The sequence below is a fragment of the Cupressus sempervirens genome, chromosome 1, assembly GCF_028749045.1.
Source record: "Cupressus sempervirens isolate cs-2001-9-10 chromosome 1, ASM2874904v1, whole genome shotgun sequence".
Taxonomy (NCBI): Eukaryota; Viridiplantae; Streptophyta; class Pinopsida; order Cupressales; family Cupressaceae; genus Cupressus; species Cupressus sempervirens.
Window position 1 is genome coordinate 27771788 of NC_143118.1, and position 65048 is coordinate 27836835.

A 65048-nucleotide genomic window follows, 5' to 3' on the forward strand; every position below is an offset into this window, starting at 1 on the left:
TTAAGTGTTAATTACCACCACCCCCCCTCTAACTTTACTTCCCTATTGTATTTCCAACATGAGGATCCCATAATAAAGGAGAGAATGCAACATAAAGGTCAAGATAAATAAAAACCTAATTAGAAATTTTGAGTTTAAGAATCAAGTAGAGAAATGCATAAAGTGATAGCAATATCTTGTAGATTGATGTAGTACCAAGAAGGAGAAATCCCCAATGGAGATGTCCAACCTTAGAGCTAGAGACAACACAACGAAAACCAATAAAACGTGATACCAAAAAAAAATGAAGCCAACTAAATTGATTTTCTTATTGACATAGAACCAATAATTTACATCCAATTGACCTACAGATATGGAGTCTTACATTCAAGGCATATTGGCCTGATTATTTACAAAATCATATGCTAGCCCTTGATCTATCCTCACTCTTCCTCTAATATACTAAACAAGAACAACTAACCTACTTATATACAAGATCACCAACCACAATTCATCTTATCTAATAACAAATCTCAAAAGAAAATGAAAATGTATTACAGCCAAATAGGTCAAAACCCAAATCATAAGAACACCCCCAAATAAATAGATCATGACATGCGAACACACAAAGAGGTTAGCTATGATCATATGAACATAGAATAATGTGTTAATTATCATCCCATATTTTGAAACTCCATTGCAAGAAAAATCATATCAACCTAGTCATTAGAACAAGAAAGAAAATATAGGATGAGAACTATCCTAATATCTTCTCTAAGAAGGAATGGAACATGATACGAAGATAGAAAAAGGTTCTCCAAAATGTCTGAAATACACCATAAAAATTGCATAAACACAAAAAACTACCCAACTAAGACAAAATATAGACACACTTAAAGGAAAATAGTCTTGGGTGATACAAGATTACCAAGAACCCAAGATGTTCATGTACTAGACACCCAAGATTAGTTAAGAAAATGAGACTCGTTTTAATGATGAAAAATATATTCACATCAAATATTTAGGAATCATTTTGACCTTCTATTTCCAAAATTTCATGGTCGATAATATCAATCTACACATGACAACTCTCCTCCTTCTCCAATCTAATTTGTACAACCTCTTCACTTCAACAAACCAAATAAAAAATTCATTGATGAGACCAAACTAGTGAGCAACACAATCAAGCACCAGGTGTGTAGTTTGTATCCAAAATCCTCTTGATATCTACATTCATTTTTCATCATCCATGTCAAACATATGACCACTCTCTATCATCGGTCCATTAGAAAAATGAACTCATCAGATTCTCCAAATTCATCTATGATCCTTCATCTACATTAATGCAACCATTTCCATCATCTATTTTTGCCTCTTCTATTGTAACAACATCTTATTTCCATCAAACTTCAACAATTTCATTGGTTTAGATTCATCCATCATATCCTTCTTCAATTGTACTCCCTTAGTCACACTCTCAACCATCTCCTACAAATCAATTACGCAGTCTAATCTTTCAAGGTATAAGTCTTCAAATTTTCCTTCATCTTTATTCTTAGTATGTCCATCCTTAAGCACAAAAATCATTTCCTACCAAATAAATGTTTCTCATCTTTCCATACCTACATTGCAACACATTTAACAATAATATCCTCCACAAAGTCAAATTTATTAGTACTAACATATATCAAGAAACTTATGGATACTCTTTTACATCCACTAGGTGATCTCTGCAATAAATTATTACTCAGCCAAAACAACACAATTTGCAACCTACACCAGTAATAGGATCATCATATATAGAAATCTTATCCACAAAAACCTCATACTAATCAACAATTTCATTACTATTCATATCCTCCTACTTACCAACAATAATAATGTCATTAGCTACATTACACATGTTGTCAACCCCAATAGTAGTAAACCCTTCAAAAACCCCAACTAGGTTATCATATTCAACCAAAGGAGATTCAATCCCAATGTCAACAAGGTCAACCTCCTCCACATCAATATTATTATTATCATCCTTAACAATAAGACAATATTTAAGTAACTCATTAGATCTAATCAATTGATCATGATAGTTAGCCACATCCACATCTACCATAACCTCTAAAACTTCTAAGATCAAAGTATCCAACTACTTTTTTACCTCAAATAGCATTACCGCATCCTCAACACTAACCTCATCATGCATATTAGTCCTTTGAATCATCCTCTAATAGTCCAAATAAGCTTCTACTTGATCATTAAATGCCAACTTGATATTTACAACCTTATTTGATTCATCATTTTTCAATTATTTTTAGTAAATATACTTCAAACAACTTCATCTCTTCAACATGCATACCTCCCAATGCATATCAATTATGAATTCATTCATTATTGTTCTTAACCATCTAACATTCATTCTTCTCTTTGGTGACCTCTCCCAATCCATAGTGCAATTGCCTCAGCTCAATGATCTAACTATAGTATCTCACTTGCCTCTCCTTCGGTGATCTATTGAACATGCCTTCATATTTCCTCCATTCATCAAATTATTCACCCATGGGATGCTTAATCAACTCACATCAAGGTTCACAACCTCCAAAAAAATTCCTCTCGACCCATCCTTGCATAGATATTTTGTAATTGTAGGTCATATATGCATTCTTCCATTCCACAACAAGTAGCTCAATATTTCACAATGTCAACAACAATAATATAACATCTTATGAATAAAAAATCACACCTAATAAGCTCATATTTTTTAGCAATTATTATGTGGTTCCATTGTACAATTCATTTGCAATTGCGAGCCATATCCACGCTTTGTTATCTCATGACAACTAGTAGGTCTAGGGCTTTGCAAGGTTAGGAACTATAATTAGTTAGCACAATTAATATAACTAGATATCATCATCTCTCACATTTAACAAGAATTAATGAATCGCTTCCTAAGTACCTTGCACAAGTTATTTGATGATGTAGGTTAAATCCTCAATTTCACCACCTCACAAACATCAAATTTGTAAATTTGCAAGCTTACAAAAAAATTCCTATAATCATAAGAATGAATCATTTCTCTCATATGAAATGATGCAGTGCCAAGGAGGAGAAATCCACAAAGAATATGTCCAGCCTTGTAACTACAGACAACATAGCAGAAATCAACAATAACTGATAGAATACAATAGATTGATCCAACTAATTCAATATTAATGATACATTGCCAAGAAGTGGAAATCCTAAAATGATATGTCCAACCTTGAATTTAAATATAACATAGCATAAATCAACAATAATTTACACCAAATAACTAATAGAGCCATCTAAATTGAAATTCTCATCGACATAGAACCAATAATTTACATCCAATTAGCTTACAAATATGCACTCTTTCATTTCAAGAACACAAGATTGAATTTTTACAAATTTAATTACTAGCCCTCAATCTATCCTCCCTCTTCCTCTATGATACTAAATAATAAAAACTACTCTATTTATACAAGATCGCTAGACACGTGTTGGATTATTCGATCACAAATGTCAAAGAGAAGGGAAATGTATTACAACCAAATAGGTCAGGACCAAAATCATGACAACACCCTCAAATAGATAGATCATGATGTGCAAAAACACACAAGGAGGTTGGCTACAATCACAAGAACATAGAGACTATCTAAGGAACACACATAGAGGTTGGCCAGGAAAGAGAAAGCGCCAAAAGAAATGTCCAATATTACAGCTAGAGATTGTAAGAATCTACCTCAAGCTTTGATACAATGTAATGATTAGAAGCTCAATTGATATCAAAAGAGAGATAGGAAAAATAATATGATCAATTGATTAAGCCAATAATAATTAATAGGATAATTCTCAATAGCCTATTGATTTACAATTTACATGTGTCTCAATATATAGGAAATGCATTATATCTAGGAGTGATGCAAGCGCTAATATATCAACTAGACAATGTGCTATTACTTTTCCACTAAAGATGGATCACATCCATCACACAATAAATTATGTGCAAAATTTGCAACAATTAGAGGATGATAATTTGATAAAAATACAAAGGTGGATCTTACAAACAAATAGATGTCAGATAACAACTAAGTGAAAGTGGATTTCTCTTACACCATGTTTAACATAAAGTGTCAAGCCCTGTGTGTCTTAATGACAACTAATATGAAAATGCATTATTCAAAGTAAACTAAAATAAAGTGCAATAATTAATATTTAATTACCCCAACATCCATGCTTAAGTGCAACTTAGGAGAATGCACTTAAGCTCACAAGGCTTATTGATAATGCATGATGGGCCTCGGCTACTAGGTCATGTTAGGTACCCATGTAGAATATGAAAAAATAATGCAATCTCTCATAAAGCATAGAAAGAGGGTAAACCTAATGGGAAAACCCCTCTCCAAAAAATAGAGATAAAAAAACAAATAAAGTTGTATGGATGGATGGAGTAATCAAGACCCCTCTGTTATGACATACATCATGCATACACAATAAATAATCCCCATAGGAAGGAAATAAAGGTATGGTATCCCTCCATAATGAATAATCTCCTTCAAGGATAGTTAGTGCTTGAAGATAAAAGATAATCCACTACATATAGCTAAAATTTATCCCCTTAGTAAGAAGATAAACCAAGTATAAATGTGAGAATGATTCCCAATGTGGAGAGGAATAAGGAAGAGGAACTCAAATGAAATATGATGCCTTCTAAGTCTTCTAATATTTTTTCATGTCCTTGGTGATGAATATGTCACTAAACAATCAATTTCAACCCCAATAGAATGATGATTTGTGGTGATTGATTGGGAAAGTACTATCCACTACAAAGGGAAAGTATGTTGCTGCTACAGAGGCAATCAAGGAGATGATATGGTTGTTAGATAAATGAGAGGGGGGGTAAATTAGTTATAACCAGTTATCTTGTAGGCCTTAAAACACTTTTCCCAAACTTAAACACTTTAAATTTTCAGATCACTAGCTCAGTAACCATATCTAACGTTCAACTTAATCATCCAAATAGATTTTAACTTCTTCTACTGAGTATCAAAGTAAACTTTTATTTTATAACGAGTTGCATCGATAGATAGTAAACATGGAATAAACATGCAACACAATAAGCATCAACACAATTTTGACGCAAGTATTTAACGTCAAAACCCTATTAAGGAAAAAAAACACCTAGGAGCAACAACCCAAAAATTTCACTATTTTGAAGTGAGCTCTATTAGGAGGAAACCTTGTTAAAGGTTACATACACATTGTTAATGTGACCTTGTGAGGTTATTTTCACCAAATATCATCTAGACCTTATCACTCCTTAAAATATTAAACAGAATGTCACCATACAATGGATTTACAAATAAGATTGTTAGGTCCACTTGATCAAGATATTTTCTACTACAATGGTTAAAGAGTAACAATGAAATAATCTATTAGGTTTTAGCACTACCTTGCTTGTTTAGATCTTTGTGTCACTCAATATTGTTCCTATTTCTTCCTTCTAATCCCTTTTGGTTGATCCATTCACTCACACATTAACATAGCACTTTACTTGCTTGATCTTCACAACACAATTATGCTCAATTGTCCTTTTGTCTATCACTTCCTTCTTCAACTTGATCAGTAAAAATGAACGTTGAGTTTATCCCTTAAATAGAAAACAAAATCACTCCTCTAGAATCTTCCATGTTTTCTAGTTAATCACAATCATGATATCTTCATCAAGATTAGATACATTGAATCTAAAAAATGGGTAAATACACTTCCATCTTGAACTTTGTGCTCCAATTCTAATTGTTAAATCTCCTTTATCAGATCTTCTTTGAATTTTTCCATTCATTGATCTCATAACTAACTTCATCCTTATCTTTGGAACTTCTTGAATTATCTTTATTTTCATCAAATGTTGGCCTCAAATTAATTTTTTCCTAAATTGTTTCTTCCTTTCAATGTTTGGTTAACATTACATCTTACTCAGTCAATAGTAGACTCAGTTAACACTATAACTGCTCAGTTAACACTACACATCCTTCACTTCTTCATTAGGTGCTTAGTGATAATTGGAGTAGCTTGGTTAATATTGTGGCTATTCATTCAGCAACCAAACTATCTTTCTTATTCATGATCTCAATACTTAATGAGATCATGTAAAAAAATCAAGCCAACATTATATGGTCAGAGTCTAACTCATTCAAGTTCCAATTAAATACAATACACTTATCAACACTTACATTATCACTATATTTTCTTCAAACCCTCTTCATCAATCAAATGATATAGCGCTCTACTAAATTAGCATAATGTCTAACCAATTAAGGGTTGACATCAACGACAACATAACAAATCATATGAATCTTTCACATACATTGACAACATTATCAGTTGGGGCTAACAATCTCCCCCTTTGGCATTGATAGCAACACATAAGAAATTATTGTATTACATAAAATTATATAATGAAACAATAGACCATCACATACCAACACATCTCCAGCTCTCTAACTTTATTCAGGTTCTCTATTCAGTATCAAATTCTTCTACTCAATCTGCAACATCATATGCCCCCCCTTAGGATATACTTCTTTGTTCATAAACATCTTCACATTATTGATCTCCCCCTCTGAGTTTACTTCATGTAGAATCATTTCCTTTTGACTCATATGCATACATCTACTCCTTGATCTTCTCCTTCTTATGGTTCTCTCCCATACAGTGTATCACTTACCCTTTGACACAAATTCCAAAGGTATAAGCTTCAATTACAAACTTATAAAACCTTGTAGTTGTATTGTGTACCTTTCATGTATTGATTACATTTTCTTCATTACAATTTTTTTCACAACTTCAGGAAATAGTCCCTAAGGAGTGAACTCTTGCATCAACTCCATGAAGATATTTTGATCATCCATGAATTGATTCAACATGCATCATTTCTCAGTGAATCTTGGCTAGGGGAGGACCCCTAACATACCTCTCATATACTCAAAAGAATCTTTAGGCAATGGCTTTGTGAATATATCCATAGTTTTCTCCTTTGACTTCACATACTCCAATTTACTTGTTTCTCTTGAACTTGTTGCCTCAAGTAGTGATACTTGATAAATGTGTTTTTGGGCTTTGTATGAATCACGGGATTCTTTGATGTGTTAATATCACTTGTGTTGTCACAATAGATAGTAATAGGTTTAGTGACTTCCTCTTGCATACCTTCCAATAGTTGCTTAGTCCAAACAATATTTTAACAATTAATAGCAACAACAACATACTCAACTTCAGTAGTAGACAGTGATATACAAATTTGTTTCTTTCTCAACCATGTAATCAACCTGCCCAATGAGCATTGTATAAACTCTTAGCTAAAAATCATCCTCTTTCTTGTATCATAGTCCATAGTCTTATATATGTTCATTTCAAATATCTAAATATCCTCTTAACTATAGTAATGTGTTCTTCCTTAAAATTAGATGAGAATCTTGAACCTATACCAACTACATGTGCAATATTAGGTTTATTGTGTACTATGTATTGAAAGTTTTCAATCATTGATATGTATTGTCTTATTCACTTCAACAGTGTTTTCTTTCTTAGATAATTTGCATCCAATGACCATAGGGGTGCCAACTGGCCTTGACTCAATGTTGGAAGTATAAACTAGAAACCAAGATACTGAGAGGGGGGTGGGGGGTGTGAATCAAGATATGTAATATTTTTAACTTTTTCACAATACTAATGCATTCACCACATTTTCATCTCATATCCGATTGTTTATGCATGCATAACTTATAAAATCAAACTATAATAACATATAGATATAATCTATCAATCACATGCATGAAAAGTAATCTCATGACACAAAGATTTTGGTTACCTAGAAACACTTCATGGTGAAGGTAGAACTAGGGTGGAGATGACAAACTACAACATCTGGGGTCAAATTGCAACGGCAATGTAATTTTTGGTTATTTTCATGTTCTTTTGCAATTATCCCCGACATCATCGCAATACTGACATTTGTGTCATAATTGTGATGCCCTCATGAGCATAAAACAAAAAATGAAACATGACAATCATTTTCCAAATGTTTTGATTTTGGAGAGTTGTGTGTGAAAGAGGTGGAGAGTTGTGAATGTTGTCATAGCCCTTGTGATTAGTATGCATTTGGTTGTTGTGCCCTCGTGATCTTTGCATTTCATTGTCATGCCCTTTCTCTACAATTTCATTGTTGTGTCATGCTCTTGCTCTGCGATTTCATTGGCGTGTTGTAACCTTGCTCTGTGATTTCATTTCCATGTTGTGCCCTTGTGATCTACATGCCCTTGCTTTGTGATTTTCTTCAAGGGCAAGAAGAGGTGCGTATGTAAATATTTTTTCTTTTTCCTTGTACACATGTATGTCTTTATATTTCCTTCTAAACACTTATCTCTTTATATATCTAGAGAGATCTTTTTCAAGGTGCCTATTATATATATGATCTAGCTACATACGTATTCCAGAATCCAAATAATAAAACAATAAAACTCACTAAACCTATGCTAAGTGACTTACCTTAAGATCCTGCACAAAAATAATGCAAAACATGAAAAATGGTCCAAGTTTGCAAGAAATTTTACAAAAACATATCATAGTAGATATTTTTAGAAAGAAACAAGCCATAACTAGTTAACTAGGTCTAGTTGTTGATTAGCTGGGTTGATATATACGTATATTTAACTGGGTTATGGATTATGTAAGGGAATGAGCCTCGTAATTATACATATGTTCTTGGTGCATTTCATTCTTGTGATATATCTATGTATTTCATTATCATTCCCTTGCTTTGTGATTCTGCTCTATGATTTGGTTGTCATGCCCTTGTGATCTTTGTGTTTCATTGTCATGCCCTTTCTCTATGATTTTGGTTTTGTTCCCTTGCTCTACGATTTTGTTGCCATGTCATGCCCTTGCTCTATGATTTCATTGTCATTTTTTGCCCTTGCTCTATGATTTTGTTGTCATGCCCTAGCTCTCTGATTTTCTTCAAGGGTGTGTAAATGTTGGTTTCTTTTTCATCTAAATAGGTATCTCTTTATATCTCCTTTTGAACATGTATATTTAGAGATCCAGCTACATACATATTCCAAAATCTAAATAATAAAATAAAACTCACTCAACCCGTGCTAAGTGACTTACCTCAAGATCCTCCACAAAAATAATATAGACCAGGAAAAATGGGTAGAGTTCGCAAGAAAGTTTACAAAAACATATTACAGCAGATAATTTTAGAAAGAAACTAGTAATAACTAGTTAAATGGATCTAGTTGTTGATTAGATAGGTTGATTACAAATTCATGTAGAACTATCGTCAAATTAGGTATAATAAAATGAGAAATTAGTTGTTCCCGACTAGCAGGATCAAATACAGTTTTCCAAGGTGATAAAATTGCATATGCAAGGAATTGAAGAATAACTTCAGTGAAGAGTTGAGAGTAAAGAGTTGAAGAAGCAAGTTCTTCTATGTAAATGATATAATCATGAGGCTCATTACCTTGTATAAGCCTTTGCCACAATGACATTACCTCTAAACCATGCAAAGGATGTTGAAGTCCTTCCCAACCTTGAAACACTCTTATAAGCATTTGATACTTGGGATCATCACAGGGAGATTGTGCCAATACTTAAAACACTCTTACAAACATTTGATATTTGGACTGTAATTCTCAAAGACACTTGCAAGTGATTCCAATGTCATAGTACCTACTACAACACTTTCTTGGATTCTATCCAGTGGCTCCCATAATATCCTCTATGTTGTCTAGTTGTTGTTTCTATCGTGCAGTCTCTTTCTAAAGTCGCTCCTTCTCCTTCTCTAAGGCTGCTCCTTCTCCTTCGCTCTCATGCCTTAAATTTTGATTATCAAACTTCTGAATATCTTCCTCTACCTTATCTAAAATCAACTTCACAACATGTTGTAACTTTGGCATAGGTGTTTGATCATCAATAGCATTCATTTCAACATTCACATTTTCAAGATTGGTCAAAACCATCACTTGTAGACCTCTCATGTCAAGCACTTTTTGTATTTTTCAAGAACCATGTTCTTTCTTTTGAGCTAATACTTCTTCAAATGAATTTTCTCGTAAAACATTAATTTTTTTAAACAAATGTAAACTCTTAGAAAGCACATTGTTGTCTTCATGTATGTATGTATGTATGTATGTATGTAGAGAGATCTTGTGGATTGTGGATTATGGATTATAAACAAAAAAGAAAAGAAAACACAACATTAATCATTCCCAATTTGTTTTGATTGATTGTGGAGAGTTGTACACAAAAGAGGCTGGAAAGCTCTGAACGAGGGTGTAGAGCTTTGAACGTTGGTGGAGATCAATGGAGATCTAGGATTTTTTTTTCATTCCTTTGTGATCTCTGTGCCCTTGCTCTACGATTTTCTTCAAGGGGAGAAGAGGCACCTATGTAAATATTCTTTTGTTTTCCTTCTAAACATGTATCTCTTGTTCATATATAATAGCTTTGGTCAAATTCAAGGATAATTGATTATGATGTTTGTATGCATATGTGCATGAATGTAAGTAAATTATTTCACTTTGTGAACTACTTTACATGCATGCATAGTACTTGTGCAAGATTAAATTAATCATTCATGTCTTGAATTCACACAAGAAATTTATCCTTGCATTCAATCAAATTTATTCATACCAAAATAAGTATGCAAAAATATGTACTTCCAAATTATATTATATCTTGGTGATTGAGTAAAGATCTTGTGCATAATATCATCCAAGTAATCATCAGATGCATTCACATTAAGTAATAATAGGATCAAGTAGATGATCCATTTATGTTACTTCATACTTGTTTTATTAAACATTTTATTTAACATAATCAGTAATACTAGAATTATACAACTACAACTAGTACTCTTGTTTATTTTATTTAATATTATACATTTAAGACTATTATTTTTCTTAAAATTAGACTATATATTTGTTATCACTAATATACAAATATAGATCTCTAGTAGTTATCTTTTTAAATTTCAAGATTTTCATATTTAACATGAAGAGATTCCACTACTTGACAATGGAATAGCCACAATGCAGAGCAACATAGCTCATGGCTTTTTCCACCAGATTATTTTATTTTATTTTATTTTTTGTCCTTCAAAAATATTATAGGTGAATGTTCTTCTAATTTTCCATATATTTAATAATTTTTCGCTCGTCGTTTGATGTAATTTTATATTATAAGATAAAGACATATATCATAAGGATGAACATGCCAATTTTGATCATCTCCCTTTCAAAGTTGATTCCCTTATCAAATTAATGAAACTACTTGCAACTGACACCCTAATTTTTTGCAACTTGCTCAATGAGCCATTCACACAAACGAATCATCCTATATCCATAAACAACATCTAATCTTTTGTAAGTCTCTCTCCTTTAAAGACCCAATACATGGAGCCATTAACATCATGAGTAGACTCACTCTCCTCAGATGAAATCAATTGAAACTATTCATACCAAACTAAGTATGCAAAAATCTGTACTTGTTGATTATATTATCTCTTGGTGATTGAGTAAAGATCAAATCTAGTTTTCCAAGGTGATAAAATTGTATATGCAGATGTATGTATTATGTGTGTATGTATGTATGTATGTATGTATGTATGAATCTTTGCATCTCATTGTCATGCCCTTGTGATCTTTGTATATGTATGTTTGTATGTATAAGTATATATGTGTATATATACATACATAGACACACACATATGTGTGTGTGTCTATGTATATATACACATACATATACATAAAGAGAAGCTTCTCTAATCACCTATTGGGGGAAATATAAATAGATGCATGTTTAGAAGGAAAAGAAAAGAACATTTACTTAGATACCTCTTCTCCCCTTGAAGAAAATCGTAGAGAAAGCACTACTAAATTTGGGCCTAAACACCAAAAATTACACTGCCATCGCAAATTGTTGTTGTAATTTGACCCCAAATGTTTTAGTGTTGTAAAGGGCACAGAGATCATAAGGGCACGATATGGCAATGAAATCACAAAGCAGGGGCATGAGAATCACAAGGGCAAGACAATGAAATCCTAGATCTCCATTGATCTCCACCAAGGGCACACCAATGAAATGTAGAGATCATAAGGGCATGGCAACGAAATGCAATGATCACAAGGGCACGACAATGAAATATCCACCAATGTTCAGAGCTCTCCACCCTCTTTCGCACGTAGCTCTCCACAATCAAAACAAATGGGGAATTATTTATGTCGTTTTTTCTTTTTCTTTTCTTTTATATCTAAAATCAACTTCACATTGTGTTGTAACTATGCCATACATGTTTGATCCTCAATAGCTTTTATTTTAGCATTTTGCATTCAGGTTTTCAAGTTTCCTCTTCATTATATAGTCCTTTCCGACCTAAAAAACACTTTATTACTTTATTAAAATCAGGACTTGAACAAAGCCCATATTCCAAAATCCAAATAATAAAACAATAAAACTCACTCAACCTGTGCTAACTGACTTAGCTCAAGATCTTGCACAAAAATAATGCAGACCAGGAAAAATGGGCAAGAAATTTTAGAAAATCATATCATAGCATATATTTTTAGAAAGAAATAAGCCATAACCTAGTTAAATTGGTCTAGTCGTTGATTAGTTGGGTTGATTACAAATTCTTGTAGAACTATCATCACATTAGGTATAATAAAATGAACAATGAGTTGTTCCAAGCTAACAGGATCAAATACAGTTTTCCAAGGTGATAAAATTGCATATGTAGATGTATGTATGTATGTGTATATTTATGGATGTATGCATATATATTTATGTATGTATATGTGATGAAGGGTGCTTCCCTTAATACCATAAACACATAACAGAAACAAAGAAACAACAAATGTGAGAACAAAATATGGACGTCTTATTATCATCGCAAATGAAGAATTATAGAATTCATAGTTACAATATGTTAACCCACATGGGTGCCTTCATTATAGTAATCTACAAGACAAGCTGTGAACTATCACCTAGAGTTGTCCTAGGCAATGTTTGGGACTTTCTTAAATAGGCAATTTATGCCACCCAGGAAAGTTCTAGATGCTCAAACTTAATACCTAGGGCCGACAGACCCTAACAATATATATACAGTTGGCTAAATACATCTTTGACAAATTATTTTATAAATTTTGGGTAGCCCAACTTCGGAAGGCCATAACTCTCGAACCATTACTCTGATTGGCTATTATAACCACTTTTTGGAAATGCCATCTCTTGATCTACAGGAATGGAACCATGCATATGCCCTTCCATCAAGTTTTTGAACCTCATTTAGGAACTCTAAGGCCTCCATCGGTGAGCCTGAATATTTTTCTCCTAAATTTTCCACCGAAAATTCGCAATAACTCCTCTAATACTTAAGCTAGAGCAATCAGATTTTTATGATAGGCTTATAATTCTGAAATGAACCTTCATGTAGAAAATGAGAACATTCCAATATCGTATGAAAAACTTACTAAAAATAGCAAGTTCCCATAAATAGTAACCACCCTGTCTACTAGTCCTTATTAAAATAGAAAAGATCAAAAATAAAATATTTTTTGGATGATGCAAGATTGCTCTTACACCCAAGATGCTCTGACATCAATATGTATGTATGTATATATATATATATATATATATAGAGAGAGAGAGAGAGAGAGATCTTCTGGATTGTGGAGATTAGTAGAGATCTAGGATTTTGTTTTCATGCCCTTGTGATCACTGCATTTCATTGTCATGTCCTTGAGATCTCTGCATCTTGTTGTCGTACCCTTGTAATCTTTGTATATGTATGTATGTATGTATGTATGTATGTATATGTTTATATATGTATATATGTGTATGTGTATGTATGAATGTATGTATGTATGTATATAAACAGAGAGATCTTGGCACAACAACAAAACAACAAAACTCACTCAACAAGTAGCATGGCCACAGGTATTGTCACAAGATCTTAAACATAACTATATAAGGAGTGAGTTAGGATGTATATCTATTAACCTTACATTAACTCTAAACTACAACACAAAGGTTGCACCAAGGTATTATAGTATTGTAATTATAAAAAACTGCCTAATTCGCCCGAGTGGGTGTATGATGGCCAAGAGTTGTATTTGGTGAGTAAAGCTCACCAGTGGTTATAGGAATACAACTACATCAAAAAAATTAGAAACCATAACTACATATTTGTTAGAGTGAGTAGTTCAAGGGTCTTGATCCCGTAGATATAGGTATCTAGGCAACCTGGTAGGTAGAGTATGCCTCTAGTGTGCAGATGCCTTGGACATAGTTAGGTAGCACTTAACTATTTTAAGACAATATATGTTAACTCGCGAGGCTTATATTTTAAGACATTATATGTACCTATTGTACGTGGATTTTTAAAATAGAAGGCTAAACTCTGTGTTTCAGCATTAACTTGACTAGTCTATTTAGACCCATTGATTATTGTCACAAGCTTTTAAACATAACTATATAAGGACTGAGTTTTAAACATTTTCAATGACATGATTTCCAAGAGTATACACAAGTTCTTCAAGGTGACTTCGCATTATTAAATTTTAATATTTTCCAACAGCATTACTCTTCCTCCATATCCTACACAAATTAAAAATGTTGCCTCCAACATTACAACCATATGATTAATGGGAATAGCACATGATCAAGCCATAACCTAGTTAAATTGGTCTAGTTGTTGATTAGTTGGGTTGATTACAAATTCATGTAGAACTGTCATCAGATTAGGCACAATAAAATGAACAATCTGTTGTTCCCAACTAGCAGGATCAAATATAGTTTTCCAAGGTGATTAAATTGCATATGCAGATGCATCACTTGAATGCTACGCATGAAACGCATTCCCAAATTTATAACGAATGGTTGGATGTAAAGGCTCCATAGGTTGGCCCATTAATGGAAGCCAAGGATGTAACCATACATTTATTGGCATGCTCTCCCTGAGAGGATCCCAAGTATCTATTGTTGCTGTTAATTTGGTCCAGTTGTTGATTAGTTGGGTTGATTACAAATTCCTGTAGAACTGTCATCAGATTAGGTACAATAAAAAGAAAAAATAGTTGTTCCCAGATAGCAGGATCAAATATAGTTTTTGAAGGTGATAAAATTTCATATGCAGATACATCACTTGAATGCTAGGCATGAAGCACATTCCCTAATTTATAACAAATGGTTGGATATAAAGGCTCCATAGGCTAGCCCAACAATGGAAGCTAAGGATGTAACCATGCATGTATTGGCACGATCTTTGTGCAAGGATCCCAAGTATCTATTATCATTGTTAATTTGGGCATCACTATATGATCTAGAGTGTAATGAAGTATTGAATTCTATAGTAACTTCACCCATGTCTCCAAAAAATGTACCATAGGTTCAGAGTCCTTTGGCTCCTAGGAATTCATAGCATCTATTCTCACTGCTAGAAGAATAACATCAGTTAAGAGTTGAGTGTAAGGAGTTGAAGAAGCAAGTTCTACTTTTGTGTATGTAAATTCCATAATCACAAGGCTCATTCCCTTGCAGAAGCCATAACCCAGTTAAATATACATATATATACAAGCTATATCCCAGTTAAATGGGTCTAGTTGTTGATTACCAAAATTGTCATCAAATTAGGTACAATAAAAGGAACAATCGGCATTATTTTTGTGCAAGATCTTGAGCTAAGTCACTTAGCATGGGTTGAGTGAGTTTTATTGTTTAATTATTTGGATTTTGGGATTGTATGCAGCTGGATCAATTTTTCTGTTGTGCTAAGATTTAATAAGCACCTTTAAAAAAATATCTCTGTAAACATACATAAATGTATATGTATGTATGTATCTATCTATCATGTGGAGATCCAAAATTTTGTTGTCGTGCCCTTGTGATCGCTGCATTTCATTGTCGTGCCCTTGTGATCTTTTCATCTCATTGTCATGCCCTTCTAATCTCTACATCTCATTCATTTTTGTATCTAATATGACAAAAATTCTATAGGAATTTGTTGTTGTGCCCTTGTGATCTCTACATCCCAAGTATCTACTACTATTAATTTGGGCATCACTATATGATCTAGAATGTTATGAAGTATTGAAGTCAGTAGTAACTTCTCCCTTGTCTCTAAAAAATGTAGCATAGGTCCAGGGTCCCGTGGCTCCCAAGAATTTGTAGCAACTATTCTCACTCTTAGAAGAATAACTTCAGTTAAGAGTTGAGTGTAAAGAGTTGAAGAAGCAAGTTTTGCTTCTATGTACATAAATGCCATAATCACAAGGCTCATTACCTTGCAGAACCCATAACCTAGTTAAATACACATATATATACAAGCCATAACCCAATTAAATGGGTCTAGTTGTTGAGTCACTGGGTTGATTGCAAATTCCTATAGAATTGTCATCAGATTAGGTACAATAAAAGGAACAATCAGCATTATTTTTGTGCAGGATCTTGAGCTAAGTAACTTAGCAAGGGTTGAGTAAGTTTATTGTTTAATTATTTGGATTATGGAATATGTATGCATCTGGATCAATTTTTCTATTGTGCTAAGATGTAATAAGCACCTTTAAAAAGATCTTTCTATATACATACATACATACATGTGTATGTATGTATGTATGTATGTATGTATGTATGTATATCTATGTATGTATATGTATGTATGTATGTATGTATGTGTATATGTATGTATGTATCATGTGGAGATCTAGGATTTCGTTGGTGTGCCCTTGTGATCATTGCATTTTGTTGTCATGCCCTTATGATCTCTACACTTTGGTCATGCCCTTTTGATCTCTGCATCTCGTTTGTTTTATTGTACCTAATATGATGATAGTTCTATAGGAATTTGTTGTCTTTCCCTTGTGATCTATGCATCCCAAGTATCTATTGATGTTGTTAATTTGGGCATCACCATATGATCCAAAATTTTATCAAGTACTAAAGCTGGTAGCAACTTCTCCCATGTGTCCAGAAAATTTAGCATAGGTTCAGGGCTCCCATGAATTTGTAGTAACTATTCTCATAGCTAGAAGAATAACTTCAGTGAAGAGTTAAGTGTAAGGAGTTAAATATACCCATAATCATGAGGTTTATTCCCTTATAGAAGCTATAACCCAGTTAAATATATGTATATATCAACCTAGATAATTAACAGCTAGACCCATTTAACTGGGTTATGGCTTGTTTCTTTCTAAAAATATCTACTATGATATTTTTTTGTAAAATTTCTTGCAAACTCTACCCATTTTTCCTAGTCTACATTATTTTTGTGGAGGATTTTGAGGTAAGTCACTTAGCACCTTAAAAAAGATCTCTCTCTCTATATACATACATACATACATACATGTATATATGTATGTATGTATGCATGTATGTATGTATATATGTATGTATATATATGTATGTATGTATGTGCCCTTATCATTGCTACATTTTGTTATCATGTCTTTGTGATCTCTACATCTTGTTCTCATGCCCTTGTGATCTCTATATATGTATGTATGTATATATGTATATACACACACACACACACACACACACACACACACACACACACACACACACACACACACACACACACATATATATATATATATATATATATACATACATACATACATACATACATATATATATGTATGTATGTATGTATGTGTGTATGTGTGTATGTGTGTTATAATCAAAGAGATCTTGGCACAATAGAAAAATAATAAAACTCACTCAACAAGTAGCATGGCCATAGATGCGATGGCAACGCCTATTGGTAAGTAGATTCCTCTTTTTCTCTCTCATTTTTCATGTGTTTATTTCACTTGAACTATTATTTCTTAGGAGGCATTTTCTAATATTGGATTCATTTTATGCAAGAGGCGATGAGGACATTCTTGGATGTACTCATGTGATGAATTGCTCATGAGCAATGAAGATGGACTTCCCCTGAGAGTAGTAGGAGGTGATGAGGACATTCTAGGTACTTTAAAGATTGATCATTTCTTAAAGATTCTATATGTTAATACAGAATTTAGATGTTAGGGGGGCAAATGAGCTTCCACTTTCACATGGTTGGCCTTGACTAGTAGAGAATATTAAACTATTTTCAAATTCAAGTGAAGCTCAACAATAACCTGTGATTGTATGACAACTAATTGTGTGAATCTCTTGGTTTCAGTCAATGCAGAAAGGCGTCATAGTTCAATATGCATTGTCAATTCATATGCATACGACATCAGGCAGAGCTGAAAAATATAACAAGTTTGCATTTTTTTTAGAGGTCTTTGATTAGGTATTTTAAGTTATAGACCATCATGAACATTGTTCATGATGATGGTCTCAACCTAATAGACTTATTAAAGAAATGTAATCATGTTGTGTTTTATCAGCTCTGCTTGTTGTCCATACATTTGAACATAGTTGTATGTGCATTCTTGATTTAGAGTGGTAGAATCTTATTTTGGATGCAACAGAAAAATGACATGCACAAAAAATGATGTCACTTTTGCAGGTTTGGAACCTTTTTTTTACTTTAAACATTGATCATTTTTTAAAGATTTTAGATGTTAATGGGGAATTCAGATGTTGGGTGGGGGGGGGGGGTGGAGAGGTGGAGCTAAATGAACTTCCACTTCATGTGTTTGGCCTTGATTAGTAGAGAATATTAAACTATTCTTGAAACCAAGTGAAGCTCTATATTAACCTATGATTGCATCATAGCTATTCAACATTTTTTGCCAATTATTTTTTTAGTAATATAGCACGTCATTGCAATTGCAATGACTGGTCATCGATCTCGCAACATTTCTACCACATGCCCATCCCAATTGCAATGGATAGTTTCAACAGCTTACCGTGGGGCCCATAGTATTTCTGTCACATAGACGTCGTAATTGTGACAGTGTTGTCAATAGATTTTCATCGCAATTGTTACAGTGAAAGTGAACAATTTTCTAGAATGGTAGCCCAATTTATGACACTTGCGATCATCGCAATTGATGGTAACCCTTTTCATCACAACTTGCGACAACAAAAGTCAATGCCTATCCAATTGGAGCTAGTTCTGACTAATGTCAATTGGGCGATGGGTTACTGTTGCAATTGTGACGGCTTGTTGTCGCAATTTGGACCCAAATGCAATAGTGACACCTGCAAATCTTCACTGCCACATTAATAAAGTTAACCTATTAGGGTTACAATGTTTGACCATATCCAATGATCTACCTTCTGAGGGGATTGCCCTGTTAAAAGCTTTTGAGACTATTAGATCTCACCATGTTAGACGATTTCACACTTACAACAAAGTAAGGACTTTGTTACAAGATTTTTAAAGATTTGTTAAGACCACTTCATTAAGAGATTTACCTTAATATGTAAAAACTAATTCAGTACCTGATCCTCGATCTAGTCTTGATAAGTTATTCTTGGATATCCTCTTTCCAATATGATCTTATCTTTGATCTTATATAGTTTTTTTTCCCTTCACTTCTTTAACTAGGTCGCTTTCTCTATTCTAGAATAATAGAACTCTTTTGCCTAATTTGCATTTTTTCACATTCACACTTGAATACCATGAAAAGCTTGTTCGCTCCTTCTCATCTATATTTCCTTTCTCCCATATTAAAATAGGTCTAGATCAACTCTTTTTAAAGGTTTCATAAAGATTTTTGTAGATGGTTCCTTGTTTTGCCTCTTCATCTAAATCATTCATTGCATAACATAAGGAGCTATGATCCACATCATTAAATGTGTAATGATCTTTGTAACAAACTCTAAAAGTATTAAATATCTTGTCTATGTTAGTATAAAATGGTTTACCTCAAATTTTATATCATTCCTAACTCAAATGTTGATTATGTATTTCTCAGCACTTATTATCGCCAACACTTGGCATTCATTGTATATGTTGTTAATGCTCGATCTCTACTATGCTTGGCACCTCTTTATAACTCAGCAACAATATGCTCAAATTGCTCGGTAAACATTAGACTTAGCTTGTATTGAAAATACTTAGTGACCATAGACTTACTCAACTCCTATAAAGCTGGGTATATACAAATCTATATATAATTCTATCTCATGACTCGGCCTATATAGAGTAGCTCAATCGAAGTGATGATCATCTAACTCTGCCTAGTATATAAGTAATTGACACTAAAAGATAATAATAGTTAGAGATAGGAAATTTCCCCCTCTGACATTAGTGGTAAAAACACTTTTTCATGATTACATCATTACAATGTTAATATGAGTACTCCCCCTAAGCCTATGACTTAGCTCATAATAGAACTAAAAAAAAACTTTGACTTATGTCGAATAAACAATACAATGAACAATATATATACATGACTTATGTAGTCTAATTATTTCAATGTCATGCCTTGTTTTCCTTCTGCATCTAAACTTTGATTTTTGACTCTGACTCTTATGATCATCTGATGCAGGAGCATCTTGGGTTACACTGCTATCATGCATGTTTTCAGCTTTTACCTTGCTAGTGGAACTGTGTTTTTCTGGTTTCTAGGTACCTGTTGTAGGCTGTGTAGCTAATTCTATGCAATGAATCAGAGGCTAAAAATTTTAGGTATTGAAGAGGACCTAGATTACTCCCTTCTCTCAAAGGTGAAAGTCCTAATTCATTATAAGTTGGGAGATACGATAATTCTCCTAGAGTATCGATTTTTGATAGTATTGTGCGACAGGTTTATGTGTTTAACTTTTGGGATGGATGCGCACTTATCCTTGGTGAACCAGTCTTTTCAAATTTAAGGGGTTTTAGTGGACCTAAAGTACTACCTAAACTTTTAAGTGAAATTTCTAATTCAATCAATGCTAGGAGACATCATGATTTTTTTCGGGCATCAATTTTTGGACATTTAATATCTACTGGAGGTCGACTTGTGGCTCTTCAAGTATTTAATGTTTGGTGTTAGAATTCTAGGCTGACTTGTGGCTTAGATTGGTATAAGTGGGGGGATCTTGGGTAGAATCTTAATGATAATTTTGGTAGAGGAGTCTTAGGGGAAGCAGCTTGGCAATAGAAGTTCGCATATGTGTCTGAAAATCTGAACTTGAAGATAGCTCTTGGATTTGAATGTATTTTGCATCTAGCCATAATTCAAAAGGTCTTACAGCTAGGCATGTATGATGATATTTTCATGATTCAATAAATAATATTGTTCTCTCTCTATGGTGCCATTCTCTTTTATGTTTTATTATGTTTTGTTAACTCTTGCATGGTGGTTTGGGTAGCTAAGTGTGCCAATTGGCCTTAGTTACTCACACCTCCCTGCGTCAGCTGGTATCAGAGCTTACTTGTTCCTGAGTGTGCAAGTAGATCACCGAAGTGTGAGTTAGTTTGTACTAGGACTTTGGATCATGTAGAACCCTGATTTAGATTTGGTTGTAGTGTTGTAGATATGTGGATTTGACCTATAACTTGCAAAGGGTTATGATCTTGCAAGAACCTAATCTATAAAGATGGTTCGTGGTAGAGGAAATGTTGATAATGCAATATTAGATACATTGAGACAAATTACAGCCAGATTAGATGTTGTGGAGATAGCCCAGAGGAGGGGAGCACATCTTGATGATGTAAGTGATGATGAAGTAGTAGCACCAAACCCTAATCTAGAACTTGAAGAAGACCAAGATGAAGAAAGATTGTTGAGAGTGTTGTCTAGGGAAAATTCAAAGCCTACTATAGAAGTAGTTCCTTATGATGATAAATTGGATACCAATGATGTGTTAGATTGGATCTTGGATATGGAGAAGTTCTTTGAGTATGAAAACACTCCTGATAATAGGAAGCTGAAGATTGCAGGTACTAGGTTGAAAGGCCATGCTTCACTATGGTGGGAGCATTTGTGAACTAATAGACAAAGAAGAGGAAAGGAAAAGATCAAAACTTGGCCCAAGATGGTGAACAATGTAAAGAAAAAATTCCTTCATGTTGATTACCAAGTTATCTTGTTGAGAAAGATGAAAAATTTGAGACAAAAGGACATGACTATAAAAGAGTATACTAAGGAATTCTATAGATTGGACATCAAATCTGGACATGTAGATGATGATGTTGAGAAAATTGCAAGGTACATAAATGGATTGAGATCTAGAATTCAAGATGAAATAAGTTTTGTGAAGTTGAAAAGTGTGGAAGAAGCATATCAATATGCCTTAAAAGCCGAGGAGATCTCGACAAAGAAGCATGGACAAAGACAAAGAGGTAGAGGTGATAGATTCCAGAGAGGAAGAGGAAGATCTTATGGTGGAGGTGGTAGATCTGACAGTTCTATGCATATAATAAAGGAAAATATGAATGGAAGAATGATGATGAAGACAAAACTGAGTGGAAAGGTGGTAGTTCTTATCGAGGAGATATTGGTTCTTATCGAGGAAGAGGTAATTCATATTCTAGAAGTAGTTTTCGTGGTACTTATTTCAGATGTGGTAAAGAAGGGCATAGATCTTTTGAATGTACATCTTCTAAAAGTAGGCAGAATAATAGAAATATTGTGATTCAAGGAGACATTGAGTTTACCAAGTGGACCTGAGGTTGGAGAAAATCTAATGGTGAGAAGAACCTTATATAATAAGGGAAGTGATGAGGAACCTGTTTTGAGAAGAAGTCTTTTCAAGACTAGATGTAAGATGGCTAGAAAATGCTGCAAAGTGATCATTGATACTGGAAGTTTAACAAATTTTGCATTAGAAGGGCTGGTTACAAAGTTGTAGTTTCAAAGGCTGAAAGATCCCAAACCTTATCATGTTTCATGGATCAAAGATGAGCATAAGATGTTGGTAAGTGAGCAATGTATTATGAAGTTCAAGATTGGACATTACTTTGATGATGTGCTATGTGATATTATGCCTATGGATTGTTGTCATATTCTGTTGGGAATACCTTGGAAATATGATAGATATGTTTTACATGATGGAAGATAGAATCAATATACTCTTCAAGTAAATGGGAAGAAGCAAATATTACTGCTTTGATTGAAAGTTCAGATGAGGTTAGTTGTACTACAATAAAAGTTTGCATGGTTAATGGAAAGAAATTTGAAAAAGAAGTAAAGAAGAATCAAGTTTGTTTTGCTATAGTTCCTAGAGGACCAAGTGTTGGTAGTAATGACCGAGCAGCAAAAGCTGGTAATGACCAAGTGACAGCAGATAGTGGTAGCCGAGTACCAGAAGAAATTGCAGAATTGTCAAATGAGTATAAAGAGATTGTTGCAGAGGATATACCTGATGGTTTACCTCCAATGAGAAGTATAAGTCATTGTATGGACCTAATTCCTAGAGCTAGTTTTTCGAACAAAGCACCATATAGATTGACACCTACAAAGAATGAGGAACTTAACAGACAAGTGCATGAGTTGTTGTAGAAAGGTTTGATCAAAGAAAGTTTGAATCCATGTGTTGTACCTATTGTATTAGCATCTAAAAAGAATGGAGAATGGAGAATATGTACTAATTCCAAATCTATTAACAAGATTACATTGAAATATAGGTTTCCTATGCCGAGGATGGATGACATTACGAATTGTTTGAATGGAGCAAAGTATTTTACCAAGATTGATTTCAAGAGTGGCTACCATCATATTAGAATCAGAGAAGGTGATGAATGGAAGGCTACTGTCAAAACAAAAGATGGTTTGTATGAATGGTTGGTTATGTCTTTTGGCTTGACTAATGCACCTAGTACATTCATGAGGTTGATGAATGAAGTTCTGAAAAGATTTCTGGGTAAGTTTGTGATTATTTATTTGGATGACATTCTGATATTTAGTAAGACTAAGGAAGAACATCTTGAGCATATTAGACAAGTATTGCAAAGATTGAAGGAGGATAAGTTGTTGATTAATCTAAAAAGTGTTCTTTTATGCAAGAGGAGATTGTGTATTTGGGATTTGTGATTTTAGCTGATGGTTTGAAGATGGATCTTGAGAAGGTTAAAGCAATTTTGGAGTGGCCTACACCTGAGAATGTGAGTGAGGTAAGATCATTTCATGGTTTGGTTAGTTTCTATAGAAAGTTCATAAGAAATTTTAGTTATGTTTGTAATGCTATGACTGAGACAATGAGAGGAGATAAAAAGGAATTCAAGTGGACACATTGAGCTAATAAGATTTTTGAGACATTGAAACAAAAACCTATATTGGCTTTACCTAATTTCAAAAAAGTATTTCAAGTTGAATGTGATGCAAGTGGTAGTGCAATAGAAGTTGTATTAAGTCAAGAAAGTAAATCTATTGCTTTCTTTAGTGAAATGTTGAATGATGCTAAAAGGAAGTATTATGTGTATGATCAAGAATTTTAAGCTATTGTCTAAGAATTGAAGAAGTGGAGATATTATTTGATTCCTAAGGAGTGTGTGTTGTATACTGATCATAAAGCTTTACAATACTTAGGAAGTCAACATAAATTTAATCAGAGACATATGAAGCGGGTTGAGTACTTGCAAAATTTTACATTTGTGATCGAACATAAGAGTGGAGTTACTAACAGAGTTATCGATGCATTGAGATAAAGATTTTCTTTATTGACTAAGATGAAGGTTGAAGTTCTTGGGTTTGATGAACTAAAAGAGTTGTATGATACTGACTTTGATTTTTTTGAAGCGTGGAGAGAGTGTAGAGCACCAAATCTAATAGATCGCGTAAGTAAGTATGATGAATATTTCATTCAAGAAGGTATGTTGTTCAAAGGTATTCAGTTGTGTGCTACTAGAGGTTCTATGAGGTTGAATTTGATTAAGGAAAAACATAGTGGTGGATTGGCTAGATATTTTGGAATTGATAAGACATTGAGTTTACTAATGGATAAGTATTATTAGCCACAAATGTATAAGGATGTTCAAAAATTTGTAAAGAGTTGTGGAGTTTGTCAAGTTGCAAAAGGAGTAAGTCAAAATACTAGTTTTTATACACCTATTACTGTTCCTAAGAAACCTTGGAGTGACATTAGTATGGATTTTGTTCTTGGATTACCTAAGACAGTGAAGGGGTATGATTCCATATTTGTTGTAGTGGATAGATTTTCTAAGCTGGCTCATTTTATACCATGTAAGAAGACATCAGATGTTGAGCATGTTGCTAAACTTTTCTTTAAAGAGATTGTGAGATTGCATGGACTACCAAGAAGTATTATTTCTGACAAAGATAGTAAGTTTGTTGGTTATTTTTGGAAGATTTTGTGGAAGAAGATGGGTACTAAGTTGAAGCTTAGTTCTACATTCTAGCCACAGATAGATGGACAGACAAAGGTTGTGAACAGAAGCTTGAGTAATTTTTTGAAATGTTTAGTTGGGAATAAATCAAGTAATTGAGAGATGGTATTGGCACAAGTTGAATTTGCATATAATAATTATGTGAATAGGAGTACAGGGAAGACACCTTTTGATATTATTACTAGAATGTAGCCTAGAGGTGTATTAGATTTGAGAGATATTGTTGGTGAAGAAAAGAGAAGTGATGCAAGAGAAGAATTTGTTGATTTTATGAAATCTTTAAATAAGGAAGTGAAGTTGAGAATAGAAAAAATTAATCAAAAGTATAAGGAGAACATTGATCAGTCTAGGAGACATCATGATTTTCAAGTTCGTGAAGAGGTGATAGTTCATTTGAAGAAAGATTTCCTATTGGAACATACAATAAGCTGAAGATGAAGAAGTTTGGACCTTGTATGATCTTGAAGAAGTTTGATAGTGAAAAGACTTATGAAGTTGAGTTACCTGATGAAATGGATATATCCCCTATATTTAATGTTGCTAATTTATACAAGTATCATGAGTTAGATGATGAATTTTTTGTATCAAAAGATTATCCTAAGAAGAAAATTGAAGAATTTGAACAGATATTGGATCAAAGAGTTGGTAAGAGCAGAAGGGGGAAATATTATTATGAATATCTGATGAAGTGGAAGAATAGACCTATGGAAGATGCTTCATGGATCTCTCAATATAAGTAAGATTCAAATCAAGTTGTGACACCTTAATGATTCAAGAGAATCAGTTCTTCCAACCCTGGTTGTCTGATGTAGGAGCATACTAGGTTGCATTGCTATGCTGCATGTTTTTAGTTTTTACCTTGCTGTTGGAACTGTGTTTTTCTAGTTTCAGGGTACCTGTTGTGAGTTGTGTAACTAATTCTGTGAAATAATTTAGAGGCTAAAAATTTTAGGTATTTAAGAGAACCTAGATTTCTCCCTTCACGCAAGTCCTAATTCATTATAAGTTGGGAGATATGGAAATTCTCCCAGAGTATCGATTTCTAGCAATTTTGCGAGATAGATTTATGTGGTTAACTTTCGAGATGAATGCGCACTTATCCTTGGTGAACCAGCCTTTGTGAATTTAAGGGGTTGTATTGGACCTAAATTACTACCTATAGTTTGAAGAAAGTTCTAATTCAATTAAGGCTAGGAGATATCACGATTTTGCTCGGGCATCAATTTTTGGACATTTAATTTTTGTTGGAGGCCGACTTGTGGCTCTTCAAGTATTTATTGTTTGGTTTTAGCATTTAGGGCTGACTCATTGCTTAGATTGGTATAAGTAGGGGATCTTGGGTAGAATCTTAATGATAATTTTGGTGGAGGAGTCTTAGGGGAAGCAGCTTGGAGGTAGAAGTTTGCATGTGCCCAAAAATCCAAACTTGAAGATAGATCTTGGATTTGAATGTATTTTGTATCTAGTCGTAACCCAAAAGGCCTTACATTTGTGCATGTATGATGATATTTTCATGAATCAATAAAGAATATTTTTCTCTCTCTTTGTGGTGCTATTCTCTTTTGTGTTTTATTTTGTTGTGTTAACTCTTGCATGGTGGTTTGGGTAGCTAAGTGTGCCAATTGGCCTTAGTTACTCACACCTCCCTGTGTCATCATCATTACATTTCCCTTGTTGATCTTTTCTTTTTTTCTCCATTCAAAATATGTAATAAAAAAATGTAATTGTCATTACAATTCCCCATTGTTTTTTTCACTTATGTCTATTACTGGGGTTGAATGGGTGGAGTCAAACCATATTTTTTAATAAAAAGTGCATGATCACAAGTGGTTCTTCTTAATTCCAAAATGTGATTTTGAAAGTACAACCTAGCTGCCAAATCAATCAAACTCTCAGCCACTAAAAGATTATGATCTTCATTGATAAGATCATATGTTGATTTTATTCCTCTCTTCATAACATCCAAATGAGGTATTGTCACGGACTGGATGGGGATCAAATTCAATCTCATGCTTCTGTCAGCTACCTAAACCTCGACCAAATTGCCTTGAGTATTCAATAACTTTTTATAATGATTTGAACTAGGTTCAACTAACTACAAAATAATGTTACTTGATTACTTCATATTAGCCTAAATCTGATTGATGTATGCCTAAAGATCATTGGTGAATCTTAGTATATCACACAAAATATTGTACAAATGTTGTGCTCTTTGAATTATTTATGTTGTGTTCTATACATGTTCCTATATTTGAACTTTATGCTCAACAATGGTTGTTGAGACCTTGTCCACAACCTTATTCTCAAATTTCTTTGTTGACCAATCCATCAATTTTTCATTGGATTCTATATCTCCAGCATTTATTTGTTTAACAATATTTACAAGCTGGGAAATGACTGGGGCTTGCCCATCAAAATTTTGTATATCAAATGCCTCAACAAAAATGTCTTTAACATCATGCGATACCTCCTTCTATTGATATTCTCTTCTTATCTCTTCCTGCTTCTTCTTCTTAGCCAAATTCTCTTGCAACAAAATTATTTTCTCGAGAGTGAGATTTTTGAAATCCAATTTTGGCATCTCAGTAACTTCATCCAAACTAACTTCAATATCTAGTGAGTTGTCATTTATTTATTTCCTTGTGCGAGGTGATGAAGTGTTGTTGCTTGGCATTGCTTTGGGAGATGGTGAGGGGGTATTACCACTTGGTCTTGCTTGTACATTAGTGCTAGAGACAAAAATAGTAGCACTTGGTGCTATTTTATTTTCTTCTTTATTCTCCTAAATATGAGGTGCTGACATATTTAGTCCTTCTTGACCTATGGTAGAAATTTCTACACTTGTGTCTTTTTTAGTTTCTTCTATCTCTCACTCCTCCTTGTCTACACCTGAGGACTTCTCTGGAGTGTCAGGGGTGTCAGTATGAATTGGTGACGTGCTTCCTTATGGACTCAACATACATAAACTTGTTTCATCAATGTCATCATCTTGAACAGTTACAGTCTCAATATCCTTCTCTTCTTTTGTTATGAGACAAAAAATACTTTTCTAATGTAACTCCCTCTATTGAATTACAACTTCAGTCTTATTTTGCAATATCATAAAGATTCTGAATTTAGGAACGAATCTATTCCTGTATCTCTCCAAAAATGCATCCTTCTATTCTTGTGATAGATTGGGCATGACCTTGACTAATGTGTCAGTTCTAATGGTTTTCTATTCTTCTACTACCTATTTCCACCTTCTTACAAGTCTATTGTACAGACATATAGGTATCTTCTTCTCTACTTCATTTGGAGCTAACTTCTGATTTTTCATATCTATCATGGCCTCCTCAACTTTTGTTCTATCAATATTATCCAATGTGTCATATTTCACAAATCTAAAACTGGATAAGCCTAAAGGTTTTCTTAGGTTGATGCATACCTCATCAATAGATTTTGTTCCCTTTATAGGTGTTTCTTTAACCAATCTTCTTCACTTTGATTTTGATCTAGTAGACTCAATAGTATCCAATGCTCTTTTCTTTTTAGATTGCTTAGCACTAGATGCTACCCTTGTCCTTGGTTTGGTAGGTGGTGGAGGAGAGAGGAGTGTCACCACTAGCTTCTTTGTAGTTACTTTAGCCTTCTTGCTAGTTGGTGTGACAACAATTGGGGCTTTACCCTTGACTCCTTCTTCCTCTTCCTCATAACCACTACCCTTTTCTTCATCTTCTCCAAGACTTTGTGTAATCTACAGAGGTTCGTTGCTCTTGCCTTGGGTTCCTAGACTTTGCTCTAGGTATTCAATCATTCTCTTCCTTTTTTTTTCCTTAGAAGCTATCTTGATATCTCTAGTGATTCTTGACTTAGCTTCTTCATACTTCCTATAAGGTTCTACTTCATTGTCAATTTCCTCTTTCAATAATGCAACAATGTTTGCATTAACTATATCATTGTCAACCTCATAATCAAATGTTGTTATCCATGCCTTCCTTGGATTTACTACCTATACATATGTATTATTTTTTTCTACTAAGAAACATTCATCATTATAATGTCTTATTACCAACTCTTTTGGAGTTCTCACCCTCATCTTCATTCTTTGTCAGAATTCATCAAAATATGTATACATGACATTTTAAAAATTCTCTCCTAGTTGAGTTATGAATTCATTGATTTTCCTTATCACTGGTTTTTCTTGTTCCCAAACAATATTCCCAATACTAGGAAAGTACTTCTAAATATAAAATAAAATACACATAAAAAGCTAACCAAACTTACACATTGACTTATTTTCCTTCCTGATGGATATCAAGTTTTCTACTAATTACAGTCTTTGCAACTCGGCAAGATCATATCCATGATCTTTCATGACTATCTTCCATGCTTGATCCACTTCCATACATGGCACACTACTCAATCTGCTCGATTGATAAAATTTGTGAACAATCACTCTCACTGCAAATTCAATCAATGGATTAGGAATGTTTTTGATGGACAACCCTCATCCATTCCACTCGGCTCCTATATTGGCTTCAACTTCTTCTTGACTCAAACTTTGCAAGGTCTTCTTTTTGTCTAGTGTAGGATAACCAATCACCTAATGAATCATCTTCTTGGTTATTTCAACTAGTCCATTGTGTGGCCAAAACTTCATGTCATGGATCCTACTCAACACAATCTTGATCTATTTGATCTTAAAATAACGTGGAAACTCTAGGGCACAAGTTAACCCTTTCCTTTCAACAATTTTGAATTCCTCCTTCATCACATAATTTCTCATAAGCTTCTTAAATCGCATAATCATGTACTTCTCCAATCTTTCAAATGTAGCAATTTTGCACATTGTGTATCATGATTACCTTGGGTGGCATCAAGGACAATGCAACCATTGAGTCACCTTTCATCGTGATCTCAGGAATAGAATGTAATTTAGGTGGAGGAAAGATGGCACTCCTCACCAATTAAACATTACTAACCTCTACTCCTTGACTCTTTCCTACGGATGATGAAGCTGCCATTTTTCACTATTAGGGTTTGTAAGCTTCTTCTCTCTAGATAACTTGGCACCACTTTAATCTTTACTCAATCAATCTTCTTGTCTCAAGTTTTCTCTTAAATCACATTAGGATCTCTTTTTCGTTCAAATCACTCTATGCTCTCAAATATTTTACGCAAGGTATGAGATAATATCTTAAAATTTTGATATATACGTTATTTTTCTTGATTTAGGGTCTCCATTAATGTTGTGTACTCAGGTAGGTGGAAGCCAACTGTCTTGATTGACATTATGCCTTCAAACTAGGTCTTTACTATACAACTCGGTCTCTTCCATCTAACTCGACCTATGCACCAGTTTAACTTCTGAAGTACTCGGTCGATATTGCAATGTTTAGTCAATATAGACATTCAATGTTTGGCATTGCCTATGTACATGATTCTTTCGCATTACTCCTTTAATAAATATGTTCTTATGCATCTTTTACTTGTGAAAAAATGAACTTTTAGCACATTTTATGTTAGGTACTGATGTAAGATGTATCTTTGATTATACAGTTTCTTACATACCTTTCTTGCTTATCTTGAGATGATATGATCACCTTCTCCATTGAATTGGGTGATTTCAACTCCATTAGTTCCACTACTTCCATCTTCTTACTTTTTCTTCCATGTTTGATTCATCTCCTTACTTTTTTTTTATCAATATCCACTTTTCCTTTACCGTTAATTTTTTTGTGATTTTTTGTTGGTATTTTAGTCCTACAGTATTTGCTTGAATGTTCAAACTTATGAAATTTGGAACATACATTGTTATGTGCATGGTTATGCCTTTGATTATTCCAATAGTGTTATGTCTGTGAATTTCATTCATATTCTCTATGTCCATACTTTTGATAGTTGTAACAATAGCCTTCAAATCTAGGTGTAGTAGATGCATTCTTCATTCTTGACCTACACTCATGTATTTGATATCCTTGCTTCTTGTAGTAAAAATAATAACTAGAAAACTTAGGTTTAGGATTTTGCATAACATTTTTGCTCCTTTAGATGTTCGTAGTATGACCCAATTTTTTACAATGATAGCATGTTGGTTTGCCTTTAGATTTTTCATTTCTCAATTATCTACTCTTGGATGACTCTCCTTGCTTGGTAGATGAATGTCCTGAACCAGTAGTGTCACTGATGGCCTCATAAGTTCTTCAAAGTATTTCATTTCTTTATTTGACTTGTTGAATCTCTCCACAAGTTATTTCTCAATTTTCAGTTCATTATTCATAAGTCCTTCTTTGATATCAAATTTTCTATTTCCACATCTTTTATTTTCAACTCCTTATTTGCAAGCATCAGTTGATTCATCATGTCAAGTTGAGTGTTGGTAAGATTTTGTACATTAGATATCATTTCTTGAAGTATAGTTGCCATTAATCATTTTTCTTCCTCAGTGACAACCTTGTCTTCCTTGGCTTTCTTCTTTTGCTCAGTTACTTCACATAACCTTACTGATTGAATCTCATGTTCCTTTTTTAGCCCTCAAATTTCTTCCTTCAGTATTTTTTTCTTATCTAGTAGTTATGTAGATGATGTGTCATTTGAATTTACTATTTCAAATAATCCTTCAATTTCAACTTCTTCATAATGAAGTTGTTTATCCTAAATAGACAATTCCTTTCTCCTTTTTAGGGATTTCTTCATTTCTTTTATGGTTGTCTCAAGTTGTTCTAGTATGAGCTACATGTCAATCACCTGCTTGTCAATAACTTTGTCCAATTTAAAAGCCTCCATCTCCAAGATCTAAAGTCCAATTCATTAAACTTCTCTAGGAGAACTCTTATCTAATACCAATTGTTGGAAGTATAAATTGGAAACCAAGATACTGAGAGGAGGGATGAATCAGGATTTGTAATACTTTTAACTTTTTCACAATACTATTGCATTCACGACATTTTCCATCTCATATCCAATTTCTTATGCATACATAACTTATAAAATCAATTTGTAATAACATATAGATCTAATCTATCAATCACATGCATGAAAGGTAATCACAGGACATTTTTGGTTAACCAGAAATACTTCAAGGTGAAGATAGAACTAGGGTGAGGATGACACCCACAAATCTTCACTACTGCAATAATAAAGTTAACCTGTTAGGTTTATGATGTTTGACCATATCCAATGATCTACCCTATGATGGGTCTTCCCTATTAAAATATTTTGAGACTATTAGATCTCACCCTATTATAGAATTTCATAATTACAAAAAAGTAAGGACTTTGTTAGGAGATTTGCAAAGATCTATTAAGACCACTCTATTAAGAGATTTACCCTAACTCGATCTGTTAAAACTGATTCAGTACTTGATCCTCAATTTTCTCTTGAAAAGATATTCTTTATTTGATCTCTAATTTGATATAGCTTTTATGCCTTGCACTGCTTTGACTAGGTTGCTTGCTCTATTATGGAATAATGGAACTCTTTTGCCTCTTCTACAATGTTCACACATTCACACTTGAATCGCATGAATAGATTGTTCACTCCTTCTCATCTATATTTCATTTCTCCCATATTGTAATAGATCTAGATCAGCTCTATTTAATGATTTAATAAAGATTTTTATAGATGCTTCCTTGTTTCGCCTCTCCATCTGAATCATTCATCACAAAACATAGGGATCTGTGATCCACATCATATAATGTGTAATGATATATGTAACAAACTCTACAAGTATTAAATATCTCATCTATGTCATCCTGAAATAGTTTACCACAAAGTTTGTATCATTTTTTACTTGAATGTTAATTCTACATTGCTAGAAGCTTACTATCTCTGACACTTGGCATTCACTGTATATGTTGTTGATGCTCGGTCTCTACTATTCTTGGCACCTCTTTGTAACTCAGCATCAATATGCTCGAATTGCTTGATAAACATTAGACTCAGCTTTCATTGAAAATACTTAGTGACCATAGACTTACTCGGCTCCTATAGAGCTTGGTATATACAAGTTTATATATAAGTCTATCTCATGACTCAGGCTATATAGAGTAGCTCGATCGCAGTGATGATCGTCTAACTCTACCTAGTATATGACTAAGTGTTTGACACTAATAGACAACAATAGTTAGGGATATCAACAATCCATACCAAATGTTTTCAATATATCTTTTATGTACTTAGACTGAGTCACATATACACCACCTTTTGTTTGATGAACTTGTAAATCAATGAAAAAATTAATGTCCCCCAAAAAAGACATCTCAAATTCTTTGATCATCTAATCAGCAAATGATTTGCACAACAAATCATTACCTCCAAAAATTATATCATCAACAAATATTTTAGAAATCAGGACCTTATTTTCAACTTCACTTCTCAAGTATAGGTTGGTGTTATGACTTGTTCTAACAAATCCAATTTTGATCAAATATTAATGCAATCTTTCATACCATGCTTTCATTGCTTGCTTCAATCCATACAATGTTTTGTTCAATTTACATAGAAGGTGCTTTTGATTTAGCTTCACAAATCCCTCAAGTTGTTCCATGTAGACTTATTCTTCCAAAATTCCATTCAAAAATGCAGACTTAACATCCATTTGATACACTTTGAATCTCTTATAATTTACATAAGCCAACAATGTTCTAACCTCTTCCAAACTAGCTATAGGTGCAAAGGTCTCTCCATAATCAATTTCTTCTTCTTCCAATCACATCTTTGTTAGTACCAGTGTCCATGTATTATTCTTCTCAATTTTTTATATCTCTTCATTCATAGAATTGAACTAGACATCCCTATCAAGTGCATCTTTCACAATTCTAGGCTCAAATTCAACAATCAAACATGTATTGTCCTTCAACTTACTTCTTTTTATAACTCCAACAATATTGTCTCCAATTATTTGATCTTGTGAATGCTTCATTCTCACATACTTTGATAAGATAGGCTCATCAGCCCTATGATCTCCAACATTATCTTCACTTGGTTGGGGCTCAATATTCCTCTTGGTTTTTTATATTTGTGGCTTGAGTAATGCAGGTTGTTGTTCGAAAACTCTTTCTTGTTTCTTAGTGTACCATTGTAATGACTTAATTTGGTGTCCAGGTACAATATCAAGTGCATCATCTTGAACATATAAAAATATGTTGTAATCTTTAGGTTTTTTCTTTCTCTCCTCGTCGTTCTTATCTACAAACTCATAAATATTAACATTTGCACTTTCAATCATTGTGTCAGTCACTTTGTTCAAACATGTATAAGCCTTTCTCCTAGTAGAGTAATCTAAGAATATACCTTCATCACCTTTTGAATTAAAATTCCCATTCCTTGCATCTTTATGAATATAACACATACTTCTAAATATTTTGAAATAGCTTAATTTCGATGTATGACCATACCAAAGTTTATATGGTGTCTTATTTGTCCCTTTCTTCAACTGAACTTAGTTGAGAGTGTAAGAAAAAGTGCTTATATCTTCTCTCCAAAACATTAGTGCAACTCCTTTTTCAATCACTAGTGTTCTAGCACAATCAACAATAGATTTGTTCTTTCTCTCTGCAATCCCATTCTATTGTGGTGTCCTCAATGTAGATAGTTGTCTCTTAATTCCATGCTCAACATTTGAAAAGCATCATTTCACCTTCAGAATCAAAATTATCATCATTCTAGAATAATCCTAAACAAACATAATGAAATATTTATCTCCATAGTAGCTCTTAACTCTCATAGGACCACAAAAATCAATATGTACCAACTGCATAATATCCTTATGTTAATGTGACTTACTTGAAAAAATAGAGTTAGTCATCTTATCAAGTTAACATTTCTTGCACATAGAATTATTAGGTTGAAGAAAATTTGATAAGGTTGTCACTTTCTTCCTTCTACTCACTTCGACCATATGCTCAAAGTTTACATGAAAAAGTATCTTATGTCACAACCATACATCTTCAACTTTTGCAAATAGGTATGTAATAATAGTAGGATCTACGTAAAATAAGTAACCTCTTTTTTGTTCTCCAGTACCAATCAAGTTCCCATCACCAACAATGAACTTTACCTCTCTGTTTTGAAACTCTAATTTGTGACTTATTTATTATTCAATTGTGAAACACTCAAAAAATTATACTCTAGTCCTTGTATCCAGTAAGAATCATCACATCTACTTTTATCATTTAGCATCAGTGAACCTCTACCTTTCACAAGTCATGGAACATCATTTCCAAGCTTAACAGTTTCTCCATCCTATTCCTTTAGCTTATCAAACTTATTAATATTTCCAGTCATGTAATTGTTAGATTATGGTGACTGATCAGGAAAGTACTGTACATACTTCATAATTAGTGGGCTTTGGGGCATCGCCCCGAAAAAAAATTGGTACTATTCATAGATTCACCATTCATAGATTCACCACTAAAGTTATGGCTAATTTATGGCCGACATGTTATAACCCTAAAGCAGTTTAATACTTGTATAAAATGGTTTAGGGTTGGGTAAATTTTATTATGTTGTGATGCGAAATTGTTTCTTGCGGCAATATTGAGTTGTAAGGAATTATAGATTGTAATCAGGTTGTAATCACTGGATTGTAATAAGATTGGACTTACTGTTTGCTGGACGTAGCCTAAGGATTGGGTGAACCACGTTAAATCTTGGTGCCTTGTATTCATTTTTGTGTGATCTATTATTTTCTGTTATTGGTTATATTTGCATGTAGTTTTTATTTCTGTCTGTGGTTTATCCTAACAAGTGGTATTAAAGTGAGGTTGTCTTTCAGTTATCCTCTACAGGAAAGTCTCATGGTTAAGTGGGAGTCTCACAGTTGAGTGGGAGCGATGGAAAATGAGGGTAAGCTGAGGGTTGACAGGTTTAATGGGTAGAACTTCTAGTTATGGAAGATGCAAATGGAAGACTGTCTTTATCAGAAGGATTTATGGAAGTTGTTGGAAGGCAAAGCAAAGAATTAGGGATCTATGTCAGATGCTGAATGGGATCTTTTGGACAGAAAGGCACTCGGAAGCATTCAATTATGCTTGGCACCATCAGTGGCATTTAATATTACAAAAGAAAAGACAACAGAAGAGTTGATGAAAACCCTAGCGACACTGTATGAAAAGCCCTCTGCTTCAAACAAGGTATTTCTCATGAAGCATTTATTTAATATGAAAATGACAAAAGGTGGATATGTTGCAGATCATTTAAATGAGTTTAATACTATTACTAGTCAATTATCTTCTATGGGTATAAATTTTGATGAAGAAATTAGGGTTGTCTTGATTTTGTGTTCTTTGCCTGAAAGCTGGGATGGCTTGGTAATGGAGGTGAGTAATTATGTTCCTAGATCTAGTACCCTAAAATATGATGATGTGATCAATGTTGTTTTAAGTGAGGAAACTCGTAGGAAATCCTTAGGTGGATCTACATCAGGAAGTGCTTTGAATGCACAAAGCAAGGGCAGAACAACTGAGAGAGGAAGTAACTCTGAAAATCGTAGGAAATCAAGAGGAAAGTCAAAGGGGAAGAGGTCTCAATTGAGAGGACCAAACGATTGCTGGTACTGTGGGAAACCAGGGCACAAAAAGAAAGATTGTTAAAATCGCAAGAAAAATAAAGGAGATAAATCAGATAGAGACCAGGAGGCAAATGTGGTAAGTAAAAAATCCAAAGAGGATGCTTTGCTTCTATCTTTAGAAAGTGTTGATGATTCATGGGCTTTAGATTTTGGTGCTTCATTTCATGCTACACCTCATAGAGACTATTTCATTGATTATGTCCAAGGGGATTTTGGGCTTGTTTATTTGGGGGATAATAAACCCTGTCAAATTGTTGGAAAGGAAAAAATTAAGATTAAGTTGCAGAATGGGAATCATTGGCTACTACACGAGGTAAGACATGTTCCAAGGCTAAGTAGAAATTTAATTTCAGCAGGGCAACTTGGTGATGAGGGTTGTGTAGTTACTTTTAATGATAAAAATTGGAAGGTTTCAAAAGTTTCCCTTGTAGTAGCAAAAGGTGTGAAAGTAGGCACCTTATATCTTTGTACAGGTCATATTGTTCCTTCTACTTTGATTGTTTCAGAGAAAAATGAATGTTTAGGAACAATTGTTGCAGTTGAGCAAGGAGAACAAATAGTTGTTGTAGATTCTGATACAGCGTTGTGGCACAACAGACTTGGGCACATGAGTGAGAAAGGTATGAAAGTACTTCATTCAAAGAAATTTTTACCAGGTTTAAAATGTGTTAATATGGATTTTTTTGAAAGTTGTGTGTATGGAAAATAAAAGTGAGTGAGTTTTGTAAAGACTGGGAAGGAAAACAAAAAGAAGAAATTAGAGCTTGTGCATACAGATGTATGGGGACCAGCTCAGGTATCTTCCCTTGGTGGCTCTCATTATTGTGTTACATTTATTGATGACGCAACTAGAAAAGTATGGGTTTATTTCCTTAGACAAAAACTTGATGTATTTCAAACTTTTAAGAAATGGAAATGCTTGGTTGAAAATGAGACTAGTAAGAAATTAAAATGTCTCATATCTGATAATGGTGGTGAGTATTGCAGTCATGAACTTGAAGATTATTGCTCCACTAATGGTATTCATAGACAAAAAACTATTCCAAGGACTCCACAGGAAAATGGAGTGGCTGAACGCATGAACAGGACTATAATGGAGCGCGCAAGGAGAATGAGGTTGCATGTTAGGTTTCCCTTACACATGTGGGTGGAGGCTGTCAATACTGCAGTATATTTGATTAATAGAGGTCCCTCTACTCCTTTGGGTTGTGGTATTCCAAAGGAGGCATGGACTGGTAAGAAGGTGAGTTATTCTTTTCTCAAGACCTTTGATTGTGAAGCTTTTGCTCATATAGAACCTGAAAATAGAACCAAGCTAGAAGCTAAATCAAAGAAATGTTTTTTTGTTGGATATGGCATTAATGAATTTGGTTATAGGCTTTGGGATTTTGAAAATAATAAAATTGTTAGAAGTCGGGATGTCATATTCAATGAGAAAGTGTTGTACAAAGATCTGTTGCAGCAACATGAGAAGAAAGAAGATGATTATGTAGTGTTGGATGATACTCGAAAAGCTGATGTTCCAACCATTCCTCATGATGTACAACAACCGCAACAAAAAATACCACACACACCAGTGAATGTTAGACGGTCAATGAGGCAAATTAGACCTCCACAAAGATTTTCTCCCTCTTTGCATTCTATTTTATTTACTAATGCTAATGAACCTGAAAGTTATGATGAAGCCATGCAAGTGGATACTAAGATTCAGTGGGAGTCTGCAATGAAAGATGAAATGGACTCTTTGCTGATGAATAAGACATGGGATTTGTGCAAGCTATCTACAGGTAAAAAGGCTTTACAGAATAAGTGAGTTTACAGGTTGAAAGAAGAGGAAGGAGGTAAGAAAAGATTTAAGGCCAAGTTAGTTGTCAAAGGATTTTCACAGAAAAAGGGAATTGATTTTGATGAGATATTTTCTCCTTTTGTTAAAATGACTTCTATCTGTACCGTTTTAAGTCTTGTGGCTACTAAAGATTTGCATTTAGAGTAGCTGGATGTTAAAACAACCTTCCTTCATAGTGATTTGGATGAAGAAATATATATGGCTCAGCCACAGGGATTTGAGGTCAAAGGTAAGGAGAACTTAGTGTGCAAATTGAAGAAAAGTTTATATGGCTTGAAGCAAGCACCTCGGCAATGGTATCTGAAATTTGATAAGTTTATGCATGAGCATGGCTATAATAGGTGTCATTCAGATTATTATGTTTATTTTAAGAGTTTGGATGATGATAGCTACATTATTTTATGTTTATATGTTGATGATATGCTTGTAGCTGGGTCTAACATGGATCATATTAAGGGGTTAAAACGCCAGTTAGCACATGCATTTTCTATGAAGGATTTGCGGGTAGCAAAACAAATCCTTGGTATGAAGATTTGCAGAGATAAGAAGAATAGAACATTAACACTATCTCAAGCTGATTATGTTGAGAAGGTGTTGCAACGTTTCTCTATGGAGAATGCTAAAGCTGTCAGCACACCTTTACCTAGTCATTTGAAGTTGACTAAGGAGATGTGTCCTAAGACACAGGAAGAGGAGGATAAGATGTCCAAGGTACCTTATGCTTCAACTATAGGAAGCTTTATGTATGTTATGGTATGCACTAGGCCAAATATTGCACATGCAGTGGGAGTCATTAGCAGGTATATGAGTCATCTAGGATTTGAGCATTGGAATGTTGTCAAGTGGATTCTCAGATATTTGAGAGGAACATCCAATAAGTGTTTACACTTTGGGGCCTCTACTATTGATTTGTAGGGCTATGTTGACTCAGATTTAGCAGGGGATATTGATACTAGGTGGAGTACTACAGGTTATGTCTTTACTGTTGGTGGGGTAGCCGTGAGCTAGGTTTCTAGGTTACAGAAGATTAATGCTCTATCCACTACAGAGGTAGAGTATGTTGCTGCTACAAAGGCAGCCAAGGAGATGATATGGCTTCAGTTCTTCTTGGAAGAATTGGGACATCCTTAGAAGGATAATTATTTGTTCACAGATAGTCAGAGTGCCATTCATCTTGCCAAGAATTCAGCTCTGCATTCTAAGACCAAACACATACAATTGCAGTACCATTTCATTCAGTCAGTTTTGGAGGATGGACAGTTAAATATGGAGAAGGTACATACCAATGACAATCCAGTAGATATGTTGAAAAAGGTTGTAACAAGGGAGAAGTTGAACTCCTCTTCAACATCGGTTGGTCTTTTAGACTGAAGATGAATAAATGAACAACAGAGTCCAGGGTGGTTTGATCCAGTGGGAGCCCCATGCAGTAGTAGTATTGCTACAGGATCAGTCTCCAAGTGGGAGATTGTTGTTTAGTGTGGAGCCTGATCAGTCCCCAAGTGGGAGATTGTTAGATTATGGTGACTGATCAGGAAAGTATTGTATATACTTCATAATTAGTGGGGTTTGGGGTATCACCCCAAAAAAAAAAATTTGGTACTATTCATAGATTCACCATTCGTAGATTTTCCACTAAAGTTATGGCTAATTTATGGCCGACGCGTTATAACCCTAAAGCAGTTTAATACTTGTATAAAAGGGTTTAGGGTTGGGTATTTTTCATTATGTTGTGATGTGAAATTGCTTCTTGCAGCAGTATTGAGTTGTAAGGGATTATAGACTGTAATCAGTTTGTAATCACTGGATTGTAATAAGATCGAACTTGTTGTTTGGTGGACGTAGCCTAGGGATTGGGTGAACCACGTTAAATCTTGGTGCCTTGTGTTCATTTCTATGTGATCTATTATTTTTTGTTATTGGTTATATTTGCATGTAGTTTTTATTTCTGTCTGTGGTTTATCCTAACAGTAATGTGAACATCCAATATCAATTATCCATGTATCATTTTACTAATATGGTAAATAAGGTTTTTTACATTCTTCATACATTTCCTCATCTAATTCTGACTGCATGTGCTCCTCCTCAGTAATAAGGTGTGACTTAATTTTGTTAACCTTGTAGTATTTATTCTTCTGGTATGTATTCTCCTTCTTGTCACTTTAATTCTTATTAGGACATCCGTCATAAATATGACCAGCTTCATTGCATTTAAAACATATCAAAGGTAGTTTACCTTTGAATCTTCCTTTACCTCTCAGTAGCCTCCTTTCTAGTAGAGCTTCAATCTCATCCATCTCTTTATAAGTTGAATCTGAATCACTCTTATCCTTTCTACTCTTCTCTTTCTTTGAACTTTCAATGATTAGTGGTGTCTTAAAAGCACTCTTAGTCTTAGGCACACTATTATCAAAGTTACTTAGCTCAAATGCACTCAATCTACTAACCAAGGCATCGAGAATAAGAACATTGTCAAACATACTCTAAATTCTTGAATAGAAAATACTCTAACAACATAAATAGGAAATAAAGTTCTTAGTACTTTACTTACAACTTCTTTATCGTTGATAATTCCTCCAGCATATTTGATGGCAATCACAAATTCTTTTATTTGGTTACTACGTTGAATAATGTTTTCTCCTTCTTTCATCCTTGTGTCATCATAATTTCCTCTTAGACCTTCATTTTTGGCTCTCAATACATTATGATCTCCACCATGCACAAGTATCAGCTTGTCCCGCATATCTTTAGCAATAGCACAATCCTTGACATCATCAAATTCAACATCAATTAGTGAAGAAGCAATATCAATCATCAAGTTATTGTGTTTTTTCTTCTGGTTGATCTCCTCAATTGTCATAGGAGGGTTTGGATGGGTGTACTAATGCTACTACATTTGGGCCCAAATTATGATGGCAAGCCGTTGCAATTATGATGGCCACCCCTCGCTCAAGTGACAATAACAGAAATTGGCCCTTGTCGAACTTTTGTTGTCGCAAATTGCAACGGCAAGGGCATCCATCACAATGGTGATGGACAAAGCCATCACAACTTGGAAAAATACGGGCAAAGACTTCCTCTTCACATCATCATATGTTCGATGGTTTACCATCGCAACTACGATGGCTTACCATCGCAACTACGATGGCATACATTTTTAGACAATCATCATAGTTCTGAGTGCATTGTTGTAGGCCTAATGGGCATCTGCTGAAAGGTATGTCACAATGACAACGGTGTCTGATGACAATGCCATTAGAGCGACTGCTATCTGTCGATGGTGTCCATCTTAATTACGATAGCATGCAATGGCAATGTCATTCGAATGACGGCTGCCTGTCAGACAAGTGATGGATTGTTGCATTATCAAAAAAAAAAAATTAAGATGGTCCTATATGTCTAGTGAGTAGTAGAATGAGCTATCTAAAACCTAAGATAACTTTCATATGTCTAGGATAGTATTAGGCATTACAACCATGAAGTCATTAGGGAATGAATTTGACAAGAAAAAAGAAAAATTATGGGAGACAAAGAAAATTAGAAATCTAACTCAATAAGGGGGAAAAAATCGTAATGAGATTGAATAAGAAATGCAGCTAATAACATACTTATGAAATATCATGGCTCTAAAATCATAATTAAATCTGGATAACTTTTGAGTGGAAACATTACAATATATTAGATAAAACCTCATATTATTGTGCCAAGATTATACATCCATATATAACATGACAACTACCATGAAACAAGATGCTAAGTAACATAATTAACAAAACAAGTGAATTGTATAAGGGAGTTTGCAAATTTGTATATCTACAATCAACAATTGCACTATACAAATTACAAAGAAAATGATATAAGACAAAATATAAAGAGATCCCAAAGGAGGACATTACAATCATATAAAAATAGGAAGAGATACTCCATTATATCGAATTGATGAAATTCAGACTTGTTGATTTGAATATCAATTATCAGTCCTACATTGGTAAATATCATCAATATTATCCATGCAAGCTCCAAATTTGTGATCTAAGTGAAGTATCAGTTAGCAAGAAGTCTTATTTAATAGAATTTAAAGAAATCAGTCCAAAATCTTATTGAACAAGATAGGGGATATTACACGCAAGCAACAGGGCTCTTCTTGGAAAAAAAACTGAAGACCAATTTTACATTGATCACTCCTTATCAACAATACGTCCAATTAGAATTGCTTCCTTGTTTGAGGGTGCAGGACAGACCCTTATTCAACAATGGGAACTGTTGTTAGTGAATTAAAGTCCAAAAAGGACAGGTACATGGTTGGCTGAAATTGTTGCAGGCATTGATTCAATACTTTGATAGAAATGATTTTAATCTAATGGAAGGTGCTCTTGATACATTATCAAAGATCAATGAAGATATACAAGAGGGGCTAGATGCTGGTATACCATGCTTTTAGGAGTGACCTATCAATATTTTTTGCCTAGATTATTTTAGTTTTTTCAGTCACCATATGTCTCTCTCAAGAAACGAGCACTTAGCTCTATGAACTAGTATACTAAGCTTATGCCTAAAAATATTGCTATTATCTATGGATATGTATCTTCAGGGCTTGTTTACTCTTTCTCATGATCTAGCTATTGAAGTGGGTAAATTAGTATGTGTTGCATTGGTTCAGCTCCTTAAGGCTCGGCCTAATTTCCTACAACCCCATATGAGAAATGTAATTTTATATATGTTGCAAGCAAATTAGGATGTTGATGAAGAAGTGGCTCTCAAGTCATGAGAATTCTGGTCTGCATTTTGTGAAGCGCATCTTCATCCACAAATATTGAGGGAGTTTCTACCACACTTGATTGTGGTTCTATTGTCAAATATGATGTATGAGGATAATGATGAGGCACTTGTTGATGCAGAGGATGATGAAAAAAAAATTGATAGGGATCAAGATTTGAAACCTAGATTTTTTTATTCACAAGCACAAGGGGCATATGGAACTTATGATGGACAAGAGGGAGAAGATATCATCAATTCATGGAATTTGATAAAATGTAGTGTTGCAGAACTTAATGGTTTCTTTTTGTGTGCCTCTTCTTGATGACAAATATCCTTTGGAGTGAAGCATCACATGTTGGACTCTTTCTCGGTATAATAAATGGATTGATCAAATTGTAGGTCATCTAGAAGGACATGAGCAATTTTTTAAGGTACTTACCGGTCTTCTTAGATGAATTTAAGACAACAACAAGAGATTTTAGGAGGCAGCAAGAGATTGGCACCACATCTGGAGCTTATTTTACAACACCTTCTATGTTCCTTTGCTAAATACCATAGGCCAAATCTTTGTATTGTATATGATGAGATTGGTACACTTGAAGATTTTGTGGGTGAAGGGGTGGGGGAATCAACCAGGAAAATATCTTGATATTTTGATACCTCCACTAATTGCCAAATGGCAACAACACTCAAATTCAGATAGGGATCTTTTTCCTTTGCTTGAATGTTTCACAACAATAGCATAGCCATTGGGTCTTGGGTTTACTCATTATGTTGAACCTGTATTTGTGAGATCTATCAACCTAATATGAATCAAAAAAATTGCAAAGGTTGATCCTATAAAGACAAGTGATCCATATGATGAATTTACTTTTTTCTCACTAGACTTGCTCTCCAAGCTTGTTGAAGGCCTTGGAAGTGGAATTGAAACTCTGGTTACAAGGAGTGATTTTAGAAATCTTCTTTTATTATATTGTGGAGATGAGGCTACTAATTTTTTTCAAAGTGTCATTGCACTACTTGGTAACTTTGCAAAAGTCTGTGCAGTGCATTTGCAACCAAATTTGGTTGATTTCTTAAATGCTACCACAAAACTACAACTAGCAACATTGAAGAAAATTGTTTCTGTTACATTTCTCATTAGATTAGGCCTCCTATTTTTTCATTTGTTATATTTATCTAGTGGTAGCTTTCGAATCACATGACAAAACTTTACCATTTTTTGGTTAAATATTTTTTTATTTGTTTTGAAATTGCATACATACATATATTTGTTTTGTTTTGATAGAAATAATGTGTGATACATTTGCAATAGTAAAAGCACTAAAGCTATTAAATCTTACTTGAATCTTACAATGTAAAAGTTGCATTGGTCGTCGTTGCAGCAAAAGTTCAATAAATCGTTCAAATTTAACCAAATAACTGGCTATGTATCTAATGCCAAAGTTGGGATCTTGTGAATACCAAACAAGTCACGAAATGAGTCACAACTTTTTATAAATCAATCAAAGAAAAACCATAACTAAATTGGTGTAAATAGTAGGTAAATTGAAGAGGTGGGAGAAATTAGTTCTAGCTACATATAAACTGCATGGATCTTGAAGCAATTCAATCCATTCAATATATCCTAAACTAGAAGGGCCATATACAATGTAAACAAGAACATTCTATATCACTAGAAAAATAAGATCATCTATATACGTTCATGTTAATAGTTCAAGATTTTTGTTTGAGCATTTTGAAATATATTATGTGAGTTTTTTCCTTTTAGGAAGATTTGAATCAAACTCTATTATTCATTGTCATCATCAATTATGGAATGAAATTCTACGATTTGATGTCATGATGAGTTATTCAATTAAAAAATGAATTTAGGATCAAACGCTATGATTCAATGCATTAATAAGTTATCCAATTTAGTCAATTATAGATAGTTGAAAATATGATACAAAATGTTGATAAAAGAACAAATCACATAATCTAATTTAAATATATTCAAACTTAGACATAAACTATAGGTACAAAAATGTACTGAACATCAAAGTTTAGACAACAAATAAAAAATTGGTAGTTGTTTTTTCACGTTGATCACATTTCATTCTTATTGTTGTTTCATCTCATGGAGCATGTCATTCAGTGTTTTCAAAGCTACTTCAAACAAGAACATGAACCTTCTCAAAACAAGCAGATTGTGGATTACCTTATAAGGGAAAGCAAATCAGCACTGTAAGCATAAATTTGTTTTATCTTGAGGCATTTGGCCACTCGCCAACCTTAAGTGGGAGAGCTATCGACCATGAGAGCCCTCCGCACAACAGTAACATCCGATCTTGCCCTTTTCTGTATTGTGGTATGTGCCCCCACATATGTGTCTGCATATATACATTTATAATCCCCACAAATCACATTCAAAAGATTCAAAATCATACCTTCACTCATCAATCATAATTTCGTCACAATATATGATCAGCACAAATCAGGCCTTGCACTCATGGTAAACCATAGTTTTATTAGTAAGTATAATCTCAACAATATAACACCTTAGAGAGAAATAATTTGAGGTAATCCCATAGAAATCTATTCTTTTGAATACACTGCAACTAAATTTCATAAATCAAATAATTTGACTATGGTGTCCTTTTGCATTGCCTGAAACTAAGAGATTCACATAGTTAATTGTCATTCAATCATAAGTTAATATTGAGCTTCATTTGATTTTGAGAATAGTTTAATATTCTCTACTAATCAAGGCCAACCACATGAAGGTGGAAGCTCATTTGACCGCACCGACCCACCCCACCCCTCCACTTTGCCTCCAACATTTAAATTCCCCGTTAACATCTAAAATTCATTCATTTTATTAATAAATTGCTAATATTCATGAATTAGCACATGATAACATTCATTAACACATAAGTTTCATTAGAACATTCACATTCACATTAAAACATAAGATTCATTAGAAAATTCACATGAACATTCAATAGAACATAAATAAAACATCTAGACATAAACATCAATCATTATCAAATAAGTTACATAAGTTCACATGAATCATTTCTTTTTTCTTTTTCTTTTCTTTTTGTCCTTCCCTATATTGTTGCAGAGACATATCCATGTCGTCATCGATGTTTCTTCTCATCGATGGACGTGCACTCACTATCCTTTTCAAAGGAAAGTTCTCTGCAATAACAAAATAAAAAGGTTAAATTTTAAAGAGTTGAGACTTTAAAGATTTTAAAGAACATTGTAGCATTCTTTACCTTGTTAGATAATCAAACACCCCCTCCCAGTCATTGATATTATTCTTCATCAATCTCATCATCAAGATCGTCATCGTCATTGACATCATCACCACCACTATCCTAGTTGTCCTCATCGTCATTGGCATCATCACCATCATCATCATCATCATCATCATCGAGATTAGTAGAAGCATCAACATCATGATCAGTAGTAGCATCAGGAACATCATTGACTAACTCTCAATCATGATCCACTTCTTCCTCTTCCTCAATATCTTCTTCTTCCATCACATTATACTTTATCGGCCTTCCCATTGGATCATGTCTAACAACAAATGACAAACCTAGTTTATGTGGAACCTCTAAGTAAAATACCTTCTCACATTGGCTTGGAAGAACATAGGGCTCATCCCCAATTGGCTCAAACAACCTTGTATTTATCATTGGAAATCCATTCTCGTGCTCAATAACAAATCTATCAGGATTATTTTGATTGAGTTGTAGCCTATACCATTTGATTATAAAGAGAACTAATTTGATGAAATTAAAGTCACAATCAAGTATATCAACCAAAATGTCATAGTATCAATTTTGAGATTCTTGAGGATGTAAGTCATTTCTAGATGAATATTGGTCACCTGGAAGGCTACACTTATCCAAGAATCACAAGTTCTATTCATGTCATATAAATCTGTGATGCAAAATTTATAATCATTGAATAATAGAGACTTGTGGTGTTTAACCTACAATAATGTCAAACATATATAAATTATTGCATCATGAGTTCAAAAACATACAATTGATTAACAAACCTATAAGTACCTAGTGATCTCTTAGACCATATGCCAAATCTATTTCCTTATGTGTAACACTGGGATCTCCATCATAATGAGCTTGTTTAACCAATGAAGGCATGGATTCTCATTTTAATCTATGACCAGAATGTTGACATCATTCAATCCATACCATCATCCAATCTTTGATTGTTTGCATAAACAAATGTATTGCATCCCACTCTTTAGAAGCTATACAAAAGTAAATAGATGACTTACAAGAGATTTATCTTGAAGATTAAGAATTAATTAACTGCAATAACATCTCATAATTTATTTCCTTTCACTTTCTTAAATCTACCATTCCCCACAAAGTACTCCCCTTCGAATTTTTTAATGGAGTTGAGATCCCAAATGCAATTTATATGGGTCTTTGTTGCAAGATTAGGAAGATATTGAGTAACGTACACCATCACCTGGTATACTATATATCACTTAATCATAGAACCCTTGGGATGTGCTCTTTTTCAAACCAAACCCTTCAAAAATTTCAAGTGTCTCTCAACCATCCACATTGACCTAGGTTGTACAAGTCCACACAATTTAATCTCCTCAACTAGGTGTATGAGGTAGTGTTCTTGTGCATTGAACAAAGTTGAAGGTAAACACTTTTGCATTTCACACATTAGTAGATGAATTCTTTTCTTCCAATATTTTATATCTTCTTTATGGATTTCTTTAGATGACAACCACCTACAAGGGATTCAAGACACAAAAACATATAAATATGAGACTTTACAATATATTACTTGTTTGATATATTGAACAAATATCATTGCTTACCTCATGTATTTTTCAAGATCATATATCACTTGTTTGATATTATTGTCGAAGTTGTTTGGGAGTGATAGGGGTAGCACATACTACAACAATTGCTAGCTAATCATTTCATTCTTTTCTAATCTAAAACAATTAAAATTGAATGCAATTTCAGAAATATATGGTAAATACAAAAGATCGTGACTTACCTTGATCAAGGTATGCCAATCATGCATTTTCAACCCTAGGCCAAATTCACTTTTCTTTGATATGAGATTGTTTATATTTATAGTAAATCTTGTAGGAAATCAATTTTTTTGTATGACTTCTTTTATGGCACTACTTTGTTGCTCTGTTCATAACCAAGGAAGGGCACTTGCATTAATCAAGTATCCATTGTTATTTGATTCAATGATATTTTTCATTACATGATTGGAATCATGAATGACACTACAAATTTTGGCAAGTTTTTCTTTGTCACATCTTTCATCCAATATTTTCCATAGTGTCTTTGTTACATTCTTTCCAATATGTATAGTATCAAACAAATGCACAATTTTTTGCTACTCATAGTAGGGCAACATACTAAATTCTTCGGGATAACATTTTAGTCCCTTTGGAAGGTGGTCAGTATTGATGCCTTGACAACCTCGAATCCTATTATATTCCAACTGCCATAGGTGAGGTGTCATTCTTTGTGGCTTTGATGTAGTCTCTTCTTTCACATTTAAAAGATGTTTTTTGACACTTTGATACTTATGATTTATGTGGAGGAAATGTCTATTCTTATCAAACACCTGCTTTCTTAAACTTTTGGAATGACGAGATTTCATCTTTGGACCACATATTGGACATGCAAATGTTCCCTTTGTTTGAAGACCTACAAGATAACGGTATAATTGGATTAATATGTTCATTCTTCATGGATTTGATGTAGTCTCCTCTTTTCCATTGAAAAGATGTTTTTTGGCACTTTGATACTTATGATTTATGTGGAGGAAGTGTCTATTCTCACCAAAAACCTACTTTCTTAAACATTTTCAATGACAAAATTTCATCTTTGGACCACACATTGGACATACAAATTTTCCCTTTGTTTGAAAACCTATAAGATAACGATACAATTGGATTAAATATGTTCATTTTTGGAATTAGTATTATCACGTACAACTAGATTTTAGCATAACATACCACAAAAATGTGTCAACCCTGGGGCATCATAAATTTTCCACACAAGCATTGCATGGAATTGAAATTATTTTTATCCAATTGGTCTAGAGATATCATACATAGTGAAACCATTCCATAACACTGGCAGCTTGTTGATAAGAGGCATAATATATATATTCATATCTTTCACTTGGTACTTACCTAATTCAATGAACAAAATCAATTTGTAGACATTTCATGTTAGTTTATGGTGACTGATCAGGGAAGTATTGTACATACTTCATAAATTCTTTGGGGTTTAGGGAATTGCCCGATTTTTTTTTTTGGGCTACTATTCGTCAATTGGCTATTATTTATTCGCCAATTTATGGCCGACATGTTGTAACTAATTTTTAACCCTAAAGCAAAAAGAATACTTATATAAAATGGCTTAGGATTAGTGATTTTCATAAAGTGTGATGCGAAAATTGGTTCTTGCAGTGGTATTGAGTTGTAAAGGATTACGGATTATAATCAGGTTGTAATCACTAGATCATAATAATATTGAACTTGCTATTTGGTGAACGTAGTCCAGGGATTGGGAAAACCACGTTAAATATTGGTGTCTTTTGTTCTTTTTCTGTGTGATCTATTATTTTCTAATATTATTTGTTTTTGCATGTAATTATTATTTGTCTAAGGTTTCATCCTAACAAGTGGTATAAGAGTGAGGTTTTTTTTCAGTTATCCTCTGTAGGAAAGTCTCATGGTTGAGTAGGAGTCTCACGGTTGAGTAGGATCGATGGCAGACAAGGGTAAGCTGAGGGTTGACATGTTTAATGGGCAGAACTTTTAGTTATGGAAAATGCAAATGGAGGACTATCTCTATCAGAAGGATTTATGGACACTCTTGGAAGGAAAAACTAAAAACCAGGGAACTATAACAAATGAGGAATGGAAGATTTTAGACAGAAAGGCACTTGGAAGCATTCAGTTATGCCTAGCACCATCAGTGACATTTAACATTACAAAAGCAAAGATGACAAGAGTTGATGGAAATCCTAGTGAAATTGTATGAAAAGCCCTTCATTTCAAATAAGGTATTTCTAATGAAGCGTTTATTTAATATGAAAATGGCAAAAGGTGGATCTGTTGCAGATCATTTAAATGAATTTAATATTGTTACCAGTTGGTTATCTATTGTGGGTATTAATTTTGATGAAGAAATTAGGCCTCTCTTGATTTTGTGTTCTTTTCTTGAAAGCTGGAATGGCTTGGTAATGGCTATCAGTAATTTTGTTTCTACATCTAATACCCTAAAATATGTTGATGGATAGGTGTTATTTTGAGTGAGGAAACTCCTAGGAAATTCTCAGGTGGATCTACATCAAGAAATGCTTTGAATGCACAAAGCAGAGGTAGAATGACTGAAAGAGGAAATAATTGTGGAAATCATGGGAAATCAAGAGGAATGTCAAAGAAAAAGAGGTATCAATCTAGAGGACCGAGAGATTGCTAGTACTGTGGTAAAATAGGGCATTAGAAGAAAGATTGCTAGACTCGAAAGAACAATTAAGAAGAAAAATTAGAAGGGAACAAGAAGGAAAATGTGGTAAGTAACAAATCTAAAGAGGATATTTTCTTCCGTCTTTAGAAAGTGTTGATGATTCATGGGTTTTAGATTTTGGTGCTTCATTTCATGCTACACTTCATAAAGGTGTTGAAGAAGACTATGTGTTTCAATCATTTTTTTATCACTAATGTCAAACCTTCTATTTGCTAGTAAGATAATTGCTTATAAAATTCAAGTACTATCACTTAGTTGATTGATGATGAGGATTTGATCAATAAGAAGTAACAATAGCACCTAGAGGAAAGGTTGAGTTATGATTATGTAATGAAGTACAAGGATCAATTAAGACAATGATGACATGATGTATTGATAATCTACTTAATGTTACAAATGTTGGCTACACTAAAAAAGGTTAGAAGAACAAGTTAAACAAATTTTGTCTATCAAGCTTGACCAAGTGGATAGTAGGTGTCGAGCAAAGTCAGTGCAAGCTAAGCATAAAGTCAGTTCGAGATGAGTAAAAGTAAATTCTAATGGATGTCAAGCAAGACAGTTGATGCTGAGTAAATTTTAGTTGATGCCAAGCACCAATAAACTTTAGTTGATGTCGAGTGATTTTAAAATGGATGCCGAGCAACACAGTATGTGTCGAGCATTAGAAAATTGATAATGTCGAAATGTTGCATTATTTAAAAGATCGAAGATTCGTTGAATCTAAGCTGACAAGTTTGTTTTCTTTGATTTTGTGAACTAGATGGAAGACAAGGATGATGAGTTGGTGGCACAGAATTTGAGGTAAACTATTTTTAGGCGAATTCAAATGGATTCTAGGAGAGAAGTTTCTAGAAGAGATATAAGATATGAGGTAGATACATTGTACCCTACCTAATCCATTTGAACCCTAATTTGGATGATGGAAAATGAGCGAAAAAAATATCTTAATTTCCTATTTATAGGAATATTTGGTCATGAAGAAAAGTTGTCATATGCAAGAACCTAAGGAAGACAAGGAGTTAAAAGGGTTTTGCTTCATCAAGTGACCTAAGAGAAGAGTCTGCAATGGCATGTTAAGCAAGAAGGCTTAAGGAGATGAATGCTTGAAGGGTGAACAAGCTATCAAAGCAGGAAAGTATAAAGGCCAAGTAAAATTGAGGACTGAATAGAGATCTGTAATCTACAAGAGAAGTTGTAAGTTGAATCAGATCAAAGCGCTACGGTTACTCTCTAACAATTGTATTGGTCTAGGGTAAATCCTTTGCATTAAGGTTGACCTAACAATCATTTGTAAATCCTTTAATTGGGTGGCATTCCAAGTGAATGACCTAAAGTCCTCTAACAAGGCTCACTCCTAACAGGGTGATTGAAATCCTTTAAAAGGGTCACATTTAACAGTGTGTATTGTAACCTTTAACAGGGTTGGCCTTTTACAGGGCATCACTCCATAAGAGTGAAAAGAGTAGCATGTTACTGGTGGTTTTTCCCAAATTGGGTTTCCACATAAATCATTGTGTCAAGTGTGTTGATTAATTTGTTATGTTTCATGCTTCACATTTCTGCAAGTTGATTTGACAGCAACCTTCAAGTTTTAAGTGATTGCATAATCTTATGAATGCATGCATGCGTACAAATTTTTTATGGGTTGACTAAGCTATGAAAAGTTTTATTTATACATATGGACCTTGGATAACTTATTCACCCCCTCTAGTTATTCTAAAGAATTCCAACAAGAGGTTATTTCATTGATTATGTCCAAGGAGATTTGGCGCTTGTTTATTTGGGGGATAATGAACCCTATCAGATTGTTGGAAAAGGAAAAGATAAGATTAAGTTGCAAAACGGGAATCATTGGCTACTACATGAGGTAAGACATATTCCAAAGTTGAATAGGAATTTAATTTCAGCAGGGCAACTCAGTGATGAGGGTTGTGTAGTTACTTTTAATGATAAAAATTGGAAGGTTTCAAAAGGTTCCCTTATATTAGCAAGAGGTGTGAAAGTAATCACCTTATATCTTTGTATAGGTCATATTGTCCCTTCTACTTTGATTTTTTCAGAGAAAAATGAATGTTCAAGAACAGTTGATGTAGTTGAGCATGGAGAACAAATAGTTGTTGTAGATTTTGATACAACGTTGTGGCACTACACACTTGGGCACATGAGTGAGAAAGGTATTAAATTACTTCATTCAAAGAAAGTTTTATCAAATCTAAAATGTGTTAATATGAATTTCTATGAAAGTTGTGTGTATGGAAAACAAAAGAGAGTGAGTTTTGTGTAAGACTAGGAAGGAAAATAAAATTGAGAAATTAGAGCTTATGCATATAGATGTATTGGGACCAGCTCATGTATCTTCCCTTGGTGGCTCTCATTATTATGTTACATTTATTGATGATGCAACTAGAAACATATGGATTTATTTCCTTAGACAGAAATATGATGTATTTCAAACTTTTAGGAAATGGAAATGCTTGGTTGAAAAGGAGATTGGTAGGAAATTAAAATGTCTCATATCTTATAATGGTGGTAAGTATTGCAGTCATGAATTTGAAGATTATTGGTCCACTAATAGTATTCATAGACAGATAACTATTTCAAGGACTCCACAGGAAAATGGAGTGGTTGAATGCATGAACAGGACTATAATGGAGCATGCAAAGAGCATGAGGTTGCATGTTAGGTTGCCCTTAAACATGTAGGCAAAGGTTGTTAAAATTGTTGTATATTTTATTAATAGATGCCCCTATACTCCTTTGGATTGTGGTATTCCAGAGGAAGCATGGACTGGTAAGAAGGTGAGTTGTTCTTTTCTCAAAACCTTCAGTTATGAAGCGCTTGCTCATATAGATTCTAGAAATAGAACCAAGTTAGAAGCTAAGTCAAAGAAATGTCTATTTTTTGGATATGGTATTGATGAATTTGGTTATAGGCTTTGGGATTTTAAAAATCGTAAAATTGTAAGAAGTAGGGATGTCATATTCAATGAGAAAGTATTGTAAAAAGATCTGTTGCAGCAATATGAGAAGAAAGAAGATGATTATGTAGTGTTGGATGATACTCCAAAAGATGATGTTCCATCAATTCCTCATCATGTGCAACAACAGCAACAAAAAATACCACACACCATAGTGAATGTTAGACGGTCAACAAGGCTAAGTAAACCTCCAAAAAAAATTCTCCTTCTTTGTATTCTATTTTACTAACAGATGCTAGTGAACCTAAATGGTATGATGAAGCTATGCAGGTGGATACTAAGGTTCAGTGGGACTCTGCAATGAAAGACAATATGGACTCTTTGTTGAAAAATAAGAGATGGGATTGATACAAGTTCCCTGTAGGTAAAAGGGCTTTACAGAATAAGTGGGTTTACAAGTTGAAAGAAGAGGATGGAGGTAAGAAAAGATTTAAAGCCAAGTTAGTTGTAAAAGGATTTTCACCAAAAAAAGGCATTGATTTTGATGAGATATTCTCTCCTATTGTTAAAATGGCTTCTATTCGTACTGTTTTAAGTATTGTGGCTACTGAAGATTTGCATTTGGAGAAACTTGATGTTAAAACAACCTTCCTTCATGGTAATTTGGATGAAGAGATATATATAGCTCAACCACAGGGATTTGAGGTCAAAGGTAAGGAGAACCTAGTGTGCAGATTGAAGAAAAGTTTATATGGCTTGAAGCAAGCACCTCAGCAATGGTATCTAAAATTTGACAGTTTTATGCATGAGCATAGATATAGTAGGTTTCATTTAGATCATTGTGTTTATTTTAAGAGGTTGGATGATGACAGCTACATTATTTTATGCTTGTTTGTTGATGATATGCTTGTACCTGGTTCTAACATGGATCACATTAAGGGGCAGAAATGCCAGTCAGCACATGCATTTGCTATGAAGGATTTGGGTGCAGTAAAACAAATCCTTGGTATGAATATTTGCAAAGATAGAAAGAACAGCGAATTGACGCTATCTCAGGCTGATTATGTTGAGAAGATGTTGCAACATTTTTTATATGGAGAATGCTAAAGCTGTTAACACATCTTTACTTGGTCATTTGAAGTTGACTAAGGAGATGTGTCTCGAGACACAAGACGAGGAGGATAAGATGTCCAAGGTACCCTATGCTTCAGTTGTAGGAAGCTTGATGTATTCTATGGTATGTACAAGGTCAGATATTGCACATGCAGTGGGAGTCATTAGCAGGTATATTAGTCATCTAGGAATTGAGCTTTGGAATGCAGTTAAATGGATTCTTAGATGTTTGAGAGGAACATCTAGTAAGTGTTTACACTTTGGGGGCTCCACAACTGTTTTACAGGATTATGTTGACTCATATTTGGCAGGAGATATTGATACCAGGTAGAGTACTATACGTTATGTATTTATTGTTGGTGAGGCAGCAATGAGTTAGGTTTCTAGGTTACAAAAGGTTAATGCTTTATCCACTACAGAGGCAGAGTATGTTACTGCTATAGAGGTAGCCAAGGAGATGATATGGCTTTAATTCTTCTTGCAAGAATTGGGAGACCCTCAAAGGGATGATTATTTGTTTACAGATAGTCAGAGTGTCATTCATCTTGCAAAGAATTCTGCTCTACATTCCAAGACAAAACACATATAGTTGTGGCACCATGTCATTCGGTTTGTTTTGGATGATGGATAGTTAAAGATGGACAAGATACATATAGATGACAATCTAGCAGATATGTTTACAAAGGTAGTGACAAGGCAGAAGTTAAATTCCTCTTCAACTTTGGTTGGTCTTCTAGACTAAACAAAATAAAAGAACAGCAAAGTCTAGGGTGGTTTGATCCAGTGGGAGCCTCATGTGGTAGAGGTATTGCTATAGGATCAATCTTCAAGAGGGAGATTGTTGTCTAGTGTGGAGTCTAATCAGTCGCCAAGTGGGAGATTGTTATTTTGTCGTGACTAATCAGAGAAGTTTTGTACATCATAATTCTTTGGGGTGCCCCGAAAAAAAATTATTATTTTTGGGGCTACTATTCGCCAATTGGCTATTATTTATTTGCCAATTTATGGCCGACATGTTGTAACTAATTTTAACCCTAAAGCAGCAAAAATACTTGCATAAAAGGGATTAGGGTTAGGCATTTTCATAAGGTGTGATGCAAAAATTGGTTCTTCCGACGGTATTGAGTTGTAAGGGATTACAGATTGTAATTAGATTGTAATAATATTGGACTTGTTCTTTGGTGGATGTAGCCTAGGGATTGGATGAACCACATTAAATCTTGGTGTCTTGTGTTGTTTTTCTATGTGATCTATTATTTTCTGATATTGTTTGTATTTACGTGTAATTGTTATTTCTGTCTGAGGTTTAATCCTAACATTTCACTCCAAGACTCATAGTTATATGTAGGTAACAATAAAATAATAAAATACCTAGAACAATCGTTGTCAACATAATGTGCTCCCTCTTTATTGGCATCCATGGAGGACGGTTATTGTTGATAACAAAAATAGGCCACAACAAGTAAACGAATCTCATCTCTCCAAATGGATTGACACCATCAATTGCTAAAGAAAGCTTGAGATTTTGAGGTTCTTCTTTAAAGTGTGGCCACTTTTCCTCTATGTCCATAAATGTTAAAACATTCATAGGCATTCGAATAATCTCATCTCGACTTCTATTGCATGCATGGTAATCCATAAATTGTGCCAAGCTGTTGCACCTAAATAATTGTTTAAGATGTGGAATAATGGGGATATAACGAAGAACCTTGTGAGACACCTTTTTGTCACTTGATCATCTTGATATCTTCTTGTATGGCATTCGGGGCATTCTGTTGCATTTTTGTGTTCTTTATGATAAATTACATGATCTTCAAGACAATCATCTATTGATCGATACTCCATTCCAATATGTTTCATAGTGGCACATAATTCTTGGTACGAGTTAGGGAGAACATTTGATGGTGGTAACAAATAGCCACCTATCAATCTATAGCAAAAAATATAAGTCATTAGTATAAACAATCTTAATAGTACATATTTTACCTTTTATATACTATAATGACGTATATCACAAACCTTAGCATATGTGACATTGTTATTTTGGATAAACCATTCATAACCTTCAAATTTAGCAACAACAATACAACAGAGGGAAGAGTTGATCCTTCGTAAAGGATCATGTTTGCCTTCTCAAGTAGAAGTATATCATGTATGGCCTCAATGTTATCCTCATAATAATCATCATCATCATCATCATCAGAAGCAACAACAATAGCACAAGTACCAAATGTGTCATGGATCAATGTATTCATACCATCATCTTCAAATGTGTTTTCTAGCGCATGATCGTTATCTTCCATGGGATAATGATCTTCTCCTTCAATACTCACACCTCCATGTTCCTCCAAGATGTGGTCCATATCATGTACTACCATGGGGAGATTAACCTATATAAAAATGATGATAATCAAACCCCTGTTATGGCTTGGTTCTTTCTAAAAATATCTTCTATTATAAGTTTTTGTAAAATTTCTTGCAAACTCTGCACAAGCATCGTGGTCTGCATTATTTTTCTGCAGGATCATGAGTCAAATCACTTAGCACGGGTTGAGTGATTTTTATTGTTTTATTATTTGGATTATGGAATATGTATGCATTTGGATCAATTTTTATGTTGTGCTAACATGTAATAAGCACCTTTAAAAAGATCTCTCTATATATTTAAAGACTAGGTCATGGCTTGTTTCTTTCTAAAATTTCTTGCGAACTCTGCCCATCTTTTCATGGTCTACATTATTTTTGTGCAGGATCTTGAGGTAAGTCATTTAGTACGGATTGAGTAAGTTTTACTATTTTATTATTTGGATTCTGGAATATGTATGCTATTGGATAATAATAAAAATTGTGAGCTAATATGTAATAAGAACCTTAAAAAATATCTCTCTGAATATATAAAGAGATACATGTTTAGAAGGAAAAGAAAGAACATTTACATAGGTACCTCTTCTCGCCCTTAGAGAAAATTGTAGAGCAAGGGCACGTAGATCACAAGGGCATTGCACAACAATAAAATCACAGAGCTGCAAGGGCACGGCAATGAAATGTAGAGATCACAATGGCACAGCAATGAAATGTATGGATCACAAGGGCATGGCAACGTTCACAGCTCTCCACCCTCGTTCAAAGCTCTCTACCTCTTTTGGGCACAACACTCCACAATCAAAACAAATGGGGAATGATTTATGTCATACAAGGGCATGGCACAATAATGAAATCACAGAGCTACAAGGGAACGGCAATGAAATGCAAAGATCACAAGGGCACGGAAACATTCACAACTCTCCACCCTCGTTCGAAGCTCTCCACCTCTCTCGCGTGCAACTCTCCACAATCAAAACAAATAGGGAATGATTTATGTCGTGTTTTCTTCTTCTTTTGTCATGCTCATGCTATCATCAAAATTGCAACATCAACATCAATACTGTGACGGCGTTGGGGCTAATTGCCAAAAAAAACATGAAAATGAGCACAAATTACACCACCATCACAAATTGCCATCACAATTTAACCCCAAATGTACTAGTGTGGTTGTCCAAATAGTATAATTCATTGTCTCCATCCCTGATAGGTGCAACCTCATCCTGGTTTTCCATTAAGAGAAGTTCTCCTTATTCAGCTTTAATTCCTCTCTCTTATACATCTTCATATCTTTATCTTAATTTCCTTCAAAAGTTTTCTTTCAAGCACTGAGATTTAATACAAATTGTTAAATAATTGTGAGGGGGAGTGAATGAGTTATTACCAGCTATCATATAGGCCTTAAAACAATTTTCCCAAACTTAAACACTTTAAACTTTCAAGTCACTAGCTCGATAACCAAACCTAACATTTAACTTAATCATCCAAACAACTTTTAACTTCCTCTACCGAGAATCAAAGTAAACTTTTAGTTTATACTAAGTTGTAGTAGTAAACAGTAAACATGAAATAGACATGAAACACAATAAGAATCGACACAATTTTAACAAAAGTATTTAGCGTGGAAACCTTGTTAAAGGAAAAACCACCTGGGACCGGAAACCCAAAAATTTCACTCTTCTAAAGTGAGCTTTGTTAGGAGCCAACCTTTTTAAAAGTTACATACACATTATTAATGTGACCTTGTTAGAGGATTTTCACCAAAGATCATCTAGACCTTATCACTCCTTGAAATATCTAGAGTGGCCTGCTCTAAAGGACTTACAAAACATTCAACAAAATGTCACCATACGATGGATTTACAAATAAGATTGTTTAGGTCCACCCAGTTAAGAGATTTTCTAGTATAGTGGTTAGAGAGTAATAGTGAAATTATATGTTAGGTTTTAGCACTACCTTGCTTGTTCAGATCTTTGTGTCGCTCAATCTCTTTTGTCTTTCTTCCTTCTGACCCCTTCTAGTTTATCCACCAATCACACATCAACTTAGCACTTCACTTCCTTGATCTTCACAATGTAGTTCTACTTGGTTATCCTTTTGGCTATCACTTCCTTCTTCAACTTGATCAACAATAATGAACATTGAATTCATCCCTTAAATAGAAAACTTTTCTCACTCTTTTAGAATCTTCTAGGTTTCATCACGTAATCACAATCGTCAAATCTTCGTCAAGCTCAAGTACATTGAGTCTAAACACTTAGGAAATACACTTCCACCTTGAAACTTGTGCTCCAATTCAAATTGTTAAATCTCCATCAAATTTTCTTTGGATTTCTCCAGTTGTTGATTTCCTAGCTAACTTTGTCCATATCTTCAAAACTTCTTGAACAATATTTATTTTCATCAAATGTTGGCCTCAGAGTAAATCTTTTTAAAACTATTTCTTCATTTTCATGCTTGTTTAACATTACATCTTGCTCGGTCAACAATAGACTCAATAAGCAATATAATTTCTCAATTAACACTACACCTCATTCACATCTTCATCAGGTTCTCGGTGACAACTGGAGTAGCTCAATTAATACTATGGTTCTTCATTCACCGACCAAATCATCTTGCTTATACATGATCTCAATACTTAATCAAATCATGTCAAATAATCAAACCAACATTATACTATCATAGTCTAACTCATTCAAGTGCTCATTGAATACCATACAATTATCAACACTAACATCATCATTATACTTTCTTTAAATCTTCTTCATCAATCAAATTATCTTCATCAATCAAATGATATGGAACTCTATTGAATTAGTATAATGTCTAACCAATTAAGGCTTGACATCAATGACAACATAAGAACTAATATGACTCTTTCACATACATTAATAGCATTATCTATTCAGAGTAACAATGGCTACAATATTTTGTGGAAGATTTGGGATACTCACAAACTAGAAATTATATCCAAAGTGTCATTCATCTTTCCAAGAATTTTGCTTTACATTCTAAGACAAAACACATATAGTTGTGGTACCACTTCATTCAGTCAATTTTGGATGATGAATAAATATTTAAAGATAGAAAAGATACATATAGACAACAATCCAACAATTATGTTTACCAAGAGTTTGTCACAAGAGAAGTTACACTCATCTTCAGCTTTGGTTGGTCTTCTAGATTGAACATAATAAAAGAGAACAAACTCTAGGGTGCATCAATCCAGTAAAAGCTTCGGGGGTAGCAGTATGGCTACAAGATTAGTCTCCAAGTGGGAGGTGGATTAATGTGGAGTCAAATCAGTCCCTAAGTGGGAAATTGTTGATTTGTGGTGGTTGATCAAGAAAGTAGTGTACACTTTTAACTCATCAAGCTATTTTGAGTTGACTCATTAACCATTTCCAAAGGTTGACTCATCAAGTATGTTTAGGGTTAACTTGTCAAGATGACTTAAGTCACGTAATATTGGCTTAGGGTTAGGGTTTTCTTTAGTTAGTATATAGCTTCTTGCAGCAATATTGAGTTGTAAGGGGAGATTGAAGATTATCATAAATTGAATTTATTGGATATTAATATTGGACTTGCTATTTGGTGGACATAGCCCAAGGATTGGTTGAGCCACGTTTAATCTTTATCTCTTTTTTTGTTTATGTGTGTTTTATTCATTTTTTATATTGGTTATATTTTCATGTAATTTTATTTTATGTCTAACTAATCCTAACAAGTGTTATTAGAGAATATTTATTTCAGTAATCCTTACAGGAAGATCTCACAGTTGAGTGGGAGTAATGGAAAACGAGGGTAAGCTGAAGGTTGAGAAGTTTAATGGATGCAAATGGGGACTATCTTTGTCAGAAGGATCTATGCTAGTTACTATGAGGAAAATCCAAGAAAGATCTAAATATGCCAGATGAGGACTAGGATATTTTTATAGAAATACACTTAGAAGTATTTATTTATGCCTATTACAATCAATGACTTTTAATATTACAAAAGTGAAGACAACTTAAGAGTTAATGGAAACCCTAGCAAATTTGTATGAAAAGACTTCCACTTTGAATAAGGTATTTTTCATGGAGTGCTTATTTAATATGAAGATTGCAGAAGATATGTTTATTGTTGATCATTTAAATGAGTTTATTATAGCAACCTGTCAATTATCTTTTGTAAATGTTAATTTTGATGAAGAAATGAGGGCTCTCTTAATTCCATATTCTTTGCCTAGAAGCTACTTCATAATCATTGTAACTTTGTTTCTAGTTCAAATACCCTAAAATTTGATGATGTTGTTGGTATTATTCTGAGTGAGAAATTTGTAGGAAACACTTAGGTGGATCTACATCAAGAAGTGTTTTTGATTGCATAAAGTAGGGGTAGATCAATAGAGGGGAAATAATTCTAGAAATTGTGGGAAATCATGACAAAAATCAAAGGGAAAGAGGTATTAATCCAAAGGACCAAGATATTTTTGGTATTGTGGAAAATCGGTCTCGAGAAGAAAGATTGTTAGTGTTGGAAGAATAATGAAGGAGATAAACAAGAAGTAAATAAGGAGGCAAATATGGTAAGTAATAAATCGGAAGAGAATACTTTTCTTCTTTCTCTATAAAATGAAGATGATTCCTGAATTTCAGATTTAGGGTCTTGATTTCATACTACACCACGTAGAACTTGTATTACTAATTATTTCCAAGGGTTTTGGGCTAGTATATTTGGGAGATAATGAGCCCTATCAAATTGTTGAAAAGGGAAGAATTGAGATTAAGTTTTAGAATGGGAATCATTGGCTACTACAAGAGGTGAGGCATATTCCAATATTGAGTAAGAATTTAATCTCAACATGGAAATTTAGTGATGAGATTTACATAGTTACTTTTAGTGATAAAAATTGATCGAAGGTCTCAGAAGATTCCTTAGTAGTAGAAAAATGTGTGAAAGTGGGCTCCTTATATCTTTTTATAGGTCATATTTCTCCTTCTATTTTAATTGTTCCAAAGAAATGATAAATTAGAGTTTGTGCATACAAATGTATGGCGACCAACTCAGGTATCTGTCGTTGGTGGCTCTCAGTATTATGTTACATTCGTTGATGATGCAAATAGAAAAGAAATCTGATGTATTTGAAACTTTTAAAAAATGGAAAAGCTTGCTTGAGAATAATACTGGTAAAAGATTAAAATATATCAAATTTGATAATGGTGGTGAGTATTGTAGCAACAATTTTGAAGATTATTGTTCCACTATTAGTATTTGTCAATAGAAAATGGTTCCAAGGACTCCACAAGAAAATGGGGTAATTGAATACATGAACAGGACAATTTGAGACCCGCCATTCAGCCTAGGATTTGTAAGGGTATGGGCTCCCTTGCCATGCTTGAGAGGCAGTGCTTCAGACATCACTTCTAGGGCACTTCATTAAAGTTCTCCCTCCTAGACTCCTTGATTAGAACGACGGTTCTTTATGGCTCGATGGTTTGGGGGCCATCTCTCCTTGATTCTAACTCAACTTCTATCAAGTGTGTTCAAACCCTTTTTCTTCGGCGTATTATGAGATGTCATCAGTTCACCCCCCATAGTATTTTTTTGATCGAGTTTGGGGCCCATCTCTTTAGGCTAGCCACCATTTTTAATCTGATTTGGTTTCTTTACTATCTTCGTGATTTTGTTGACTTTGTGGGTGACCAATTGAGATACTCTTGTGATATTGCTATCAAGATTTAACTGTGTGATTTTTGAGTCAAACTCATTGACCCATGGTTCATGAGTAGTGATTCAACATGAATCCATCTCTCATGAGCATAAATGGAACACTTAGCACTCATTGGATATAGGTGATGCTCACAAGGGTGAAGCACCAAGACTTCCTAGGAGATCACCCATCCCAGTACTACTCCAACCTGAGCGGTCTTAACTATGGAGTTTCCTCCATGGTTAAAATCAAAGCTTGCAACCCCATTTGCAAAACCTTCAAGAGTGTCGTGCCTTATGAACCATTCATTAGAAAGCCCCTTAAGCTCATCAATTGAGATACTCTTACTTGGCTTATTGCTCTTTTGTCATTGTAGCGGATTTTGATCCATCCTCTTGGGCTCGTTGCTGGTCCGTGCAGACTTCGTCTTTTTTTATCTCAATCGGCATTGATATTGACCACCTCCCTCCTTTCCAATTCTCTCTCGATGCTCCCACCCACCTCCTCCCCTCACAACAGGAGTTGAACCAGTATGTCAGACTTGACATTTATAAAGAGTATATCGCCATGACTTGGTGTAACCCTACAGGCGGGTTACACCTGAAGATGGCCTTTTATACCGAGCACTTTCTGATCATCAGAGACGATATTATTATGCCCTCGACTACTTATCTCAATGTTAGTGTCATGCCTTACGCATCTCTTTGGACTCCTTCAAGGTTGGACTCCTTGCCTCATTCTTGTGCTCCTTGCTTCTTTTTGTTTCTCTTGTTTTTCATGTTTGATTCTTTCCTTGGCACCGTTTGGTGCTCTTACAACTAGCAGTCCTTTATCTTGTACACTTTTTAGTCCCGTAGACCCTTGTGGTCTCTTGTTGGACATTAATAAGTTTATCTTATCTTATGCTACCAAATATTGTGTAGACTCAATCTATTGATAGTGGCTCCAAAGACCCTAATGATCAAGATGAATAAAGTAAGGCACTTAAAGCAAACATCTTTGATAATTGAAATTATGAGATCCTTCTACATTAAGAGGGAGTATGACACTTCTTCTAAGGCAATGTAGGAGCTTAGAAGATTGATACTTAGAGGGAGTCTACAAATACATGTGTCTGACTCCATGATTTTGATGGGCCTACTTCTATGTATATCATGAGGAAGTGATGACTTATCACCAGAAAATTAGAAAATTGATATCAAATTCAGAATGAGTTTGACAAGAATCCTTGGGAGAAGAAAGCCTCTAAGGGAGCAACTACTACGCCTGACTTCTTAGGATCATTGTTCAGAGGGAGAATTTTTGAGGTGCAAACCTTTGTGAATGATATTTTCTCTATGAGAAGAAGTTCTAAGTGAAATTCCTTGTAATGCATTCTTCTCTATGAGAGAGAATTGAGGTGAAAGCCTTTGCACCACCCTTTGACTCGGTTCATGGTGGTTACTATTTCACATATGATATGTAATGAAAGTTGACGATCTTTCATTGACATATATAAATAGAAGGTAATCATTGTAAGGTGACAATCTTATAAGTGGTAGACCTATTATCATGGCAGAATTCATTAAGTTGTTGTCCCAGAGTGTTAGAAGTTGTGATAACAATCAAACAGAAGGTAACCATTATAAGGCGGTGATCTTATAAATGGTAGAGTTGTTATCATGGTTCCTTGGCCTGAATTTTGTCAAACACCATGATAACCAACTCATCATGGTTCTTTGGGTCGGATTATGTTGAACACCATGATGACCATCTTGTTATGGTTCTTGGTCCTGATCTTGCCGAACACCATGACATAGTTACTATTATGGACCACACTTAAGGTGGTGTTTAAGCTATATTAAAGTTATGGAAAATTGTTTCAATTGTGTGTTATGAAAGGTGTGAAATTTTGTTTCATAGGGAATTGAATATCATACTGAGATGATATCTTTTCATATATTTGAGAGCTTAATGTGTTCTGCAAATCTTCCCTAGCTAAAAG

The 65048-nt window shown here is 34.1% G+C and overlaps 1 pseudogene; it reads left to right on the forward strand.

The window, feature by feature from the left end:
* The first annotated feature begins 23169 nt into the window (after positions 1 to 23169).
* LOC149575999 (transportin-1 pseudogene) lies at positions 23170 to 44633 on the forward strand (annotated as a pseudogene).
* The last annotated feature ends 20415 nt before the right edge of the window (positions 44634 to 65048 follow it).